General features: G+C 44.2%; 1 protein-coding gene across 1 annotated transcript; it reads right to left on the bottom strand.

The window, feature by feature from the left end:
* Window positions 1-9,317: 9,317 nt before the first annotated feature.
* Window positions 9,318-65,298, bottom strand: ASS1 (argininosuccinate synthase 1). The gene is made up of 16 exons (XM_075834662.1): window positions 65,198-65,298; window positions 54,173-54,225; window positions 52,598-52,713; window positions 50,800-50,868; window positions 49,974-50,162; window positions 48,557-48,613; window positions 48,294-48,368; window positions 36,889-36,959; window positions 35,897-35,927; window positions 29,367-29,457; window positions 27,481-27,565; window positions 25,755-25,819; window positions 16,521-16,652; window positions 13,724-13,880; window positions 11,574-11,639; window positions 9,318-9,647 (listed from the first exon to the last, which is right to left on the bottom strand). Exons 1-16 carry the CDS (start codon window positions 65,281-65,283, stop codon window positions 9,596-9,598), a joined length of 1,395 nt encoding a protein of 464 aa, XP_075690777.1. The 5' UTR covers window positions 65,284-65,298; the 3' UTR covers window positions 9,318-9,595.
* Between the last annotated feature and the right edge of the window lie 4,690 nt (window positions 65,299-69,988).

The raw sequence follows: 69,988 nt of genomic DNA, 5'->3' as shown, positions 1-69,988 counted from the left end.
ACAGAGAACAATAGATTGTATTTACCTGTCCTACAGTCATCCTCCCCCCAGCCTGATATGTCTGATAACAGAGAACAATAGATTGTATTCTCCTGTCCTACAGTCATCCTCTCCCCAGCCTGACATGCCTGATAACAGAGAACAATAGATTGTATTCACCTGTCCTACAGTCATCCTCTCCCAGCCTTACATGTCTGGTAACAGAGAACAATAGATTCTATTCCCCTGTCCTACAGTCATCCTCCCCCCAGCCTGACATGTCTGATAACAGAGAACAATAGATTGTATTCACCTGTCCTGCAGTCATTCTCCCCCAGCCTGACATGTCTGATAACAGAGAACAATAGATTGTATTCACCTGTCCTACAGTCATCCTCCCCCCAGCCTGAAATGTCTGATAACCGAGAACAATAGATTGTATTCACCTGTCCTACAGTCATCCTCCCCCAGCCTAACATGTCTGATAACAGAGAACAATAGATTGTATTTACCTGTCCTACAGTCATCCTCCCCCCAGCCTGATATGTCTGATAACAGAGAACAATAGATTGTATTCTCCTGTCCTACAGTCATCCTCTCCCCAGCCTGACATGCCTGATAACAGAGAACAATAGATTGTATTCACCTGTCCTACAGTCATCCTCCCCCAGCCTGACATGTCTGATAACAGAGAACAATAGATTGTATTCTCCTGTCCTACAGTCATCCCCCCAGCCTGACACGTCTGATAACAGAGAACAATAGATTGTATTCTCCTGTTCTACAGTCATCCTCTCCCAGCCCAGCCTGACATGTCTGATAACAGAGAACAATAGATTGTATTCTCCTGTCCTACAGTCATCCTCCCCCAGCCTGACATGTCTGATAACAGAGAACAATAGATTGTATTCACCTGTCCTACAGTCATCCTCCCCCAGCCTGACATGTCTGATAACAGAACAATAGATTGTATTCACCTGTCCTACAGTCATCCTCCCTCCAGCCTTACATGTCTGGTAACAGAGAACAATAGATTGTATTTACCTATCCTACAGTCATCCTCTCCCAGCCTTACATGTCTGGTAACAGAGAACAATAGATTATATTCACCTGTCCTACAGTCATCCTCCCCCCAGCCTGACATGTCTGATAACAGGGAGCAATAGATTGTATTCACCTGTCCTACAGTCATCCGCCCCCGGCCTGACATGTCTGATAACAGAGAACAATAGATTGTATTCACCTGTCCTACAGTCATCCTCCCCCAGCCTGGCATGTCGGATAACAGAGAACAATAGATTGTATTCACCTGTCCTACAGTCATCCTCTCCCAGCCTGACATGTCTGATAGCAGAGAACAATAGATTGTATTCACCTGTCCTACAGTCATCCTCCCCCAGCCTGGCATGTCGGATAACAGAGAACAATAGATTGTATTCACCTGTCCTACAGTCATCCTCTCCCAGCCTGACATGTCTGATAACAGAGAACAATAGATTGTATTCACCTGTCCTACAGTCATCCTCCCCCAGCCTGACATGTCTGATAACAGAGAATAATAGATTGTATGCACCTGTCCTACAGTCATCCTCCCCCCCCAGCCTGACAACAGAGAACAATAGATTGTATTCACCTGTCCTACAGTCATCCTCCCCAGCCTAACATGTCTGATAACAGAGAACAATAGATTGTATTCATCTGTCCTAGAGTCATCCTCTCCCCAGCCTGACATGTCTGATAACAGAGAACAATAGATTGTATACACCTGTCCTACAGTCATCCTCTCCCCAGCCTGACATGTCTGATAACAGAGAACAATAGATTGTATTCACCTGTCCTACAGTCATCCTCCCCAGCCTAACATGTCTGATAACAGAGAACAATAGATTGTATTCATCTGTCCTAGAGTCATCCTCTCCCCAGCCTGACATGGTTGATAATAGAGAACAATAGATTGTGTTCACCTGTCCTACAGTCATCCTCCCCCCAGCCTGACATGTCTGATAACAGAGAACAATAGATTGTATTCACCTGTCCTACAGTCATCCTCTCCCAGCCTGACATGTCTGATAGCAGAGAACAATAGATTGTATGCACCTGTCCTACAGTCATCCTCCCCCCAGCCTGACATGTCTGATAACAGAGAACAATAGATTGTATTCACCTGTCCTACAGTCATCCTCTCCCCAGCCTGACATGTCTGATAACAGAGAACAATAGATTGTATTCACCTGTCCTACAGTCATCCTCTCCCAGCCTGACATGTCTGATAGCAGAGAACAATAGATTGTATGCACCTGTCCTACAGTCATCCTCCCCCCAGCCTGACATGTCTGATAACAGAGAACAATAGATTGTATTCACCTGTCCTACAGTCATCCTCTCCCCAGCCTGACATGTCTGATAACAGAGAACAATAGATTGTATTCACCTGTCCTACAGTCATCCTCTCCCCAGCCTGACATGTCTGATAACAGAGAACAATAGATTGTATTCACCTGTCCTACAGTCATCCTCCCCCCAGCCTGACATGGTTGATACCAGGGAGCAGTAGGTTGCATTCCCCTGCACAGGTTGAGGATGTTTGTAAACACTGGCAGTAGGGATCGGCCGCCCTATAAACAGTGGCGTTTGTTTGGAGGGCGGATCAATAGTAGACGTGTGAGCTGCGGCCTCCCTGCGCCTGATGGAGCGATCGATCGCTGGGACAGGGCCGGGGACTGCTGCAGGTCAGAGGTTTCGGCTCACATCTGTCTCCTGGCATCCTGGCCCGGGCATCTTCTAAGCACAGGGCATCCTGAGTGTACTCTGATACGGCTCCAGGGGACGAGGCCTGGGGGGCCGAGAGCCTGAGAAGAGGGCGGTAAACACAGATCAATAGTGGGATAGGGAGGGATAGCGTGACCCCGTGACCCCAACATGCCTGATGTGTGACAGTAAATCTGTGTTATGATTAGGAGTCCGGGCCCAGGAACATGTGACCGCATGAAGTCGCGCCCGTATTATCCGCGCTCAGACCAGAGACGAGGGGACATTCTGCTGGTTAAGGATTCACCAGGCGACTGCATTAATAACAGGAACCGGAAAACCCGCAAATGAGCTGTTCGCGGCGTTCTGGGAAAGCTGGGTGACAAGCAACATCTCCGCCGTTACAAGTTACCTAGCTGTCCTAGATTCCAGAATGACAACACACACCTAGGCAGGATTCTACAGGGAGGGCAGTGTAAGAGCCGATAGAAATGAACAACGCTGAATAGACCGGTTTGTAATACGAGGGCAAGTCAAGGCAAATTCTGCTAGTTGTTATTGGAAACAGTCAACAAGCTTGTGTTCAGGCAAACCCTCCATCCCCCCAATATTGTAAAAACTTACAGTACCTGGTGGAAAGACAATGCTTTGTGAAATGACAATCAGCAGAACTCAGGATCAGTACAGGATAAGTAATGTAATGTATGTACACAGTGACTCCACCAGCAGAATAGTGAGTGCAGCTCTGGAGTATAATACAGGATATAACACAGGATCAGTACAGGATAATTAATGTAATGTATGTACACAGTGACTCCACCAGCAGAATAGTGAGTGCAGCTCTGGAGTATAATACAGGATATAACTCAGGATCAGTACAGGATAAGTAATGTAATGTATGTACACAGTGACTCCACCTGCAGAATAGTGAGTGCAGCTCTGGAGTATAATACAGGATATAACTCAGGATCAGTACAGGATAAGTAATGTAATGTATGTACACAGTGACTCCACCAGCAGAATAGTGAGTGCAGCTCTGGAGTATAATACAGGATGTAACTCAGGATCAGTACAGGATAAGTAATGTAATGTATGTACACAGTGACTCCACCAGCAGAATAGTGAGTGCAGCTCTGGAGTATAATACAGGATATAACTCAGGATCAGTACAGGATAAGTAATGTAATGTATGTATACAGTGACTCCACCAGCAGAATAGTGAGTGCAGCTCTGGAGTATAATACAGGATGTAACTCAGGATCAGTACAGGATAAGTAATGTAATGTATGTACACAGTGATTCCACCAGCAGAATAGTGAGTGCAGCTCTGGAGTATAATACAGGATGTAAAACAATAAATGTGCTGCTGTGCTGGAGGGAGGATGGTCTGAGTTTTCCTCTAGTGATGCCCAGCTCATATAATCACACAGCTGGGCAGCCATGTCAGGCCATGTCAGGTTAGGAACACTGGGCTTTTTTTTTTTGCTTTTTTTCTGGGGATGATGACAATATAGGGCACATGTGTGGCATTACTTCACAAGGCTTTACACAACTGGCACCATGCAAATGGCAGCCAACTCTCTGGGCATTATCACAGCAGGTGAATGGGTTGGGCGGTGAGTGAATGGGTTGGGCGGTGAGTGAATGGGTCGGGCGGTGAGTGAATGGGTCGGGCGCTGTGTGAATGGGTCGGGCGCTGTGTGAATGGGTCGGGCGCTGTGTGAATGGGTCGGGCGGTGAGTGAATGGGTCGGGCGGTGAGTGAATGGGTCGGGCGGTGAGTGAATGGGTCGGGCGGTGAGTGAATGGGTCGGGCAGTGGGTGAATGGGTCGGGCGGTGAGTGAATGAGTCGGGCGGTGAGTGAATGGGTTGGGCGGTGCACCTGCTGCAGGTTTCCCAGCGCATGAATTAGCGGTGGTGATGAGGACGTTGTAAGGTCTGGGGTCAGCAGGTGTGACCCCCCCCCCCCATATTACACACTGCACGGTTATATACCTGTCCAATGCTTTTTAGCAAAGGGTCACCTCTCCCTCCCTGCCACTTGCCCCCAGGTCAGGAGGGCAGGTGAGAGGGGCTGGGAACTGTCGGAGTGTTGTCTAAGCCCCTCACACTCAGGGTCCAGATGGACATCCCGGCCCCTGCTCCTTTCTATGAAGTCCTTGTCATCTTTGTACACTGTATGTATGAATGGTGTCCCCCGAGGCGGCCGCGTCCTGATATGTGTGTATTTACCCTGCAAAATCTCTGATCCCACTTTAAAAAGGAACGACTCCCCCCACGACAGCGTGTCCCAAAGGCATCCACATAATGTGTCCTTTCAGGAGACTGGTGACGAGGCCTGAGAAGAAGGAGGAGGAGGAATCCCAGCACAAAGACACCTTGTTCCATCATGTACAGAGCAGCATGTGACCGCAGTGCTCCTGTATACAGGGGGAGATCAGCGGTGCCAAAACTGCTGCACTGTCCCAAATACTGCCCAAGAACTCGCACAGTGCCATAAGCAAACATGATAATATTAGATACACAGCTCAGCGGGTAGTATCACACAGGATAGGATTAGATACAGCAGCTCAGCGGGTAGTATCACACAGGATAGGATTAGATACAGCGGCTCACCTGACAGTATCACACAATAGGCTTAGATACAGCAGCGCACACAGTCCCGGGAGACTATAATGACTATGTATTATTACATGATGGGGATGTATTTTATTCTATATTAGGAGTTGTCCGCCGCGTCACGTATAGAACTTATGGATGTGTAGCCTGTCCGGCAGCCGCAGGGTTAACCTATAAAGCGACCATTAAATAGGTGTTATCTGCTCGGCTGCCTCCACTCTCATTGCCTCTCAGTTCGCTGTCGCCGGGCGGCTTGTTTCTGGCGCTGATGTCCTATTCTCTCGGCTCCGGTAAGGACAGTGGCACCTTGTGAAGATCCGGGACCCCTGCGGGGACACAGCAGCTGCGGGAGATTAGCCTTTTCCAGTAGAGAAGATCCATTAGAGCCGTGCAATAGACTATCACTTCCGCTAGGAGAGGCCCAGAGATGAGATATTGATCGAGGTCATCACCAGGCCTGACAGGCTTACAGATCAGCCCGGGAATCCGCCGCTCCGGGAGGCGAGATGTGCGCCAGCGGGGGGCCCTGACCTCTTCTGTACGGGGTTGATAACAGGACGAGTTGTGGGTGATAACCAAGAAAATGACAATTTCAGGAGTCTGGAGACATTTACGGACTCCCGGTCGCTGCTTCTTTTATTTCGTTTTTTAAATGCTAATTTTTCCCCAACGCAAAGGAGTAAAATCATCCAAAAAACACGACGACTATCTGTCCGCTGCCACCGGTAACGAGCTCGGGTCTGTGCCGCCAAACACGATCCGATGTGATTACATACGGAATATTTATGGGCCATGGCTCTAGCATTGACTCATCAGAATTGCGCGATCACGTAAAAAAACCCGGTAATTTACATATTGAAAATACAGAGATCCCAGTCTTATTAATCATTGTTACAAATTTCTCACCATTTTCAATATATCTGCTTGCTGTCTGTGAAGGAGAACATTTTCCTATCACTCTAGAGGTTGAAATCTTATACAGACCTAATACTGCTCACAGCTGAGGGGTTGTTACAGTTGTATCCAGTCTTGACAATCCACTGTGAGCTAAACAGCCTTAATAACATTTTCCCCGCACTGATACATTGTAAAACTTTTAGGACAGGAGAAAGATTTGTGCTGCTGCTGGGTGTAGCTTACAGAGGTTTGTCTAGACTGGATACAATTGAAACAAGTGCTCAGCTGCGGGAAGTATTTGTGCGCCGATTCATTTATAACATATCAATATGGCAATTAGAGCTTTGTTTTCCTGAAACAAAGCTCCAAATCCCCTGCACAGCTATAGTTACATGATAATATTCTCTATATCTGCAGCCACCACTAGGGGGAGCTCACTTCATACTGACTATACATTGAATTTAACAACAGTATGCCGTGAGCTCCCCCTAGTGGTGGCTGCAGGTATAGAGAATGCGATCCCGTAACTATGTCTGTGCAGGGGATTTGGAGCTCTGTATCAGAAAAACTGTACTCGGACTGCGATAAAGATATATTAAGAAATTAATTCACCTTATTTGGATAGATGGGGAAACCCCTGGACTTATCTAATGGGGGGGGGGGGGGGGAGCGCTCCTGGTATACAGCGATGGAGGAGAATGTATGTTTATAGCAGAATCTTAAAGGGGACCTGCATCTATAACACATGTATACAGGATGGTGACCGGCGTGCATGATTATAGGTCAGCTGTCGTCTGTCTATGGGCGCTGTCAGGAGGCGGTGGGGTGCGGGGACACGATACATATGCTGCATGTAAAGGTCAGCGCACACGTCTTTATATCAGCATCGTGCTCTGCTCGGGACTACACGCGTGTGCGGTTATTATTACCGATTCTAAATCATTTTTGTGTAAATTGGACTCTAGCCCTTTAAAGACCAAGCGTACAATTGTCTTGGTACGTAGCAGTATGGCGACGCACTATTTATATTATAGGGTTAATAGCGCATAAGAATGAAACTCGATTGCTGCCGCATTTCCTGATCGGACAGTCATAGATATAAATCTGTTTGGGGTACCCTCGAAGAGCCAGTAATATCCGATCCTATAGGGAAGCCCAGTTGATGATGTCATCTATATGGTACTGGCATCAGCGATGATGTAGAAGGTTTCCCTTTTATTGTATCCGCCCACATTTCCATTCCCGGCAGCAGCCCCTATTGGGGAGGGATTTACAGCTCTCTACATCCTGAACGTGCTGGGTCATGAATAGAATGGAATTACTACAGTAAGGACTGACACATGGACGGCAGTCAGAGCCGGTGATATCTCGACATCATTTTGGAGTAAATTCTTCCGGTTTACTCGGGATCTGGTCTTTTACGCTCGTATCTCTGGTCTCTTGTATTTCCAGTGATGTTCTTTGCACACACAGAATTTTTATATCTGGATGATCCGGAATGTTCTAGATCGGACCCTCCCATAAGACCCCTGACGTTCTGAGCAGTGGCAATATTCACATGACTCCTGCTGGTGGAGGGGCACATTGTTCTTCGTCTCACGCGATTGGTTTATATCAGAATAGGACCCCCTATATAGCTATAAGCACGGTCCGTGATTACGGGAACGGACGGCCGCGGACTGTCATCCGCATTTGTGCGCCGTGCCTCAATTATAAAGTATAGGAGCACGTCCTATTTTTGGCGGGTCATTGCTACGGCCCGGACACTTGTAAATATACAAGGCGGCGTCCGTGAGCCGCAGAAATGATCGGATCCATATCCTGAGCCGCATTTATATATCCGGAATCGCAGATCAGATTTACGGTCGTGTCTATAAGATCTTAATGTGGAGAATCTGATAATCCGGCAGCGTCCCAGACACGGGTTACATGAGAGTCAGCAGCGTCATACTCCCGCGTCAGGCCCCATACACACCAGCGCAGTTTATATCGGTAATTACGGATAATCTGCGGCCAGGTCGTTTCTTTCCGTATGTTTACAGGTGTGTCCGGGCCGTAGAAATGATCCACAAATTATACAACATGTCCTATTCCTGTCCACAGTTGCGGCACGGCTACAGATGTGCACACAGCCGTCCGTAACTGCGGAAGCATGGCTATGCAACGACAGGGGATTCCTCAAGGAAGTGGCGCCATAGCGATCAGGTGACCTTTTCAAGGGGTTGGGACATGTTGGTGACATCATTTGTAGTCTCGCCTTTTTTTTGTGGGTCTGTAAATACGAATGTGCTACAGAACGTATTTGCGGACAGAAAAAACCCTACAAAAAACACTACGGTCGTGTGCACGAGGCCTTACAGCCTGTATTATACTCCAGACACGCTTCTGCTGGTTGTTATAGGAAACAGTCAGCAAGTTTGGCATCAGACAGATCTCATATCTCGCTCTCTCTCTCATATCTCGCTCTCTCTCTCATATCTCGCGCTCTCCCTCTCATATCTCGCGCTCCCTCTCATATCTCGCGCTCCCTCTCATATCTCGCGCTCCCTCTCATATCTCGCGCTCCCTCTCATATCTCGCGCTCCCTCTCATATCTCGCGCTCTCTCTCTCATATCTCGCTCTCTCTCTCTCATATCTCGCTCTCTCTCTCTCATATCTCGCTCTCTCTCTCTCATATCTCGCTCTCTCTCTCATATCTCGCTCTCTCTCTCTCATATCTCGCTCTCTCATATCTCGCTCTCTCTCTCATATCTCGCGCTCTCTCTCATATCTCGCGCTCTCTCTCATATCTCGCTCTCTCTCTCTCATATCTCGCACTCTCTCTCATATCTCGCGCTCTCTCTCATATCTCGCGCTCTCTCTCATATCTCGCGCTCTCTCTCATATCTCGCGCTCTCTCTCATATCTCTCTCTCTCTCTCTCTCATATCTCTCTCTCTCTCCTCCTGAAATTTTGATCCTATTTCATTTCCTCTATTAATAACACAATCCACTTTTCTGCTTTAATCTTCTTCCATTAACCGTCAGTAACCGGCCGCCGCCGCCGCCTCGCACAACCACGCTGAATACACGGCTTTTATTTTTTTTTTTAATTGACTCTACAGAAATTATTTCCTTTAATATCTGCGCTGTTAACCCCTCACACCCCACACCACCTCCTGGTAATTGCTGTTCCTATAGGAGTCACACACATCTAACCTGCGATTTACTGCACAAAACATCTTCATTGATTACAGCGACCAATGAACGACCGCGGGGAAGTGGAGACAGGCGGGGAGTAAGACGCACGCAACCGCCGCGCTCCTCTTCTATAGCCGCGGCTTTGTTCGTGTTTTTTTCTTTGCTCCTGTTTTCATTTCGCTTGAGCTGTGACCTTCTTCCCCAATCGGTGATATTCTTTTAACCTGTAAAACCCGGAGAGAAGAAAACAAAGGTGGGGAGGGGTAAATTAGCGAAAGGTCGATGTCATTCATGTAAATCAATGGAGACGAGTCACAAGGTCAATTTTATTTGTTAATAAGTCAAAGCCGCCATTTATGACAGATGCATGAATTATAGGGGGTGTTTATTATTCCTGCACGCCGCGCCAGACGGGAAGGTGAATGCAGATCCCGGGGACTCAAAGCCTTGAAGAAAGATAATTAATGGAAAGAAAGGCTTTATGTAAATACTGAGGAGACCCTGACGACCTGACGCAGGGCGACCCTATCAGCTGCGAGCGCCGCCACTTAAGGAAAACATTTTTTGTGACAATTATGGCCATTTACCCCCCTCTTTTTATACAACATTGGTGGCTCTACAGAGGGTCAGGTAGAGGGTTTTACATCAGGGCCCAGTTACCCCCTTAGAGGATCCGTCAGCTCTCCTGACATGTCCGTTTTAGTAAATTCACCATTTAAAAAAAATAAAAAAAAATTGCCACCTTTCCTCTGTTATTCCTCCTGGAAATTTATGAATAAATTGTTAACTGCATTCCCCTTGTTGATAGAGTGTGTCTCAAGACACTCTGACACTCAGCGTGTAGTAACCAGGGAAATCGTAACACCCAGTTATTAATGTATTCATACATTTCCAGGAGGAGTAACAGAGGACCCGGAGAGTTCTAAGAAAAAGGTGCCGAATTGCTATTTCATGGGGAATTTACTAAAAGAGACACATCAGGAGAGCTGACCGATCCGCTAAGGGGGTAGCTTGGCCCTGATTAGCTCTTTCCATTTCTGCCCCGCCCCTACAAAAAAACTTTTTTTATTTCACGCGAATGTCGCTTCATCATGTGTTTCTTTTTTTGCGGGATTAGTTTTAGGCATCAATTTAGGGTTCATAGATAGCATTTAGTTTACATTATGGTGGAATCTGCAGATTAGGAGTTATGGGTACGGGTATTTTTTGTAACCATTATTTTTAGGATTTTTTTTTTTTTACTGTATATCTGTCAGCTCATATTTTTTATGCTCGTTTTGCCGTAGGCCCAAACTTTTTAGATGGGTCGTCCACACTGGACCTCCCCTTTTATTATGCAGCGGCGCTACTTCCCCCATCAGTTTTTATTTTAGATCCATTGGGCCTGAAAAAAATTGGTCTCATTGCCCATAGCAACCAGTTACAGAGCAGCCAATCAGAGCTCAGCTTTAAAAAGGGAAAAAAATGAAAGCTGCACTCTGATTGGTCGCTGATTATCTGTTAGACGGTTTTGATAAATGAGGCTGAATATTCTGTTTGTTCATTGGCTGGAAAGTGTCAGTATGGCCGCCGCGTGCCTCGTGACTGAAACAAATAGCACAAAACCCGAGCAACCAGTCAGATCTCTGCTCTCATCTTCTAACCTTAACATTAGAGCTGGAATCTGATTGGTTGCCATGGAGGACTACTCCAATATATGAATTCTAGTTCCCAAGTGGAGTCTTATGGATCATGTCCTTGTTGCCCAGCGACCAATCAGAGATCATGTTTCATTTTCCAGTGCCATCCTCCAAATAAAAGACCGAACCTGATTGGTTGCTATGGGTAACCAGGACAATTCTTCCATTTTAAGGCCTTCAGGATTAGCAAATGCCCAGCAGTATATAAAAGATGCCCGTGTGTTTGTGTTATGGGTTACCACACACGACATTGCCCGCAATTAAGGAAAAATACAGCACGGCCACAGTACCCACAAGTCAAGTGTAGACGAGGCCTTATAATACGGAGACGTACAATGGCCACCATCAGGCAGCGGCTAGAGTTTATATGTGATACACTGCCATAAACACCCCAAAACACCCTGAGTGACAGCTGCAGGTGACCCTAAAAAGAGAAACAATGCATTCAATATATCCCAGAATTCACCTCACCTGACGGCATTAATCTTGATGAATCCAGACGCGTCGCAGGGCTCGTAATCTCCCTGCATGTCCATGCTGCGGGGGAAGGGGAAAGAATTAATCAATGTGTGATCAATCCGCGCAAAACTACTTGCCGTGTACCCAACTTTTCCAAACCCCTGAATGGCAAATTAATAATTACGGGACACAGAGATATAATACGGCATAACTAAGCATGTCTGCCATTCAGAAGTCTGGAAAAGCTGGATGGGAACGCTGGTAATGGTGGCCATACACGTCAATTTACAAACAGAAGGATCATTATTACAGCTCCAGCTTTCCTACAATCCTGAACGGCAGACATGACTAGTTATACAGCGACGTAGCGGCAGGCAGGCGTCCATCACTATAAGGCTACGTTCACGAGGGAAAACAGCCTCAGATTTTCAGCCGTTTTTTTAAGCAACTCTCGGTTTTTTACGGCCGTTTTTGGAGCCGTTTTTCTATTGAGTCAATGAAAAACGGCACCAAAAACGGCTCCAGAAGTGACCTGCACTTTTTATGAGGCTTTTTTTTTTTAACGTAAAAACGCCCCGTGGCAATGGAACGCCGTTTTTCCCATTAAAATCAATGGGCAGATGTTTGGAGGCGTTCAGCACCCGCATTTTTAGCCGTTTTTCGGGGCGTTTACAGCTGAAAATGGGTCGTGTGAACATACCCCAACACTGGCTAGATTTAGTAATCAGGAGTCCAGGAAAGCTGAGTGACAATGGCGGCCATACATATATAAGGAATGAACAATTGTTTCCCACGTCCACGTCCACACCTTCCCCATTTCTGTTAATATCAAACTTACTATTACGGGGAGATTGAAAGACGGGAATTGTAAAATCAAACCGCGGCCGCCATCCCCCCCCCCCGTATATAAATTACCACCAAAAAAAAACGCCTGGAGAATGATTTTACCTCCCTTGACGTGAAAGTAAAGTATGAAGGAAAAAGACACAGAAGAAAAGCGGCGCCTTTTATTTTTGCTCATTGAAGTGACTCTGACCTGCTCTATAATTACATTACTTTATACCCACGGAGCGGAGGCATTTCCACCCTGCGCTGCTTGTAGCAGCGTGCTCGTTCCCCCCGCTTCCCGTTACGCTGTCATTCAAAAGCTTTCAAAGCAAAGATGCAAAAGTCAAGAAGAAGAAAGGCAAATGGTTGGAGACGCGGCGAGTATAAAAGCCGTCTCTCTACTGATCGCGCTCGCTTTAGCGGGGTTTTTTTTTCCCCTCTTCTTTTCACTTTATTCATCGAATCTCCCCAAGAGAGAGAGAGTGACATAATGAGAGGGGTTGGATGTGGATTGAGAAGCTGCTGATTTGGAAATGGACGGGAGGAGGTGGGAGGAAAGAAGAGGGGGGGCACCCAAGGTAAGTGGGCGGTGGAGATAATATGAGCGCTCCGTCCTCAGGTAAAATAAACACAGGTGGGATATCCGAGCTGCGACATTTCTTCATGCTTGGTGGGCGCATCCGAAAATCATGATGGGGCAGTGACATTTTAATCTGGTAGGGCAAGAAATCGGCTAGACAGCAGCATGGATTGGCGGAAGTCCTAGAAGGTCACGGCGTCATGGCCGAAAAGCAACGTGGCACCCATTGTTGACCCACAATCATAGCAAAGAAAAGCTGCGTCCTTCAGATTCCTTAAAGGAACACTGCAAGAGGATACAGGAACTCCGACTATAATCTACAAATGACACCTCATATATTTGTCCCATACAACCAGTGTAACCACCTTGGTTCACGGTAAGACTTTGTGATATAATGTTATTAGCTTTGGCGCTTCACCGCCTGAGCTAGCAGCTGCACAGTAGTCAGGTCCTGCGCCTAAAAACAGCTGTGAATGGGCGGGTCCAGACTACACAGACAGAATGCTGTGTAGTCTGGACCCGCCCCCTCATAGCTGTCATCAATAGATGAGTCTGCAGGAGACAAACGGAGCTCGAAACCTAATAAAAAGTATATGACATATCTGGGTCTTTTTACACCTACCAGGAAGATATTAAAAGCCGCCTTAAAGTGACCCTGCACTAAAAAAAGACCCTGCACTTCGCAAATAACAGACACGCCGAGATGGGACTACACCTACAATCAGATGCTGTACGGTGAGCGATCGCTTCTTACCTGACAAGTTCCTCGTTATATAGAGACTGTGGCGACTCTCGGCCCAGCACGTAAACTTGCCCCTTCAGGACTGACACCTGCACTTTGCCTTCCACCAGCTCCTGAGATTTGGAGATACAGGAACGGACAAACTCGCACTCAGGGCTGTACCAGAAACCTGCGGATCAAAGAACGGATGAGACATCACAAGGCTTCAAAACGTATGAAGATCGGCCGCCTGGCAAACGGGTATTGGCGCTTGTGGCCAATGGGGTTGAGACGCAACGTGACATAGTAACAGCTACTATAATGTTTGTTAAATGTGCCGTTGCGCTGTCAAGTAACGGTAAAATTCCTTTAATCCGGCACCAGCTATTTGGATCATCCCAATGGTCCGGAAAACTAACAAGCTGAGCAGGACATGCCAGATTTTTTGCATTTTTTATATTGGAACCTTCAATTTCCCTAATTATGGTCCACAAATTGCCGTTTTTTTCACTACTCTCCATATTGTAACCTCTGCGATTATTTTCCGTCCTAACCGTATTTGCGAATGTAAGCAGATTTTATGAAGCTCCGCCCCGAATGTGTAACGCCATTTCAATCCATTTTAGGATAGTGACCCTAGATGAAACGCGAGATCCGTGTTATTATTTGGAAATCGCACTTGATAAATTCCGGCCTATTCACGCACGGCTGCACTGCGCGCTCTAATTATCGCCGTCCGTGAACTGCGGGTGGAAACGCTGCGGCGACTTGAAACATTTCGATTGTAACCTTAGAGAAGCAGCGATCTATAGGCAGAGCGGAGTCAGGGTAACTCTTGCTTTTCTTTCCCGGCCCTTTGCTTCCAGCGTCCTGTGGATGAAAGACGCCAGGCTGCGGCCTGACCTCGCCTCTTATCAGGGTCAGGAATCAGAGACCATATGGACCTGTGTTTGCTGGGAGCCGGCTCAGGTGAGCTCACCTTCCATAGCATTCTCCCAAGGTAACATTAGTCACAGTCAGAAGAAAGGACTTCCACTTTCCTCCCGGGAAAGGAATACCAGAGCACATCTGTCCCCAAGTCTCCAGCAGAGCGGCCGTTCCCCAGGGCCATGTGGACGTTATCAATTAACGGGGCCTGAAGTAAAAGCGGCACGAAGAAAAAAAAAAAGGCGCATTTTGTAACACAGCAAAAAAAAAAAAAAAGTTTCTTAAAGAGCACTCCACCCTTTCTTATTTGTATCTTTTCCAGGGACAACAAATATGGCCGTCATTCAAGCTCCCAAAGGGGTAGTCACCCAGCTCTCCTATAGGTCGAAAGCACTTCTGTTCAGTTATGCCTCGAAGGATAAATCAGTGCATATAAATGAGATACTCCGGAGTCTGGGAAAGCTGAGTGATGAAACTGCTCAATAGGGTTGTTAATGACTTTAAGGGGAAGTCATCTTTAAATCTGGTTGATTGATGTTGATGGATGGGACCACCAGAGATCTAATCTCTATAGGGCCGAGCTGGCCCTCAATCAAGGTAATCATGGAGCTATCAGGACGGATTTTTGGGACATATTGTCTTCCCAGGAGATAAGCGGTGCCACGTGTGCCTTTTAGCCGCTTCTCCCTCACCCTATTGAAAAAAAATAACATGTTTTCGGGGAAATAGCCATTGGTAACAGTTGTCTGAAGAAGTGCCAGATATCCTATTCTATGGTCATTTAGATCTAGAGGCAAGAAATACCAAACCCCACAATACACCAGTGGTAGGTACAAGGAGGTCCAGGGATGGTTCTTCCTACCGTGCAACAGGAGACTGCCCCTAGCGGCAAAGAAACGGTCAAAATATTCATCTTGTACAATTTCGCTCTCCCTGCTGTTGCAGTCATGTGACTATTGTGCCTGCTCTGGGGTTGCTATGGTAGCATCAATAGACTAACTTTATATGGTCTTCCTGTCATGTGACTACCCACATGACAGCACATTCATGAAAGTGGAGATCACATGACAGGAAGTCCATCTGTTGATGCTGCCATGGCAACCCCAGAGCAAGCACAATAGTTACACACCTGCAGCAGCGAACAAGGTGGATATTAAAAAGTGACAAAATGTCAATATATGTAAAATAAAGTAAATTCTGTTAAAAAACAAAGAAACATGTAATTATTTATCAGGAGGGGAGGGGGAGGCAGGTAACTTGTTGCCCCCTGCCAGAGTTCCTCTTTAAGCAGTTTTTTGTATTTCAATCACAGAGGATTGCCTACACTGATACACTGTAGCAAACCTTCAGTTCTGGAATGTTTTATGCCATCCTAAACATTTAGAAGGGACAGAAAGTTGCTGAACTCAATAATACAAGTGAATGTCCATCCTAATTCACAGTTTTGTTTATTCGTTTTTCATCTTAATAGGTTTAATATATTTTTAAAGGCGGTCGGAGTTCTGTTTTTCTAACACAGAGCTCCAAATCCCCTGCATAGACACAGTTACATGATAAAATTCTAGTGGCTTGCAGCCACCACTAGGGGGAGCTCACTAATTACGGATTATACATTGAACTCAATAATAACAGTATGCAGTGAGCTCCCTCTAGTGGTGGCTGCAGGTATAAAACATTTTATCATGAAACTATGTCAATGCAGGGGATTTGGAGCTCTGACCGCTATAACAATCTATTATGAAATTAATCAGCACACAATGTGGGGCCTAAAATCAACCAGATGATAAAAGGTGGTCATTTACGTTGAGCCTCTTAGACGTTATTGGTGTTCTGCGTAGACAAGCGGCGGCTTTATAAGACGGCGTCGCTCTATTGACAAGAGAAACACTTTTGGGACACCTACCATTGTAGACCTGCTCGGAGAACTTCTGCGACAGCTGCTGCTTGATCTTCCGCACTTCGCGGTCCATGGTAAACGTCTCGATGTCTAAGTGAGCGTGGTACAGGATGGTTCCAGCCGGCGTCTCGTAGATACCTAGACATATTTTTTTTTTCAGGCAAGTGGGGGGGGGGGGGGGGGAAGAGAAAAAAAAAAGGAAGATCAGGATACATGAAGCCCAAATTGCTGTCAAATGACACCATTAATGAGGCCCGTGACAGCAGAACTGCAGACCGACTTCATTCACTCTCAGCTTGCTGCAAAGTGTGTGTGTCATTACTACCCCGCTGGGGGCAAAGACAGACCACTCCGCACCTTGTGGTGAAAATGTGTAGATTCCTCTTTTTTTGAAGAGGCTGAAATGACAGGTTTCAAGAACTGATCGCTTCACCGTCTCCAGCCCACCGGACTCCCGCAGAAAGGCTGTAATTAAAGCCAAGGAGAAGGAGAGGAGGCACGGAGGAGAAGGGCCTTAAATAACAGTTCTCTATAGACCCCCCTCCTTGCCTCCCCTCCCTTTATTCCTCTACTTCACTCTCACTTTCGGCCAAGCATAAGCGGTTAGGAAATAATACTATTTAAAACAGCCGTGATTGGAAGGCTGGCGGCTCACGCCGTGATGGAGAGCTATACACCAGGCAACAAAGCTGAAAGTATCTCTCCCCGAGGATAACTGCTCATTTAGATAAGTGTCCGCCAGCTTTGGAAGGCAGCCGAGCGGAGTGACAGGTTAATTCTCCGCCTGTCAGAACAATGTTAAACTATGTTGGACACGAAACCTCTAACTTGGTAGGTTCTGAACGCCGACGGGAAAACGGTGAAAAGACAACTTAAAAACATAAAAATGCCATCCGGGCCGGTGAACGTAATCACGTCACTTCCCCTTTAAATATACAAATATAAATAAAAAAAAATAATATATATATACACACACGTGTGTGAAATTGTATGTATTCAGGTCTGGGAAAGCTGGGGGACAGCAATATGGCCGCCATGACCGTTTCTACTGGAGTGGTCGTTTCCCCTTTAAATACGGTCTATTTCTAAAGAATTAAAAAATGACAATTTTATTCATGTATGTGTAGGAAAGCCGGGGGACAGCAATATGGAGGCCATGATGGTTCACACAGGAGTCGACGTTTCCCCTTTAAATAAAAAAACAAGGGAAACTTTATTGACCTATGTGGGTGACAGTGATATGGCGCCATGACAGTTGTCACCCAGCTTTCCTGTATGAAAGGATACATACCCCATGTTTATAACGAAGCAGAAGCTGAAATGGGGGTCGTATTGATGATCACCCAGCTTTCCCGGAAACAGATAGAACAGAAAACTATTATCTTGAAATGTAAAAAGTGACAAAGTATTTTTAAAGGGGAACTCCACCCAAAAAAAGATATTAGTATTCAGGGGTGATTTATGTAAAATAACGTTCCTCAAATCTTACTACTAGGAGTCTCCCGCCGAGCGGCTCTGACAATCCTTTATACAGGGAGTAGAAGAGAGAAGGATCGGGGAGTGACAGCCCACCTGCCTGTCACTTCCTGTCTGTGGGATCCCGGGGGAGAAGACGTCTCACTGATGCCCCCTGCTGGGAACCCTACACATGACATCTCAGGGCTGCGGTCATTTGTAAGTTTGTATCTTTATTGTAATCTGTTCTGTATACAAAGTAACAAACAATGTGGGGGGGGGGGGGCACATAGTTCCATTCACACCACAGAATAATGACATGATATGATTATAACATAGGACGAGACCTGCGGACGGAGGAGGGGGAGACCGGCAGCTTTACAATATTACAGCCCTAAATAAAGGAGCTGAGATTGAAGGCGCTGTTTGTCTTACACCATCTTTTCTGAAAAGTATTAAGAGCAGATGCAAAAATCGGTGCCACGGTGGCCAATGTCTTACTAATGCAGACAAGTGGTGACAACTACCCGTGATCGGCTTGGATATAGGGCGCAGCATGTATCCTCCCCCGCCCCTGGTGGCACGACCCTCGGGCGGTCTACTTTGCTAATGCTATTTTCTCTAAGGAGAGTGCCCCATGGTACAACAGGGAAAAACATGGCCAAACCTGAGCTGTGTATCTAATCCTATCATGTGTGATACTGTCTGCTGAGCTGTGTATCTAATCCTATCATGTGTGATACTGTCTGCTGAACCGCTGTATCTAATCCTCTCGTGTGGTACTGTCTGCTGAGCCGTGTATCTAATCCTATCATGTGTGATACTGTCTGCTGAGCCGCTGTATCTAATCCTCTCATGTGTGATACTGTCTGCTGAGCCGTGTATCTAATCCTATCATGTGTGATACTGTCTGCTGAACCGCTGTATCTAATCCTCTCATGTGTGGTACTGTCTGCTGAGCCGTGTATCTAATCCTATCATGTGTGATACTGTCTGCTGAGCTGTGTATCTAATCCTATCATGTGTGATACTGTCTGCTGAGCCGCTGTATCTAATCCTCTCATGCGTGATACTGTCTGCTGAGCCGTGTATCTGGGGTAGTCTATGTGACAGACCGGCCATTCTCCCGTCTTCTACATTGAGAACGTGTGGCCCTTGTATTTCATTGCTCGGCCCTCAGGAGAAACTTGTGGGATAGTCGCAGGTGTGCAGAGGATTCTGGGAAATGGATGAAGTCTTCACAATACGAGGCTGTTGCTGTTATCGGTGTCTCTATGAGATTTCCTCTCCAGTCACAGTCGGGGTTGGGGGAGGGGGGGGGGTCCTTGTTTTCATATTTTCTATGCTGTGACAGCTGTGCGCTGAATACCGTGACAGCGCTGCAAACGTGCGCCTCCCGCCAGCCGCTATGAAAGGAAGCCATCAATATGACACGGCTCCGGATTACCTGCACGCCACAAAACCAGAGCGCTGCGACACGCGTGCCAACTACATACATGTACCGAGGAACACGCGGGGCCCATACAACCCTGTTCACACCGCTTATTCTCAGGTGGATTTCAGAGCGCAAAACGCACATATTACCCCCAAAATACACTGGAAATACGACTGCAAACAGCTCCATGTCACCGATGTAGTGCTGACCAGAAAGGGTTTATGCTGCAAAATGAAGTGAAGTGTCGTGAAGCGTTTACAGGCGGATTTTTCCCATTTCCCGTTCACTTCAAAAAGCACTTTGAAAACACCTTCATTCAGAGGTTCTTCTCTCTGCAAACCAGTCCCATATTTTTCAGCCTGAACATGTGTGAACATGGCTCTATATGTCATAATGACACCGCAAGCAAGAGCCGAGCGAGAGCCTACTGCATTGTAGTTCTCGGAGACAGTATCACACATGATAGGATTAGATACACCACTCAGCAGACAGTATCACACATGATTGCCTTAGATACAGAGCTCAGCAGACAGTATCACACATGATATGATTAGATACACAGCTCACCAGACAGTATCACACATGATATGATTAGATACACAGCTCAGCAGACAGTATCACACATGATAGGATTAGATACACAGATCAGCAGACCGTATCACACATGATATGATTAGATACACAGCTCACCAGACAGTATCACATGATGGGATTAGATACAGCTCAGCAGTCAGTATCACATGATGGGATTAGATACAGCGGGTCAGCAGACAGTATCACACATGATAGGATTAGATACACAGCTCAGCAGTCAGTATCACACATGATAGGATTAGATACACAGTTCAGCAGACAGTATCACATGATAGGATTAGATACACAGCTCAGCAGACAGTATCAAATGATAGGATTAGATACACAGCTCAGCAGACAGTATCACACATGATAGGATTAGATACAGCGGGTCAGCAGACAGTATCACACATGATAGGATTAGATACACAGCTCAGCAGACAGTATCACATGATAGGATTAGATACACAGCTCAGCAATCAGTATCACATGATAGGCTTAGATACACAGCTCAGCAGTATACCTCGGTGCATACACTAGGTGTAGAACATAAATCCCGCTCTTTTACGCCTTCCATTATCTCATCCAGACTTCATAGAGTCTTCATATTTTCCTGTCGTCTCATTTAACAGGTTTTTGGCTTTGTTACAGGCTCCACGCTCGGCTTTTCAATAAACTGAATTATTTTTAACGCTCGATGAATAAACATGTTGTTCCCTGCTGTAGAAGCGCTGAGGAGTGTAACCGAGTATACAGCGGAGAAGAAACGCACCAGAAATAGCGGCGGCCGCTGAACCAGCCATATCTCACCCAAGGGAAATACCACCAGCCAGGCAGATTGTGGGTGGACTGCCGTTGGGATATGGAGGGGTATGGGGGGGTTCATTACTCACACACTACCTTAGACCACCAGGGTTATTAGAATTAATCCCCTATACTGCCCTAGACCACCAGGGTTATTAGAATTAATCCCCTATACTGCCCTAGACCACCAGGGTTATTAGAATGAAGCCCCTATACTGCCCTAGACCACCAGGGTTATTAGAATGAAGCCCCTATACTGCCCTAGACCACCAGGGTTATTAGAATTAATCCCCTATACTGCCCTAGACCACCAGGGTTATTAGAATGAAGCCCCTATACTGCCCTAGACCACCAGGGTTATTAGAATTAATCCCCAATACTGCCCTAGACCACCAGGGTTATTAGAATTAATCCCCTATACTGCCCTAGACCACCAGGGTTATTAGAATGAAGCCCCTATACTGCCCTAGACCACCAGGGTTATTAGAATGAAGCCCCTATACTGCCCTAGACCAGCAGGGTTATTAGAATGAAGCCCCTATACTGCCCTAGACCACCAGGGTTATTAGAATGAAGCCCCTATACTGCCCTAGACCACCAGGGTTATTAGAATGAAGCCCCTATACTGCCCTAGACCACCAGGGTTATTAGAATGAAGCCCCTATACTGCCCTAGACCACCAGGGTTATTAGAATGAAGCCCCTATACTGCCCTAGACCACCAGGGTTATTAGAATTAATCCCCAATACTGCCCTAGACCACCAGGGTTATTAGAATTAATCCCCTATACTGCCCTAGACCACCAGGGTTATTAGAATGAAGCCCCTATACTGCCCTAGACCACCAGGGTTATTAGAATGAAGCCCCTATACTGCCCTAGACCAGCAGGGTTATTAGAATGAAGCCCCTATACTGCCCTAGACCACCAGGGTTATTAGAATGAAGCCCCTATACTGCCCTAGACCAGCAGGGTTATTATAATTAATCCCCAATACTGCCCTAGACCACTAGGGTTATTAGAATTAATCCCCTATACTGCCCTAGACCACTAGGGTTATTAGAATGAATCCCCAATACTGCCCTAGACCACCAGGGTTATTAGAATGAAGCCCCTATACTGCCCTAGACCACCAGGGTTATTAGAATGAAGCCCCTATACTGCCCTAGACCAGCAGGGTTATTAGAATGAAGCCCCTATACTGCCCTAGACCACCAGGGTTATTAGAATTAATCCCCTATACTGCCCTAGACCACCAGGGTTATTAGAATGAAGCCCCTATACTGCCCTAGACCACCAGGGTTATTAGAATGAAGCCCCTATACTGCCCTAGACCACCAGGGTTATTAGAATGAAGCCCCTATCCTGCCTAGACCACCAGGGTTATTAGAATTAATCCCCTATACTGCCCTAGACCACCAGGGTTATTAGAATGAAGCCCCTATACTGCCCTAGACCACCAGGGTTATTAGAATTAATCCCCAATACTGCCCTAGACCACCAGGGTTATTAGAATTAATCCCCTATACTGCCCTAGACCACCAGGGTTATTAGAATGAAGCCCCTATACTGCCCTAGACCACCAGGGTTATTAGAATGAAGCCCCTATACTGCCCTAGACCAGCAGGGTTATTAGAATGAAGCCCCTATACTGCCCTAGACCACCAGGGTTATTAGAATGAAGCCCCTATACTGCCCTAGACCAGCAGGGTTATTATAATTAATCCCCAATACTGCCCTAGACCACTAGGGTTATTAGAATTAATCCCCTATACTGCCCTAGACCACTAGGGTTATTAGAATGAATCCCCAATACTGCCCTAGACCACCAGGGTTATTAGAATGAAGCCCCTATACTGCCCTAGACCACCAGGGTTATTAGAATGAAGCCCCTATACTGCCCTAGACCAGCAGGGTTATTAGAATGAAGCCCCTATACTGCCCTAGACCACCAGGGTTATTAGAATTAATCCCCTATACTGCCCTAGACCACCAGGGTTATTAGAATGAAGCCCCTATACTGCCCTAGACCACCAGGGTTATTAGAATGAAGCCCCTATACTGCCCTAGACCACCAGGGTTATTAGAATGAAGCCCCTATACTGCCCTAGACCACCAGGGTTATTAGAATGAAGCCCCTATACTGCCCTAGACCAGCAGGGTTATTATAATTAATCCCCAATACTGCCCTAGACCACTAGGGTTATTAGAATTAATCCCCTATACTGCCCTAGACCACTAGGGTTATTAGAATGAATCCCCAATACTGCACTAGACCACCAGGGTTATTAGAATGAAGCCCCTATACTGCCCTAGACCACCAGGGTTATTAGAATTAATCCCCTATACTTCCCTAGTCCACCAGGGTTATTAGAATGAATCCCCTATACTGCCCTAGACCACCAGGGTTATTAGAATGAAGCCCCTATATTGCCCTAGACCACAAGGGATCTTTCCTTTTACATCTTAAGTATCCTAGACCACCCATGCTATTACCATTAACCCCTTTACTACCTTAGTCCACTAGGGAGATTACAATAAACCCTTTCACTTCTCTAGACCACCAGGGTCAACATGTATAAGGCTACATTCAGACGAACATAGCAAACCTCGGACGTGAAGAACTGCAGTTTTTCACATTTGAGGTGCACCCTTGCTGCACCCCTGCGGGACGCATTATCACGCATCCCCCATACACTAGTCTATGGAGGGATGAAGCGCAAAAAAAAAATAGGACACCTATTTTCTCACTGACCCTTCCTGTGAATGGCCCCATTGAAGTACACGAGTCCGTGTGACCGCCGTTTTTTTAACATCCGTCACACGGACTACATATACGCTCATCTGAATGAACCCTTAAACCACCCCATATACTACAGTTAACCCCTAAATCACCATAGGCCATGGATATTATTACATCTTCATGTCACCCTGGACCACCAGGAATATTTAGTGTTAACCCATGACAGACCGTCTATCTATACTGAATGCTTCTTAAATCTCTATTGTAGCTAAAATGCACCAATCTGGAGGAATCACAGACACCTGCGACGAGGACGACCCTTTCTTGGCCAAGACGCAAAACAAAACTTTTTAGAAACGTCTCCGTCTTAAATGAAATCATCGTTTTTTGTCTTAAAGGGTTTAAAAAAAAAAAATAAAAAATGAAAAATTGAGACAAAAAGGGAAATTCAAAAGAAAAAAAAAAGCTTTTGTTCTTTTGGCAGAATTAAAAGCCCAATCGCGCTGCACTTTTCCCTCCCACAGATTTCATTTTCTTGACTTAATTAGGCCTCCTTCAGCGCAAAAAACGTAATTTGATAATGAGGTTGTGAAAAGACATAATATGCATCAAATCTATTGCAATTTCATCTGCCCGAGCGCCGTCTATTGTTAGAGGAGTAGTGAGACGCACCGAGCCGCAGCTACACGAGCGCAGAGAGAGCGCCACACATAGACAAAGCTACACACACACGCACCTGCCGGAGGAGCCCTGCCCCCGCCCGCTGCACACAGACCCCTGCTTTACATGAAAAAAAAAAAAAAAAGGTAAAAAATAAAATAAAAAAAAGCATTGTACAATGAAAATTCCTTCAACTTTCTAATACTTCACCATTTGCAAGATCTCTGCTTGCGGTCAGTGAATTGGAACATTCTTATTTACATGAAAAGGCTGAAAACCTGCGCAGGTTTAAGACTTCTCACAGCTGAGGGTTTTGTTACAATTGCATCCACCAGTCCAGACAATCCTAATTAGTGAAAATATCTCTCCTGTCCTGATGGTTTGTTACAATGTATTAGTGCAGGTAAAATGTCTGTTTACATCCCAGAGGATTTTCTAGACTGGGTATAACTGTAACAAACCCTCAGCCGTGAGTAGTAATAGGTCCGGACAGGTATTGAGCCTATGAATATAATCAACAATGTTTGCGTTCACGAACAGCCAGCAGAGAACTTGAGCATGGTGAGGAAATGAAACAAAGTATATTAGAAAGCTACAGAACTTAATAATTTGACATAAATTAGGGACCACTTTAACCCCTACGTTGCCATCCAGCTGGGATTAGATCGATCTTTTAGTAGTGAATGTCTAATATATTGCTAAAATGACAATTCCCTACCAGTGTTTCACTTTTCTCAGAGCAGCAGTTTGTGCTTCAGAGCTGCGCTTCCTTCTGTAGCCGGGTAGTGGACGGTGCCACCATTGTCGGCCATTTATGGAACGGTCTTTCATCCTATTACTTAACCTGTACAGAAGTATTCCCTGTTCGCCTCCCTGTATGGTCAGGTTATAGTCACGCCCCTTTGTCTTCTCTGCCTACTCACGGGATCGGCACCTAACGGCCACATGACAGCCCACATGCAAACCGAAAGCCAGGAATAAAAACTCCAACTTTTAGAGTTTCTATTCCTTTAAATAAAAAGGTCGAATCCTGAAGAAAAAAACAACTCCATAATAATAGTGAGGAGCGGCCCGTTCATCTGAAGAGAAGACAATAGAGGTTCGGCCGGAACAACAAGAATGGCGCGCGGAAATCTGCCAACCTCCATGATATTGTCTGCAGATCCCCCCCGACTACTGAGGGATGCGCTGACACAAGCCGATGGCCGTGGATAGATTGACGTGACAGCGGCGGGATGTGAAATTACCTGCAGAATAACATGAGCGCTTTATGAGGGGAGCGCCATTTAAGCAATTCTCCACATAGACTCACCATTGTGGATAATGTAGAAGTTTGGCTTATGTATAGTGCGGATACACGGATAGTAGGCAGCGGTATGGGAAACCGCAGTCAAGTGGCGCAATTGCATTTTCATTGACCTGTATATACGTGTTAATGCGTCTGTCATAACGCAATTGCGCCAGATACGTGTTCCATAGGCTGCGTTTCTCCTCCATTAAAGTCAATAGGAAAATATCACAACATAAGTGCCTCCACAACGCTGTTATTAATTACCTGGATAGGAAACTTACCCCGTGACTTCATCCCAATGTATCGGTTCTCCACAATATCTATGCGCCCCACGCCGTGCTTCCCGCTGTAGAGAGAAAAGATGGTCAGCAGGTCGGATACACTCGATCCATTACAGAAGACGATCAGACAACATACCAGGAGCGGGGCCCCCCCCGTAAGGTCGGCAGTCATTAGAAAACGCAGCTGCTTTATCCTCCAGTAGGGGGCGCTCACTATCTAGCCGGAGCTGAAGATGAAGGCACTTGACTCACAATAGGACCTGACAAGGTTGATCTGTTATTGTGACTGTTCTTGATTATCTCTCGAGTATATTATAATATCCTCTCTTTCCACTTTAAGGCTGGCGCGGTTGTATTGTACTGGTAGCTGCATTGTTTCTGGAGAAAACCATGGAAGCTGCGACGCCGCGCGGTAATGTCATGTGGCATTGAAGGTTGGCAGGGTAATGGGCGGCTGCAGGGTCATAGAGGCCTTGGTTTAATTGCACTTATTGCCTGATGTCATTTTACAAGGGGGGGGGGGGTACTGAGGGCCTGTGATGATGGTCAGTGCCCTGATGGCGGGCGAGGTCTTATACAGCTGGTGTCCAGTCTGGGTTTAGTAGCACTCGTGTTCTGGACCATGATGCTTTGCAGCAAACCGTGATATGCCATGTTCTTCATGGTGGAAGCGCTCCGTCCCCCCCTGAGATGCATGGGTGTACCGCGGGAACCGCAGGTGAGCCCAGGTTGTGTCTCAATAAAAGGACTAGGCAATGTGCAAAATCTTACTGCTTCACCGTTAATCGATGCGGCCCTTGCCCCGTATAGCTAGAGATGGGCTCTCCGGATCATTTCATCTGCTGGGCCGGATAGACCCCCAGTATGACGCCTGCGGGTGATGGGGAGAGCCACTCGGCACGAACACGATATGGATTAAAGAACTGCAGGGTTACGGGAACAATTACACAACAGTCATGAAGGTCACTGGATCCGAAATTGTGATCAAAAAGTCGAAACTTTTGGCCCTTTGCACCACCACCCTGTATAAAAGACGGGCAGAGTCACTCTCGGGGTGGTTTTCCCCCCTTACTGGCGTGATATGGTTGCAGGGGTGTAACTAAAAGTGGTGCAAACGTAGCAGTCCCCCCCTGGAGACACCAGTATTCTAGATGGCACATGGTAGGTGAGGACCCGGTTACAGATTCCACATTGGGGTCCAGGAGCTTAGAGTCATGCCACCGGAGCCGATTCACACCACCCATTGGAAAGGGAGATTCTGCCAACCTAAGTGGGACCCCATGGTAGCTGAACAACTGCTCCATAGGAAAAAACAACTAGTGCCCCCCAGGGCAATTTTTCCCTTGGAGAGGGAGGTACATGCCATCCATTTGAGAGAGATGGCTCCAACCAGCGCTGGGCTCACAGACTTCATGGGCCCCATGGCAGCTGCACAGGTTGTCTCTTCGGTACGTAGGACCATGTTCCATGGGTGAAGGGCAGTGTCACCCTTGCGGTGGTTTCGCGGCTGTGGAGAGTAGGAGCGCTGCACAGGTTCGCACCCGAGTGAGCCAGTGCTCCAACCTGCATGGCAGCCTCTGTGGTAAATATGCCCCTCCGTGGGCACTTTTAAACTGTATCCCCAATTGGGAGGACCCCAGTGTTAGTCCAGGTACCCCCACATTACACCGCATGCATTTCCAGCTGTCCATATGTCCAGCTGTCTTTTTTTTTTTGGAGGACTTACGCAATTTCGTTGAGATAGTAGAAGAGCTCCAGCGCGGAGTGATGCCGCTTTCCATCCTGAACGTTGGTGACTTGCACGGGGACACCTGTGAGGAAGACAAAAACAACAGCGTCCGTGTAACACGTGGGTATTTGTGAGAAGACATTTTACAGACGGAAAATGACCCCCCCCCTCCCCCATGGGACTTTCCAATGAGGCCGCGGTTACGCCACACACAGCAGCGTTTAATGGATGAGACAGATATGAACTCTAAATAACTCCTTAAGAACCAGAAGGTGGCGGGGAAGGGAAGGAGGGGAGAGGTTACAGATTTAGGGAAAAATAGAAACTGCAATAAAATGAGCCCCCCCTCACCCCCTCGGGCCCGCTGCCTGTCTCCACTGTCACCCTGGCTTTCATTTCATACACTGTGAAATTGCCACCAGCCCCATTCTTAATTGCATTTCACGGTCTCCCATTGTCTTACGGCCCAGCACCTTCTGTCTCACCACTCGGAGATTTGAGCCTGACAAATGGGGACAGAGGAGGGGGGAAGCCGGTGGCCAGTTGCATGGTGGGTTTCCGACCCACCCATCCGACCCTCCCATAATGTCTGTTTCAATGAGCGCCAACCGAGTTCTAGACCTGTCAACGCTCAAAAAGAGGAGAGGGGAGGGGAGGGGGGGCACGCTCTAGTCAGTAAGAAGTTAAAGCCGCACAGCCATAGGGAGACCCCATGAATTAATTATTACACCTTCCACAAGAAAGGCAGAGGGAAGGGTGTGGTGTACGGGGCTGAGCCCCCGGGGAGGGCGAGGGGGGATTTTCGGATGGAAAGGCTACGGGGTGGGAGGGAGAGGACAGACTATGAAAAGAAAGGCCGCATTATTCTTTTGGAAACTGAAATGAGCAATAAATGTATCAGCGATCTGACAAGGGGTCGTTTCGCCACAAAGTGGAGCCGGGACTAGTTTTGTGCTTAATCTTTTCTCCATCTGTTGCCCCCATTAGTATTGATTGCCCTATTCAATGCCAATCACCTCTCCGCAGAGCACTCTCACCCTCTTATGCTGTTAAATGTAATTCTTTGCAATAATGAACTTTAAGCCGCCGCCGCCGCCACTCTGCAGATCCCATTTATATTTAAAGGCTTTTTTTTTTTTTTTAATAGACCGGATTCCACCCGTCACTTCTGCCCAGACCGCGCCGCTCCCTGATCCGCAGCTTATCGTTTTCAAATAGTCAATAATTAGATTAGAACTTCAAATAAATAAAAAGCGAAGGCGATGAATAGATAATCTGATAGACCCGGCCGCCATTGTCCTCCCGGGATGACGATGGGACTTTAATTTCTCGGGGATATTTTCCGTGACAATAGCATAAAAGTTACTACAATGCCACGTGTAAATGAGTCACTGGACGCGTCGTGACGGCGCGAGCTCCGAGCAGCTGCCAGACACCGTCTCCTATAAGCTGCAGACGTGTGACAGCGACACCGCGCCGACGACCAGAGCCCTGCGCCAGCCACACAGATACAGGGATCTATTTATGATGGGATTGTCCTGTAATAACGGATGCGAGAAAAAAAAGCTACGGAAAAATGTAGAGATTTCACGCACAGAAATCATATAATAGCGCAAATGTCGGTAAAACCGTGAGGTGCCGGAGACGGTTTTTATTTTTTCTTATTATTGCTACTCATGATTGTATATTGCTATATTACGTTATTTTACGATGTAATATCCCCATTTACTTGGTTTCAGTCGTAGAAATTTCGGCAATAAAATCAAAAAATACCCTTATAAATAAAGCGATTTGAAAAACAATACGTACCCCTCCGTTAACTCAGATTTAAATCACGTTGTTGTTTTCAAATAACTTTATTTATAACTGCCACAGACACCCACCTTTCTTAAACTCAATTTCCAGAATGTCGGGGGTGCTTGGCGAGGTGCTGGGGTCTTTAGTTTTCACAAACAGCCCGTCAGGTGCGTGATTCTGCAGGGAAAGAAGAACGGTAACATGGATTTTATATTTGGAAAGTTCTGAGGTAAAAATACTTCAAAAAGCAGCAAAAAGTAACCTACGGCAGACATAAATGCAGCAAATGATCACTGCAACCAATCAGAACTCTTCATTCCCTAACCTGCGCTAGAAAAAAAAAAAAGTTGATTGGTTACAATCAACAATATGGAGGAGTTGCCCAACCAATCAGATCGCTTCTTTCATTTTTAAACTCGTTCTGGAAAATTGAGAGCCTGAATCTGATTGGTTGCTATGGGCAACACTGACCTTATATTGTTGTTATGACTAAGGCCCTCAGTCAGGTGTTGCCCCAACAACCAATCAAATCAATGCTTTTATTTTCAAACCTGCCCTAAAACAATAAAAGCTGCAATGTGATTGGCTGCTTCCAGTTATGTCTGCCCCAGTCTGGGTCTTTACATTCATATTCTGTTAGTGTAAGTTATAGGAATGATAGGTCATGTGACCATATACATCCAAATCAGGACACTTGAGGGGAGGGGAGCTGGATTATCATTATAATTAGTTATTACAATTAAAAGAAAGTCACCAACTGCGACTGATTTATGAGCGTTTTCGGCCATTTTCCAGTCATTGTTTAGTAGTCTGAACCATAATGCTAAACTGCTATACGGTTTCATAAGGGATATGGCGGAATTTCTGACTGGCACACCCCGGAGCAGTACGCCAATCACATGAGAGAACGATCATTTGATCTCCACCCCGACTCCATAAGCAACTGTATAGAAATTTGTTTGGTCGGTCAAAAGATATATTATTCTTAAGGTAAAAGACGGGATATGCGGTTTTCAGACCCCATTGGCGCCGCTTATCTAGGTGGACACAATAGGATCAAATGGGTTAAAATCCAATCTGTCCGATCCTCGTTTCCCGTCGGAGGGACGCCTGACTAAATCAGTCGGATCCACAGAGAAAAATCTCCCCCACTTTATCTGTGGTTTTGCATAGGACTGCAGGTAAAACTTATTGTAGCATCAGTCCCAACAAAACAGTGAAACGACCGAAGCAGCTCTGCTACATCAGCAATAGAAGTGTAACATTAGACATCACAACCCAGATTTCAGTATTCATTTATATAGCGCGTGCCATGGGGTGCGCTGCGATACTGTACGCCACCACACCTCTGCCCACTCCGATTATGGTGCCGTAGGCATTGGGCCGTCAACGTGTTGAAGTCCAGTTACAATTGCTACCTCTGCAACCCCTATAGCTATGTCACTGGCAAGGGCCTATCTAACAGTCCCAGCCGCTGGGGGCATCAAGATGGCATCATTCTCCCTCTTCAATGGTGGATTGAGTCTTTGTAGGGCACTCATCCCCCTCCACAATGACTCTGCCACCAATCAGGGGAGGGGGGGGGGACCATCTTGTACATTTGTACCACAAGATATGGGAAGCTGCGAGGAGAAGAAGAAGAAGCTCTCGGACCTCCTATCCCAGCACCAGATTGGAAGCCATATTGATTTGAAGCCCCCCCCCATATCACTTTTTAATATCAATTTAATAACTGCAGTAATAAAAGATCCTTATACCAAAAACAGCAGTGTCATATAATGCAACGAAGTGGAGTCGGAGCGCGGAGGGGGGGCTGCCTATAACCGGCGCACAATCAGAAGCCGCTAGATTGAAGTCTTTCTGCCTAAAGACAGAGCCCCGTTTATATCACAGCAGTTTATTCTGCAAAAATAGAGAAAGAAATCAGAGAGTGGGTGACCCCGGCAGGTGCACCGCAGGAACGCACTCGTACAGTGTCCCCGAGGTTAATACATCCGGGGGAGCGGAGAGGAACAAAGCAGAAACTCATCTAAAAACATATCAGCCTAATGCCAGCCTTGGCAGAGTCACAATAAGAAGGCGCCTTCTCTTCGCGCTCATCATTCACGGCCTTTCTGGGTTAGTGGCTAAAATCTGCTTTGGCCCATTTGATTGCTTGCGGTCCCTGACTTGTGGGCGTGGTAATGCCTGTCAATCACTCCGGCACCCTGCGTTCCCTGCGCCGTCTGCTCGGAAACCCACAGACACCTACTGTATTTCAGGATACGGCTGCAAAAACTGCTAGAGCAGCATTCCCAAAACTAGGAGTGGGGCCGGGATCCGGAAACGCCAGAGGCCCAGGGAGAGCGGGACTAAGAATACGGTCACTCATAGTCCCCATACATCATGCCAGACTATCTCATTTTCTGGACTCCTGAGCCTCACAAAGAGTCTGAAAGAACAAGGAGGAATCCTGGAAACAAAAACGATAGCATTCCAATAGTCTGGCAGCCCCCGATTGTCCAATCCCACTCAAATTGGGCACTTTCCTGCATTTGGTCACACGTGGGACCAGGGCTAGTTCTGTATTATTGGGCGCCAGACAATCGTATGATATGTATTGTTTGACAACACAAATAAAAGTTAACGGTTGGGCTAAGTGAGGAGTTCGGGCTATGTGAGGGGGGTCTAACTAAAAGTAAGGGGTCCAGGGCAAGTTAGGGGGGGTCCAGGGTAAGTGAGGGTTGGCTCAGGCTAAGTGAGGGGTTCTGGCTAAGTGAGGGGTTGGGGCCACATGATCGACTCATGAAATTTCAAGATTCAAATCTGTTTACTAAATCCTGCAAATCAAAAATTACTTCGCGCCCAATTTCCCAGGCCCGGCGCTGACAACTTATATTAGATAAAATAACCAAATAAAAATATAACGACAGGAAGGCTGCAGCATGGCTGACAGAGAAACGCGCTATTCCATGCCGGGCCATTGACCGCCTGCCCCGTGTCACCAGCCTTTCCATTTATCCGGCCCAGCAGGGGAGCCGCGACAGCGATGGAAAAATACAGGGAAGAAAAAAAATAAATATAAATAAAAAAATATAATAAATCATAAGATATTAGGAGGAGGGAGGGTAGAGCGGAGCATTGTACGGGGAGAAAGAGTGCGAGACAAAAGGGAGCGCGAGGGCACCGAGGGGAGAGGGAGATTAGGAGGAAATGGGGCATGAACTGAAGGCCAGTGTAAGGCTGCTTGTGCCGTCAATGGTTTATTCACCCAGTTGATGTTGTTGTGTCCGAGTCTGAATGAACTCTTTCAAAGCGCCATATGAAGTTAAAGCAAGTAAATTTCTATCTTTCTAACATTAGAATGCCTCATTGCCCCTCAATCGGGTCTCATGGAGGCAGAAAATGGCCCAACCATCTGGTTTTTTTTCCTTTATAAATCCTTGCAGTTGGTTTGGGAAGATGAGGTTTGAGAAAAGAGCAAAAAGAAAAAAGATAGGGGGTAGAGAGGAAAAGAATAGAGGATAGATAGATAGATAGATAGATAGATATGAGATAGATAGATAGATAGATATGAGATAGATAGATAGATATGAGATAGATAGATATGAGATAGATAGATATGAGATAGATAGATAGATATGAGATAGATAGATAGATAGATAGATATGAGATAGATAGATATGAGATAGATAGATAGATATGAGATAGATAGATAGATAGATATGAGATAGATAGATAGATAGATATGAGATAGATAGATAGATAGATAGATAGATAGATAGATAGATAAGAGATAGATAGATATGAGATAGATAGATAGATATGAGATAGATAGATAGATAGATATGAGATAGATAGATAGATAGATATGAGATAGATAGATAGATAGATAAGAGATAGATAGATATGAGATAGATAGATAGATAGATAGATAGATAGATAGATAGATAGATAGATAGATAGATAGATAGATAGATAGATAGATAGATAGATAGATAGATATGAGATAGATAGATAGATAGATATGAGATAGATAGATAGATATGAGATAGATAGATATGAGATAGATAGATATGAGATAGATAGATAGATATGAGATAGATAGATAGATAGATAGATATGAGATAGATAGATATGAGATAGATAGATAGATATGAGATAGATAGATAGATAGATATGAGATAGATAGATAGATAGATATGAGATAGATAGATAGATAGATAGATAGATAGATAGATAGATAAGAGATAGATAGATATGAGATAGATAGATAGATATGAGATAGATAGATAGATAGATATGAGATAGATAGATAGATAGATATGAGATAGATAGATAGATAGATAAGAGATAGATAGATATGAGATAGATAGATAGATAGATAGATAGATATGAGATAGATAGATGTGAGATAGATAGATAGATAGATAGATAGATATGAGATAGATAGATGTGAGATAGATAGATAGATAGATAGATAGATAGATAGATATGAGATAGATAGATGTGAGATAGATAGATAGATAGATAGATAGATAGATATGCGATAGCTGGCGACTTTTTCTATCGGCGACGCTCTGATTCCCACAGCTGACTGTACGGTAAGGCCGCATGCACACGACCGTGCCCGTATTCACGGTCCATAATCACTGGCACGGCCGGACGCATTATAAAGTATGGGAGCACGGTCTGTAAAACAAAAAAAATAGGACGTGTTCTATTTTTTACGGAAGATTTCTATGGCACGGGCACCTACACATAGATACGCGGGAACGTGTCCGTCGGCCATAGAAATGAACGTGTCCACAATTACAGACGATTTTACGGTCGCGTGCCCGGGGCCTAAATGTCCCTTTACCGGATTCCAGCATTAAACAGCGGCCACTTGGGTGACGAACTGATCAAAGACTGAAACGTTTATCTAAATATTGGAACAAAGTGGATTGTCCCCTCGGGCTCCTGCACACTCGAGCAGCGGCGCTCATCCCCCGCAGACCCGCTCATCCTGACGGATGGTGTAATTACTGCTGACAGATCGTTTACCTGCAGCAGCTCCCATGACTGACAAGAGGATGAAGACAACGTGTCCGCGCCGATCACTGCCGCACAATCAGATCATTCATTCTAGATTGCAAGCTCCTCAGGACAGAAAACAGGTTGTGGTCTGTATTACAGTTTACAGAAGACTTCTAACAAGCTCTAGTGTTATTATAGAGCGGTCACATGACCACCACGCTTAAAGGGGATGTCCACCGTCTCGCCACCTATGGTAATCAGAGTCTAGATTTATTTTCTATAGACAGCCGTACACGTAAGATAAACCTCGTCCACACCCACCAATTTTGGTGGGATCGGCAGACGATCTAAAGTATCTGGGTCTCCCGACTCTCCCCCGATGGTGGGTGTCAGGGGAGAGCCCGCAGCTCCGTTGTTTCCTTAACTCCCATAGAAATGAATGAAGAGATCTGCGCACATTCACTGCTACCGCTCCATTTATTATCTGCACGGATGTGGCGGCCCTTTAACAGACGGGACGGGGGTCAGATGTCCCCCTTTCTGGTGACAGGTGCAGATCCCAGCTCTAGGGCCCGAACTGATCAGGCACTTATGGCATATTCCGTGGTCACGCCATAACGGTTCTAGTTGTTAATGCCCCTATAAGCCTTGCTGCCTATACCAACCAATCAGAGTCCAGCTTTCAATTCCAAGCCTTGTGGCCTACAGCAACCAACCAGAGTTCTGCTTTCATTTAGAAGCCTTGTCACCGATAGCAACCAGAGTCCGGCTTTCATTTCTAAGCTTTGTCGCCGATAGAAACCAGAGTCCGGCTTTCATTTCTAAGCCTTGTCGCCGATAGCAACCAGAGTCCGGCTTTCATTTCTAAGCCTTGTCGCCGATAGCAACCAGAGTCCGGCTTTCATTTCTAAGCCTTGTCGCCGATAGCAACCAGAGTCCGGCTTTCATTTCTAAGCCTTGTCGCCGATAGCAACCAGAGTCCGGCTTTCATTTCTAAGCCTTGTCGCCGATAGCAACCAGAGTCCGGCTTTCATTTCTAAGCCTTGTCGTCGATAGCAACCAGAGACTGGCTTTCATTTCTAAGCTTTGTCGCCGATAGCAACCAGAGTCCGGCTTTAATTTCTAAGCCTTGTCGCCGATAGAAACCAGAGTCCGGCTTTAATTTGAACTACACTGGAAATAGGAGACACAGCTTAGGATTGGTTGCTGTGGACAACAGGGACTATGGAGTAGGAGTACAAAGCATCGTATTAGTAATGCAGCCCCTCCGCCATAGATTAGTCCATTAACCCTGTAGGCTCCAGTTCACTTACATTGTTACGGACATTTAAGCATCTATGTTGTTAGTAAAACCAATGGTTAAAGGGGTTGGCCGACAAAAAACATGTTGTATAATCCGCTGGGGGTCCGACCGCTGGGACTTCCATCCATCACGGGAACGAAGGTCCAGTGTCCCCCGTTTGAATGGAGCAGCAGTCCCGCTCCATTCAAGGTTTACGGAACTGACGGAGATAGAACAGCGCTCGACTCGTGGGACGCCCGGCAATCAGAACCGATTCTCTAGATAGGTGATAAGGTTTTTTGTGAGCCGACCCCTTTATTATTCATCATCACTCACCTTCGGGTTCTCCAGGATCCCCCCTTCATAGCTGAAATGAGAAGCGTGCAGATTTATGGTGTGATTTTTCCTATATAATATGTAATAAAAGAACTGTCCCCCAAAGTGTCATTATCCTGTCGCCCAAGTGTCAGTGTCATTATCCTGTCCCCCAAGTGTCAGTGTCATTATCCTGTACCCCAAGTGTCATTATCCTGTACCCCAAGTGTCAGTGTCATTATCCTGTACCCCAAGTGTCATTATCCTGTACCCCAAGTGTCATTATCCTGTACCCCAAGTGTCAGTGTCATTATTCTGTACACCAAGTGTCATTATCATTATCCTGTCCCCCAAGTGTCATTATCTTGTACCCCAAGTGTCATTGTCATTATCCTGTACACCAAGTGTCAGTGTCATTATCCTGTACCCCACCCAAGTGTCAGAGTCATTACCCTGTACGCCAAGTGTCAGTATCCTGTACCCCAAGTGTCAGCGTGTCATTATCCTGTCCCCCAAGTGTCAGTGTCATTATCCTGTCCCCCAAGTGTCAGTGTATCATTATCCTGTACCCAAAGTGTCAGTGTATCATTATCCAGTACCCCAAGTGTCAGTGTCATTATCCTGTCCCCCAAGTGTCAGTGTGTCATTATCCTGTACCCCCAGTGTCAGTGTGTCATTATCCTGTACCCCCAAGTGTCAGCGTGTCATTGTCCTGTACCCCAAGTGTTAGTGTATCATTATCCTGTCCCCCAAGTGTCAGCGTGTCATTATCCTGTCCCCCAAGTGTCAGCGTGTCATTGTCCTGTACCCCAAGTGTCAGTGTATCATTATCCTGTCCCCCAAGTGTCAGCGTGTCATTATCCTGTCCCCCAAGTGTCAGTGTATCATTATCCTGTCCCCCAAGTGTCAGCGTATCATTATCCTGTACCCCAAGTTTCAGCGTGTCCATGAATATAACTCCTGGAATAACAGGTCACACCATTGGATCCCGGAGACATTTCGGCCTCGGTTACCTGATATGCATGATGTTCTCATCCATACTCCAGGGGCTCTTTGGGGTCACTGGTACGGGGATGCCATGTTTCTGTAACGAGATGTATTACATATTAATATTCATGTGTAGAATAAAACCTATAAACAGCGACCGATCTTCGTTCGTAGGTTACACGGAGACTCCTGTGCGTCCACATTAATATCTATATCCTGCCTGGCTGCGTGTGAACATTGATCTAGATTATATTTTGGATGATCACACGAACTGACAGACATTGGGAGGGGACAAGTCACCACAATCTCTCAGTAGTGCAGCCTCAGGCTTTGGGCCTGTAACTTTCCGCACTAATATCTCAGCATAGAAATAAGATATTAGAAAACGGATTTCACATTTTTATTGTTCACGAAAGAGCCTTGTAAAATAATTTCTGTAAGGGAAAAAAAACATCTTTGGATACCCGGGACCCCTTCTACTCCCACCATGTCCAATTATACCATTCGCTAAGGTCCTTGGGTGGTCATCTTTTCCCATCTATACGCCATATGCACGAGCACAAATGCAGTTTATTGTGCGGCTACCGGTCCATTGAAAGCCGGCAACGCCCCTGATCTTCCTGACGCTGAAGTTTCAGGAAACAAATCTATAAAATGAATTGTCGCTTCCCAAGTCAATCTGTCATTCGTCACGCTGTGTGGCGGCGGCCATTGTTCTCTGGTTTATAAGTAAGCCGAGTGATTTATAGGAGTTTACAAGCAGGGACGGCCTTATAATGAGCTCAATGGAGGCAAGGGATTTGGGCTAAATAACCACATCCCAGGTGGGCCTAAGGGGCCCCATAGACAGAAGAGGGTCACCTGATCCTGGCTGAGGGTGTATGTGCAAAAGGTGGTCACTCCAAAGGTGTCCATGGGACCCCCGGCCGCGAAGGGTGACATCTCAGGCCTCAGTGAGCCGCATCTCCCCCCACAATGGGGACCACGATACTGGCGCATTGGGGAAGAGGAGCGCGTCTGAGGGTCAGCTGCCCATTTAATACACGGATAAGGGGGCTGGGGGGGCATAGCGCCGATATTTGCCCTGGCCCGCCTTCTCTTTGTACAGGTAATGGCTTGAATTTATAACGGCATTTACGCTCGGTTTTTATGTAAATTGCGTAAAAAAAAAAGTTGCAAACTAACGTGCAACGAATTTACAAAATTTAGTCGGAAATTGACGAGAAAATTAGCGGTCGTGTCCAAGACGACAAAGTTTACGCCACATATATAAGAAGGATATGCGCAAATTTTGGTGCAAACCCACACCTGCTCATAGAAGGTGAATATGGTTTTCGGACAGTACAAAATGTGGCAAATTTATTAGTAGGCGTGCGCCATTTAGTAGGATACGCCATGCTCCGTAAATGTGGGGCAAGTTTGTACAACCCAGAGATGGATTGGCGTGAGACGTTCAGGGCCCCGCGTTGATCAGAATTCATGAATTCATCCTCGATTTGCACGGTTTGGATTTTACTCCGGGAAATTGAAGCGTTTTTGCATTTTCAGAACGCACAGTAAATGGAAGTACAAATCTTATAGAGCGCAGACGTGGCCAAAGGGACGCGCTTCATGTACAAGTCAGCGAGCAGCGAGATTCTATGCATTATAAACACAAGCGAGGTCCCTCCAGGGGAATTTAATCACAAGTCCCTTGCGAAAAACCCTCACACTTCACGGAATCGCCGATAAAATGTATTCCTCCTTCCCACAAAATAAAATAAAAAAATCTCCATTTTCTCTTTCGGGGCCGGAGCGCTCCAACTACTTAGAATAAGTCAGAACCGCCGCCGTCTCAGTGGGGACCCTAATATGTTAACAAACTCATCACGGGAGGAAGAGGTTCCCAACCGGGACCTAGGTGGACCCCCCTTAGGTGTTCGGACGGCTTTCTCAGGATTCACCCCCCCCCCCTCATTGGGCTGGGCAATGAAGGGTAAGCAATGCACCCACCACAAAGACCCCAAGACCCCGTCACACACTGTGAAAGCTTCCTCCTAATAGACCAATGCCACCCACATCCAGAAGAAAGGCGTCCGGCTCATGTTTAGCAGCGCGGTCCCTGTAGCAGCATTCACACTTATGAGCTGCCAGTATATAAAGACGACCCAGAGCTGAAATAATGAACATGTCACAATCTGGGAGACACTTCATTGTTCTCTCCACTTGTCCTCCATAATAATGCGCTGCGGATCGCCCCTGTCAGCAGCAGGACCCTCTGCATGTGTCTCCCACCAAACAAGGGCGAGCGCTGCCACCGGGGGAACCGCGCGTTTCATACATCACCGGGGGAACCGCGCGTTTCATACATCACCGGGGGAACCGCGCGTTTCATACATCACCGGGGGAACCGCGCGTTTCATACATCACCGGGGATTGTGTTTAATTGATGAACCTGGAATTCTCTTAATCACTAAGAAAGAAGTTATAGAAGATGGTTATTGTAAGTGAGATTCATCATAGTCCCCTGTAATATAATGTATCCCTATGTCCAGTGCTCAGATACCTTGTGATACCCTGTAATATAATGTATCCCTATGTCCAGTGCTCAGATACCTTGTGATACCCTGTAATATAATGTATCCCTATGTCCAGTGCTCAGATACCTTGTGATACCCTGTAATATAATGTATCCCTATGTCCAGTGCTCAGATACCTTGTGATACCCTGTAATATAATGTATCCCTATGTCCAGTGCTCAGATACCTTGTGATACCCTGTAATATAATGTATCCCTATGTCCAGTGCTCAGATACCTTGTGATACCCTGTAATATAATGTATCCCTATGTCCAGTGCTCAGATACCTTGTGATACCCTGTAATATAATGTATCCCTATGTCTAGTGCTCAGATACCCTGTAATATAATGTATCCCTATGTCCAGGGCTCAGATACCCCGTAATATAACGTATTTCTATGTTCAGGGCTCGGATACCTAGTGATACCCTGTAACATTAAATGGCGTGACCACTTTTCAATGCCTGGTACCTTTATTTCCATTGCTCTCATTGTTCCTCTGAGGTTTTTATAACCTGCCATTGACAAAACCCCAATTTGTATCTTTTCATGTGCCCTGAATGACTTGTCCCTGCGCTGAATGGCCTAGAAGCCCCTCTGAATGCAGCGACAGGCAGTGAATGGACCCGGTCAGTGGGAGCCGCGGCCAGTTAATAAGTAGCCAGACCTGGAGTAACTGAGAGGCTTTTACTTATCTGAGGCCGGATAAATCCGCAGCCCCAGGGCCGATGGGACAGTTCAGTTTATCTCTCCAATTATAAGGGGAGGGGGCATAGGTGGGAGATGAGACCCTTCAAGGGTCCCCCTGATAGCGATCTGTTTAACCCACTTCTCATTTACACATTGACTCTTCAGATGACACTTTGCTGCGGAGATGTTTTCCCTTTGATAAGCTGCGGCCCGGGGGCATGGAGGACAAGAACAGAAGGAGAGATGCCATGGGGGGGGGGGGTATTTGCTTTGCCTCACATGGTGAATTCCACTAAAACACTTGCTTTGCACTCAGCCAGGGCCAGATCAATCTCTGTGGAGACCCCGGGGCAGGACATCGGTGGGGGCTCCTCTTTATAGTTTTATTTTTGATGAAAGGAACAGCAGGAAAAAAACTACAGGTGAAAGATGAAAACGGTAAAACTACAGTGTATGGTCATAAACCGCCGTGTATATAAACCAGAAGAAAGCGGTGCCCAAATAATGCCGCCATACAGTGCCCAAATAATACCATCATACAGTGCCCAAATAATGCCGCCATACAGTGCCCAAATAATACCATCATACAGTGCCCAAATAATGCCGTCATACAGTGCCCAAATAATACCATCATACAGTACCCAAATATTACAGTCATACAGTGCCCAAATAATACCATCATACAGTACCCAAATATTACAGTCATACAGTACCCAAATACCACCATACAGTGCCCAAATAATACCGCCATACAGTGCCCAAATACCGCCATACAGTGCCCAAATACCACCATACAGTGCCCAAACAATACCATCATACAGTACCCAAATACCACCATACAGTGCCCAAATAATACCACCATACAGTGCACAAATAATACCGCCATACAGTGCCCAAACAATACCGCCATACAGTGCCCAAACAATACCGCCATACAGTGCCCAAACAATACCGCCATACAGTGCCCAAACAATACCGCCATACAGTGCCCAAACAATACCGCCATACAGTGCCCAAACAATACCGCCATACAGTGCCCAAACAATACCGCCATACAGTGCCCAAACAATACCGCCATACAGTGCCCAAACAATACCGCCATACACTGCTCACATATCGCCATACAGTGCCCAAACAGTACCGCTATAAACCAGCACTGCACTCATAAAATATAATATAATTTTTATAATTGTCTGCTAACGTTTGAAAACACAACGCCACTCTGGCCTTACGTTTAGTCCTGCGGTCTGGTCATTGCGACCCTACGTTTAGTCCTGCGGTCTGGTCATTGCGACCCTACGTTTAGTCCTGCGGTCTGGTCATTGCGACCCTACGTTTAGTCCAGCGGTCTGGTCATTGCGACCCTACGTTTAGTCCTGCGGTCTGGTCATTGCGACCCTACGTTTAGTCCTGCGGTCTGGTCATTGCGGCCCTACGTTTAGTCCTGCGGTCTGGTCATTGCGGCCCTACGTTTAGTCCTGCGGTCTGGTCATTGCGACCCTACGTTTAGTCCTGCGGTCTGGTCATTGCGGCCCTACGTTTAGTCCTGCGGTCTGGTCATTGCGGCCCTACGATTACTCCGGCAGTTTTGCAGGTCAGAGGCCATGTATTTATATCCGCAGAGTAGACCCTCCCCCCTCACATATTCACCAAAACACTCTGGCAAAATCCTATAAAACTGTGTGTACTGCCGAGAAATTAGATTGTAAGCTCTGGAGGCGACACGATTCTCTATAATCGCTATGCGGATAATTTTCCACAAAGTCAAAATTATAATCCCAGAATTCACCAGTCCCAAAATCTATCTGCTCCTGGGAAAGTGGAGTGACCGAAACAGATAGAACTAAGAAGTGGCCGAGAATATAACAGAGGAGGACAACTCGGGGGATATTCTGTATCCTGCTGGACCGGGACTGTGGACCCCAGATGGGACATTGCAGCGTATTATACCGTCCCTGTAACATAGGGAGAAGCGTCACGCTCCAGCGGCCCCACTGCTCCCGGCCTCTCATTAGTTTTCAAGAGCTTGTTAGTCAATTAATGACGCTCTTTGTTTATTCTGAATGGGTAATAATCAGCAGCTCGGGCAGTGCCAGGGGGCAAATCTGTCACACACTGACACCAAGCTCATCACAATCCCACCCACAGACTCACAACCTGCACCCACCACCTACAGATCAGACCAGACACTAAAGAGTCCGAAATGTGCCCTATACATCTATAGAAGAGCTAATTACCCCTCTACGTGTGACACAGGCCAGGACCAGGGGTGAGAACAGTTATTTAACACCCAATTAAAATGACAAGTGGAATCCGGACTAATGATGATTGATTATTGAATTCATTACCTTCAATGAAGCTGCACAATGGCTGCTCCAGATTCACAGCTAAAGAGCCAGAGAATAATCTGTCAGCAGGACTTGTGTGATTTCAGACCTACATGAGACGCTCTACTACACCCTACATATAAGACAACTATCACTCTCATCATCCTCAGATTGGAGATTATACAACTACTATAATACCGCCCCCTATACACAAGAATATAACTACTATAATACTGCCCCTATATACAAGAATATAACTACTATAATACTGCCCCTATATACAAGAATATAACTACTATAATACTGCTCCCTATATACAAGAATATAACTACTATAATGCTGCCCCTATATACAAGAATATAACTACTATAATACTGCCCCCATATACAAGAATATAACTACTATAATACTGCCCCTATATACAAGAATATAACTACTATAATACTGCCCCCTATATACAAGAATATAACTACTATAATACTGCCCCCTATATACAAGAATATAACTACTATAATACTGCCACTATATACAAGAATATAACTACTATAATACTGCCCCCTATATACAAGAATATAACTACTATAATACTGCCCCCCTATATACAAGAATATAACTACTATAATACTGCCCTTTATATACAAGAATGTAACTACTATAAAACTGCTCCTATATACAAGAATATAACTACTATAATACTGCTCCCTATATACAAGAATATAACTACTATAATACTGCTCCTATATACAAGAATATAACTACTATACTACTGCCCTCTATATACAGGAATATAACTACTATAATACTGCCCCCTATATACAAGAATATAACTACTATACTACTGCCCTCTATATACAGGAATATAACTACTATAATACTGCTTCTCTATACAAGAATATAACTACTATAATACTGCTCCTATATACAAGAATATAACTACTATAATACTGTCCCCTATATACAAGAATATAACTACTATAATACTGCCCCTATATACAAGAATATAACTACTATAATACTGCTCCTATATACAAGAATATAATTACTATAATACTGCTTCTCTATACAAGAATATAACTACTATAATACTGCCCCTATATACAAGAATATAACTACTATAATACTGCTCCTATATACAAGAATATAACTACTATAATACTGCTCCTATATACAAGAATATAACTACTATAATACTGCCCCCTGTGTATGAGAATATAACTACTATAATACTGCCTCCTATATACAAGAATATAACTACTATAATACTGCTCCTATATACAAGAATATAACTACTATAATACTGTCCCCTATATACAAGAATATAACTACTATAATACTGCCCCTATATACAAGAATATAACTACTATAATACTGCCCCCTATATATAAGAATATAACTACTATAATACTGCCTCTATATACAAGAATATAACTACTATAATACTGTCCCCTATATACAAGAATATTACTATAATACTGCTCCTATATACAAGAATATAACTACTATAATACTGTCCCCTATATACAAGAATATAACTACTATAATACTGCCCCCTATATATAAGAATATAACGACTATAATACTGCTCCTATATACAAGAATATAACTACTATAATACTGCCCCCTATGTACAGGAATATAACTACTATAATACTGCCCCTATATACAAGAATATAACTACTATAATACTGCCTCCTATATACAAGAATATAACTACTATAATACTGCCCCCTATATATAAGAATATAACGACTATAATACTGCTCTTATATACAAGAATATAACTACTATAATACTGTCCCCTATATACAAGAATATAACGACTATAATACTGTCCCCTATATACAAGAATATAACTACTATAATACTGCCCCCTATATACAAGAATATAACTACTATAATACTGCTCCTATATACAAGAATATAACTACTATAATACTGCCTCTATATACAAGAATATTACTACTATAATGCTGCCCCCTATATACAAGAATATAACTACTATAATACTGTCCCCTATAGACAAGAATATAACAACTATAATACTGCTCCTATATACAAGAATATAACTACTATAATACTGTCCCCTATATACAAGAATATAACTACTATAATACTGTCCCCTATATACAAGAATATAACTACTATAATACTGCCGCTATATACAAGAATATAACTACTATAATACTGCCCCCCTATATACAAGAATATATCTACTATAATACTGTCCCCTATATACAAGAATATAACAACTACTATAATACTGCCCCTATATACAAGAATATAACTACTATAATACTGCTCCTATATACAAGAATATAACTACTATAATACTGCCCCTATATACAAAAATATAACTACTATAATACTGCCCCTATATACAGGAATATAACTACTATAATACTGCTCCTATATACAAGAATATAACTACTATAATACTGCTCCTATATACAAGAATATAACTACTATAATACTGCTCCTATATACAAGAATATAACTACTATAATACTGCCCCTATATACAAGAATATAACTACTATAATACTGCTCCTATATACAAGAATATAACTACTATAATACTGCCCCCTATATACAAGAATATAACTACTATAATACTGCCTCTATATACAAGAATATAACTACTATAATACTGCCCCTATATACAAGAATATAACTACTATAATACTGCCCCTATATACAAGAATATAACTACTATAATACTGCCCCCTATATACAAGAATATAACTACTATAATACTGCCCCTATATACAAGAATATAACTACTATAATACTGCCCCTATATACAAGAATATAACTACTATAATACTGCTCCTATATACAAGAATATAACTACTATAATACTGCCCCCTATATACAAGAATATAACTACTATAATACTGCCTCTATATACAAGAATATAACTACTATAATACTGCCCCCTATATACAAGAATATATCTACTATAATACTGCCCCCTATACACAAGAATATAACTACTATAATACTGCCCCCTATATACAAGAATATAACTACTATAATACTGCTCCTATATACAAGAACATAACTACTATAATACTGCCCCCTATATACAAGGATATAACTACTATAATACTGCCTCTATATACAAGAATAGAACTACAATAATACTGCCGCTATATACAAGAATATAACTACTATAATACTGCCCCTATATACAAGAATATAACTACTATAATACTGCCCCCTATATACAAGAATATAACTACTATAATACTGCTCCTATATACAAGAATATAACTACTATAATACTGCCCCCTACGTACAAGAATATAACTACTATAATACTGCCCCTATATACAAGAATATAACTACTATAATACTGCCCCCTATATACAAGAATATAACTACTATAATACTGCCCCTATATACAAGAATATAACTACTATAATACTGCTCCTATATACAAGAATATAACTACTATAATACTGCCCCCTATATAAAAGAATATAACTACTATAATACTGCCCCTATATACAAGAATATAACTACTATAATACTGCTCCTATATACAAGAATATAACTACTATAATACTGCCCCTATATACAATAATATAACTACTATAATACTGCCCCTATATACAATAATATAACTACTATAATACTGCCCCTATATACAAGAATATAACTACTATAATACTGCCCTCTATATACAAGAATATAACTACTATAATACTGCCCCCTATATACAAGAATATAACTACTATAATACTGCTCCTATATACAAGAATATAACTACTATAATACTGCCCCCTATATACAAGAATATAACTACTATAATACTGCCTCTATATACAAGAATATAACTACTATAATACTGCTCCTATATACAAGAATATAACTACTATAATACTGCTCCTATATACAAGAACATAACTACTATAATACTGCCCCCTATATACAAGAATATAACTACTATAATACTGCCTCCTATATACAAGAATATAAATACTTTAATACTGCCCCCTATATACAAGAATATAACTACTATAATACTGCCCCTATATACAAGAATATAACTACTATAATACTGCCCCTATATACAAGAATATAACTACTATAATACTGCCCCCTATATACAAGAATATAACTACTATAATACTGCCCCTATATACAAGAATATAACTACTATAATACTGCTCCCTATATACAAGAATAGAACTACAATAATACTGCCGCTATATACAAGAATATAACTACTATAATACTGCCCCTATATACAAGAATATAACTACTATAATACTGCCCCCTATATACAAGAATATAACTACTATAATACTGCCCCTATATACAAGAATATAACTACTATAATACTGCCCCCTATATACAAGAATATAACTACTATAATACTGCTCCTATATACAAGAATATAACTACTATAATACTGCCCCCTACGTACATGAATATAACTACTATAATACTGCCCCTATATACAAGAATATAACTACTATAATACTGCCCCCTATATACAAGAATATAACTACTATAATACTGCCCCTATATACAAGAATATAACTACTATAATACTGCCCCCTATATACAAGAATATAACTACTATAATACTGCTCCTATATACAAGAATATAACTACTATAATACTGCCCCCCTATATACAAGAATATAACTACTATAATACTGCCCCTATATACAAGAATATAACTACTATAATACTGCTCCTATATACAAGAATATAACTACTATAATACTACCCCCTATATACAAGAATATAACTACTATAATACTGCTCCCTATATACAAGAATATAAATACTATAATACTGCTCCTATATACAAGAATATAACTACTATAATACTACCCCCTATATACAAGAATATAACTACTATAATACTGCTCCCTATATACAGGAATATAACTACTATAATACTGCCCTCTATATACAAGAATATAACTACTATAATACTGCCCCTATATACAAGAATATAACTACTATAATACTGCCCCTATATACAAGAATATAACTACTATAATACTGCTCCTATATACAAGAATATAACTACTATAATACTGCCCCCTATATACAAGAATATAACTACTATAATACTGCTCCTATATACAAGAATATAAATACTATAATACTGCTCCTATATACAAGAATATAACTACTATAATACTGCCCCTATATACAAGAATATATCTACTATAATACTGCCTCCTATATACAAGAATATAACTACTATAATACTGCCCTATATACAAGAATATAAGTACTATAATTCTGCCCCTATATACAAAAATATAACTACTATAATACTGCCTCCTATATACAAGAATATAACTACTATAATACTGCCCCCTATATACAAGAATATAACTACTATAATACTGCTCCTATATACAAGAATATAACTACTATAATACTGCTCCTATATACAAGTATAGAACTACTATAATACTGCCCCCTATATACCAGAATATAACTACTATAATACTGCCCCCTGTATACAAGAATATAACTACTATAATACTGCCCCTATATACAAGAATATAAGTACTATAATACTGCCCCTATATACAAGAATATAACTACTATAATACTGCCCCTATATACAAGAATATAACTACTATAATACTGCTCCTATATACAAGAATATATCTACTATAATACTGCCCGCTATATACAAGAATATAACTACTATAATACTGCCCTCTATATACAAGAATATAAGTACTATAATACTGCCCCTATATACAAGAATATAACTACTATAATACTGCCCCGTATATACAAGAATATAACTACTATAATACTGCTCCTATATACAAGAATATAACTACTATAATACTGCCCCTATAGAGTGCCTGTACCTTGGCATATTCCATTAAGTCACTGCGCCCCTTGAAACGGTTGTAAAATTCTGGCATCCTCCATGGAGCAATGATCTGCAAGAAGGGGAAAAAAGGTCAGACAAGAGCAGGGTCTTCTTCACCTTGTATTTGGGGTATACGGGTGTATTTCGGCGGGGGACAAGTAGGAGCTTGGCGAGGAGGCGGATATCTCACCGCTAAAAACCACTGGTCACTATTAATAATCAGTGAGATGTGACAAGTTACATTCTTCTCAGATTTACCTTCACCTCTGGATACAGAGAATAACAGGTCAGTTCAAAGCGGATCTGGTCATTCCCCTGCAAGAAAGAAGAAGAGGTGAGTGGAGGACAGGTGGTGAACTGTACTGGCACAACAGAGCTGAGCCTGTCATGTGGCACAACTCAGCGTTATCACTGTTATCTGTGGTGTTACATAGGACTGCAGGTAACATCTACTACATTATCTGTAATCAGAGAGTTACACTGTGTTATCTGTGGTGTTACATAGGACTGCAGGTAACTACTACTACATTATCTGCGGAGTTCTCACTGTGTTATCTGTAGTTTGAGTTCTCAGTGAACATGTAGAAGCACTACAAAAAGCTAATTCAGCTCTGCTACATCTATATTTATTTATGTTTAGAGGATGAGAAGTCTAGGAGATGATTTAGATCATTATAATATATAAAGTAACAGAGGGAGAGACTAGAGAGTGGTCTGTGTCTCCCTCTAGTGGCCATGTCCAGATATAACCACATAGTCCAGTCTGCGCACAAGCACCTAGGGGTGAGGGAATGACAAGCAGGAGGATCCAGCAGTAGCAGTAGCAGTACGGAGCAGGGAGCAGGGATATGTCCGGCGCCTCAGCAGTGACGGGATGTTTTATGGCATCCTGTGTCTGCAGCTCCATAGACAGAATACAGGCTGCTACCGACAGCCTAGAAAAATATTCCTAGAATACTAAAAAGTTATTGGGGAATGGTTATTTATGCTGTGTCCTCGTGTATGGCGCTAAGGAGAGGACATCATGTTGGTGCCTTGAGAAGTGTCCGCATATTAGTGCTGAAAGTGCTGCACATCTGTGGCCCCTTAACCGGGGGCCCTATATTATGGTGCATATATAAAGTGCTTGTATTTATCAATAACTATGTATTAACATAACCAGCGCCCTGCAGTCTATCCTTCCATTTAGGAACTACAACCCCCAGCATGTCCTAACAGCTCCTGCTATAGATGTCCCAATGATGAAATCCAGACATTAAATCTTGTGCTGCAGCGCCATCTGGTGGCCGTCTTAAAACATGACCATTTAAAATGACTTGTCTCCCTGCTCCTGGAGATTATTTTGTGCTAGTTGTTTCTGGACATAAATAATAACGTTTTGGTAGAGATTGTGGGTGTACCTGGGTGTACCGGGGGAGGGGCTGATCGCTGCGTTGTAGAAGGCCAGGGCTACACTGAGACTTTTTGTACAGCTGCAGTCCACAGGAATACATAGAGTTGCAGGCAATCTTGTGGACTGCAGCTGTCACTTGACAGCAGAATTCCGATCTTCGTTCCCTAGTACGGCCGGAGGCCGAAGAGTTGATTATAGTGGAGACATAAACCAGCGGGGCCGGGGGTATTTACACTTATCGGCTCCCCTAGGAGCCAATAAAATCTGAACATTAATAATCACCTTCCCGGTGGCCCCGTGGGAGACGAACTTTGCCCCCTCTCTTTTGGCAATCTCCACTTGTTTCTTGGCAATACAGGGACGCGCCAGTGACGTGCCCAGAAGATACCGGTCCTCATAGATGGCATTAGCCTGGACTGCCGGCCAGATGAATTCTTCCACAAATTCCTTCCGTACGTCCTCGATGAAGACCTGCAGGAGGGAGAAGGACCAGGGTCAGATATCAGACATCATCAACAAGGGCGGCACATCGGAGGGACATCACGCTCTGGAGACGCCCGGCGCCACATAGTGCCGATAACCCCGAGATGGTGGGACACATTAGGTAGAGAAAGTACAAAACAAAACAGACACAACCCTGATGTAAATGTAATCAATAGTAAGTCAGTGACGAGCTGCTGCCAAGATCCAGACCGGTAGACAAGGAGGTCACCGCAACAAACAGGAAAAAATGGACCATACACGGCGCGGCTACGTAAAACGTCAACAGATTGAGAGATTATGCCAAGTAGAAATGAAGCAATGAATTTAATAATAATGATAAAGGGCTACGCGTTTCGACACTGGACAAGCCTCTTCCTCAGGCTGGACACAAATCACACAGTGTTGCTCGATACACCTGGATATTTGAAAAAAGCCGCCAAGGTCTAGGGGTCAAAGAGCCGCCATGACGTCATCGTGAGATACAAACAACAAGTTATATGTGGTATTTATGGTGTTTGTATCTCACGATGACGTCATGACGGCTCTTTGACCCCTAGACCTTGGCGGCTCTTTGACATATATTGCAGAATATTCCGGGACGCAGTATTAATATTCGGGGTGTTACCTTCTTTGCCCCTAGACTCAGGGCTTTCTTCCGCGCCTCCTCGAAGTCTTCATTTTGCCCAATATTTGCCTAATGAGAAGTAAAAGTGAAATATAATTGAATCGTCGTCTTTGCGCCACTTTGGGTGCGTCACTGATTAATACGACATCTTATTGGGCAAGTGATAGAAATCTCAGACTAGAACTATTTTAAGGAACAGGAGTCCCCTTTTATTTTAGGAATCATTGGGGGGGGGGGGGGGGGAGGTTTTCTCAGCCCCCTCCCCCATGTCGTCTTCTGCTGTGTCAATAATCGTGGATTTCCCCTTTAAAAATAAAAACATCCTGAACGTTAACCTGCAAATTTATAAGGAGAAATAATTCCGACAGTACAATTTCTGTGACATTTCAGCCCACACAGGGCGATCACCCAGCTTTCCCAGAGTCCTGAGAGGCAAAGTCTGACTAGACGGCTCAATATAGGAGAATGCGCCATTCAAAGGGTGGGGAAAGCTGGGTGACGATCCTTGCAGGGATGTTTTATTTTCGGAGTTCTCTGGTCTTCTAAATAAACAAATACTGAGCACTTATCAGGTCCCACCGATGCCGGATTAAAGGAATTTCACCGTTTTTCTGTAACTTTCTAATGTACTTTGTGTTAATTTTTTCACTATTTTCAAGATCTCTGCTTGCTGCAGAGACGAAAAAACCCATCCTGAACTAATACTTCAGTTGAGTATTTGTTATAATTGTATCCCCTGTGACCTAATCAGCCTGGACACCAAACTGATACATTTTACCTGCACTGACACAATGTAACAAACTATCCAGAGGAGAGACATTTGCGCTGCTGTGTTTGGCTCACAGAGGATTGTCCAGACTGATACATTGTAACAAACTTTCAGCCATAAAAAACAAAAACGTATTCAGTCTGGGCAGCTTTTCAGCCTCTGCATGTAACCAAGAATATTCCCATTAACTGACAGCAAGCAGAGATCTTGAAATAGTGAGACTTTGAAACCCAAAAATATAGCAGAACTTATTATTGTACAGGGATTAAGCTTTATGGTCAGAAGACGGAGGAGCCTGGAGATCGCAGGAGGGGCCCTAAACCTGCTGCCGGGGCCCCATGTAGCCATGCTAAATCTCCGCTTCTTGCCCATCTCGTCTCTGTTCAGTGCCAGGCGGCCGGGAAAATAATCCACTGCTTCCTGGCAGGAACAATCACTCCTGGGAGTTTTCTGCCGTTCCCCGTCCTGGAGAAATGACTCAACATCCTGAACGCGGAGCCCAGAAAGCAGCTCAGACACTTGTGAGACTACTTCCCCAACATCCACACCAGGAACAGCAGAGCCGCCCTCCCCCACTGCTCCCAGCCCCATATTGTGGCACTCTGAGGTTGTCACTTCCCCTCCCCCACACGGCAGTGGAGGGGGGCACAGCTCTGATCACCCCTAATGTTTCTACATCTGATATGATCCTCTGATTTAAAGGGGAACTCCACCTAAATTCTGCTCCAACTGACAGCGCAGCAAAGGTGAACGTTTATCTCCGCCACACGCCGTAACACGACGCTGCAGGTGACATTTGTACACACTGGATATAAGAGATGATACGTCAGTGGTGACGCGGCTCCTGATCAGGGGGTCACAGTGATGATATCATTGCCCTCCTCAGCTGAGCCCTCGATATTGCCACAATCCTTCCATGATCACATCTGTACAGACCACGTTGTCAAGAACACACCCCCAACTATGTTAGCCCCTCCCACTTTAAGACAACAGCCTTATGCATGAGGGATCATCTGTACCACAACTCACCAGGTAAGCGATGATGTCATACCCCTGTTCCTTCAACCACACCAGAATGCAGGAGGTGTCGAGCCCCCCGCTGTATGCCAGGACCACTGTGCCTTTAGCCTGGGACATGTCGACTGCTGCAGGGAGAGAGAAGTCGGTTACTTTGAGAAATCCGCCATTACTGCTACATTGTTACCTCATGTGAGAGTTTATGAAAATGTGGACACAAGGTGGCGCCGGCTGCAGGGGATGGAGGGGTCTGACCTCTTACCACATGAAAGGTTAAAGAGCCCGGCAGACATCATAGCACCTACTATGGAGGCAGCACCTGGGCGCCAATGGGCCCCTCCACCCGCACTATCCATCTATCTCATATGTATCTATCTATCTATCCCATATCTATCTATCTATCTATCTATCTCATATCTATCTCTCTCTCTCATATCTATCTATCTCATATCTATCTATCTATCTCATATCTATCTACCTATCTATCTCATATCTATCTATCTCTCTCATATCTATCTATCTATCTCATATCTATCTATCTATCTATCTCTCATATCTATCTATCTATCTCATATCTATCTCTCTCTCTCATATCTATCTATCTCATATCTATCTATCTATTATCTATCTATCCATCTATCTATCTATCTACCTATCTATCTCATATCTATCTATCTATCTCATATCTATCTATCTATCTATCTCATATCTATCTATCGCATATCTATCTATCTATCTCATATCTATCTACCTATCTATCTCATATCTATCTCTCTCTCTCATATCTATCTATCTCATATCTATCTCTCTCTCTCATATCTATCTATCTCATATCTATCTATCTATTATCTATCTATCCATCTATCTATCTATCTACCTATCTATCTCATATCTATCTATCTATCTCATATCTATCTATCTATCTATCTCATATCTATCTATCTCATATCTACCTATCTATCTCATATCTATCTACCTATCTATCTCATATCTATCTATCTATCTCATATCTATCTATCCCATATCTATCTATCTCATATCTATCTATCTCATATCTATCTATCTATCTCATATCTATCTATCTCATATCTATCTATCTCATATCTATCTATCTCATATCTATCTATCTATCTCATCTCAATCTATCTATCTATCTATCTCTCATATCTATCTATCTATCTATCTCATATCTATCTATCTATCTCATATCTATCTCTCATATCTATCTATCTATCTCTCATATCTATCTATCTATCTCTCATATCTATCTATCTATCTATCTCATATCTATCTCATATCTATCTATCTATCTCTCATATCTATCTATCTATCTATCTCTCTCATATCTATCTCTCTCATATCTATCTAACTATCCCATATCTATCTATCTATCTCATATCTATCTATCTATCTATCTATCTATCTCTCTCTCATATCTATCTAACTATCCCATATCTATCTATCTATCTCATATCTATCTATCTATCTATCTATCTATCTATCTATCTATCTATCTCATATCTATCTATCTATCTATCTCATATCTATCTATCTATCTATCTATCTATATCTCCTGTCTTCACTTACCAGGGTCTTGGAGATGTGAGATGAATGGATAGAACTGCTGAGATCCCGGCGTGCTGCAAACACAGAAACACATGGTGGTCACCGCTGCTCTCCATGAACCGTGAGGGGAATGATCAGCGGCTGCCGTCTAGTGTCCTCCTTATCTCTTAAATTGTTAAGACTCTTTCCTGCTGTTTTTTACGTTTATCTGTTTCTGGGAAAGTTGAGTGACTGCCATGATGGCCGCTAAGAGGATCTGTGACAACTTCACTATAATATTCAGCTTATAATTAACAATGGGGGGGGGGGGGGGGGGGGGGGTCTGTCCTAATAGTCACATTAACCCCTTAATGACCAGACTATTTTCATTTTGTTTTTCCATTGTTACATACAAAGAGCCGTCATTTTATTATTTTTCTTTTGACTTCCGTACGAGGACGTGGTTTTATTTTGTGGGGGTGAGTTATCCGTTACATTGCCTACACATTGTTTTTATTAACTTTTAATTTGGGGGGGGGGGGGAGAAAAAAGTGGTTATACGATCTATTAAATATCGACTAATTGTACAGATCAGTCAACAGTTATATTACTAGTAATTCCCATTGACTGAACTTCATAGGGACTCTAAGATGTCGTGCAGCGCCCCCTAGAGCAGGAATAATACCACATTCACAAACACAGGGCCGACCTTAGGGTAAAAGGCGCCCAGTGCGAAATTATGTTTCGGCGCCCCACCCCATCATAGAAAAAATTCCCCATAGAAAAAGTATAATGCCCTATATATGCCCCACACAGTATAATGCCCTATATATGCCCCACACAGTATAATGCCCTATATATGCCCCACACAGTATAATGCCCTATATATGCCCCACACAGTATAATGCCCTATATATGCCCCACACAGTATAATGCCCTATATATGCCCCACACAGTATAATGCCCTATATATGCCCCACACAGTATAATGCCCTATATATGCCCCACACAGTATAATGCCCCACACAGTATAATGCCCTATATATGCCCCACACAGTATAATGCCCTATATATGCCCCACACAGTATAATGCCCTCACACAGTATAATGCCCTATATATGCCCCACACAGTATAATGCCCTCTATAATGCCCCCACACAGTATAATGCCCTATATATGCCCCACACAGTATAATGCCCTCACATAGTATAATGCCCTATATATGCCCCACACAGTATAATGCCCTCACACAGTATAATGCCCTATATATGCCCCACACAGTATAATGCCCTATATATGCCCCACACAGTATAATGCCCTATATAATGCCCCCACACTGTATAATGCCCTCTATAATGCCCCCACACTGTATAATGCCCTCTATAATGCCCCCACACTGTATAATGCCCTCTATAATGCCCCCACACAGTATAAAGCCCTATATAGTGCCCCACACAGTATAATGCCCTATATATGCCCCACACAGTATAATGCCCTATATATGCCCCACACAGTATAATGCCCTATATAATGCCCCACACAGTATAATGCCCCAGCACAGTATAATGCCCTATATAATGCCCCACACAGTATAATGCCCCAGCACAGTATAATGCCCTATATATGCCCCACACAGTATAATGCCCTATATAATGCCCCCACACAGTATAAAGCCCCAGCACAGTATAATGCCCTATATAATGCCCCCACACAGTATAATACCCCCACACAGTATAATGCCCTATATATGCCCCACACAGTATAATGCCCCACACAGTATAATGCCCTATATATGCCCCACACAGTATAATGCCCTCACATAGTATAATGCCCTATATATGCCCCACACAGTATAATGCCCTCACACAGTATAATGCCCTATATATGCCCACACAGTATAATGCCCTCTATAATGCCCCCACACAGTATAATGCCCTATATATGCCCCACACAGTATAATGCCCTCTATAATGCCCACACACTGTATAATGCCCTCTATAATGCCCCCACACTGTATAATGCCCCCACACAGTATAATGCCCTCTATAATGCCCCCACACAGTATAAAGCCCTATATAGTGCCCACACAGTATAATGCCCTATATATGCCCCACACAGTATAATGCCCTATATAATGCCCCACACAGTATAATGCCCCAGCACAGTATAATGCCCTATATAATGCCCCCACACAGTATAATGCCCTATATAATGCCCCCACACAGTATAAAGCCCCAGCACAGTATAATGCCCTATATAATGCCCCCACACAGTATAATGCCCTATATAATGCCCCACACAGTATAATGCCCTATATAATGCCCCCACACAGTATAAAGCCCTATATAGTGCCCCCACACAGTATAATACCCCCACACAGTATAATGCCCTATATAGTGCCCCCACACAGTATAATACCCCCACACAGTTTAATGCCCCTTTAGTGCCCCACATACTGTATTATAATAATATAATATATTGTAACCCCTTCAAGGACACAGTATTATGCCCCATGTAGTACCCCTACACAGTATAATGTCCGCTTAGTGGCCCCCACACAGTATAATGCCCCCCTCCCCTGGCTGCCACACACAGCCCACCCCCTTGTAGGTAGTGTCCCCCTATACATTGTGCCATAAAGCCCCCCTATTATCAACAGTGCAATAATTCCCCACCTCCCCCTTGTAGACAGTGCCCCCCAAACAAACCCAAAAAATGGTACTCGCCTATGCCCCGTTCCCACGACGAACTGATATGCTCCAGGGCGGGATCCTTGCTTCGGCCGGCGTGAATCTGTAGCCCAGTACAGAGTCTCCCAACCTTTTTGGACATGAGGCAGCACTGGAAAAATAATTTCTCAGGGCCCCCCTACCAAAAATGGTTTAGAGAAAGACAGTAAACGGCTAAAAAACAGAACTACAATCTCAGGGTCTGTTCACACAGCGTTTTTTGTAAGGCAGAATAAATCTGCCTCAAAATTCCTTTAGGAAGTGACAGCGATGTTTGACATTAGTTGACTTTTTTTTTTGCGTTTTCTTTAAACAAAAGACGCAGGCAAAAAAGCTCCAAACGGGCGCCGCAGGTATTTTCTGCCTCCTATTAATTACAGTTGGAGCTCAGAGGTGGAAACCACTTGAAGACCATCAGCCCCCCACTCACAGATGCCCCCTGTAGATAGTGCCACACAACCCCCTTGTAGGTAGCACCCCCACTTCCTGTACATAGCGCCACTGTAGCTCCCTGAAGAAGCGTAATCCCCGCTTGAGTTCTCTGTCCATATATGGACAGTGACATCAGGGGCTTCTCCTGGAGCCAAATCACCGGCCACCGCATCGGCAACGCTGAGCGGGGGGATTCCGCTTCAGGAGTTGCCTCTGATGTCACTGTCCATATATGGACAGAGAACTCAAGCGCTCCGTCCAGGAGCGGAATCCCCGGCCACGCACTAGTAGAGAGCAGGGAAGGAAGATACCTCCCTGCTTTGCTATAGTGTTCAACAGTATCTGCGTCCTAAGGACACAAATACTACTAAAGGTGGCTTCCCCAACGCTGTAGCAGCCACAGTGGGGGAGCTCTTCCCGATGGGGGGGGATCGGGCGCCCTAATGTAATAATGCAGTATTATAGTAGTTATAGTCCTGTATATAGGAGCAGTATTATAGTAGTTATATTCTTGTATATAGGGGAGCAGTATTATAGTAGTTAGGGTATGTTCACACGGCGGGGGTCCGTAACGGCTGAAATTACGGGGATGTTTCAGCCTGAAAACATCCCCGTAATTTCAGCTGTACCGGCATGTGCAGGCGCTTGAACGCCGCGTCAATTACGGCCGTAATTAGCGCTGCTATTCATTGGAGTCAATGAATAGCGGCTCCAATTACGGCCAAAGAAGTGACAGGTCACTTCTTCTACGCGGGCGTCTATTTACGCGCCGTCATTTGACAGCGGCGCGTAAATATACGCCTTGTGTGAACAGACAAACGTCTGCCCATTGCTTTCAATGGGCAGATGTTTGTCAGCGCTATTGAGGCGCTATTTTCAGACGTAATTCGGGGCAAAAACGCCCGAATTACGTCCGTAAATAGGCCGTGTGAACATACCCTTATAGTCCTGTATATAGGAGCAGTATTATAGCAGTTATATTCTTGTATATAGGAGCAGTATTATAGTAGTTATATTCTTGTATATAGTGGGCAGTATTATAGTAGTTATATTCTTGTATATAGGGGCAGCATTATAGTAATTATATTCTTGTATATAGGAGGCAGTATTATAGTAGATATATTCTTGTATATAGGAGCAGTATGATAGTAGTTATATTCTTGTATATAGGAGCAGTATTATAGTAGTTATATTCTTGTATATAGGAGCAGTATTATAGTAGTTATATTCCTGTATATAGGGGCAGTATTATAGTAGTTATATTCTTGTATATAGGGGGCAGTATTCTAGTAGTTATATTCTTGTATATAGGAGCAGTATTATAGTAGTTATATTCTTGTATATAGGGGGCAGTATTATAGTAGTTATATTCTTGTATATAGGAGGCAGTATTATAGTAGTTATATTCTTGTATATAGAAGCAGTATTATAGTAGTTATATTTTTGTATATAGGGGGCAGTATTATAGTAGTTATATTCTCGTATATAGGAGTATTATAGTAGTTATATTCTTGTATATAGGGGGCAGTATTATAGTAGTTATATTCTTGTATATAGAGGCAGTATTATAGTAGTTATATTCTTGTATATAGGGGGCAGTGTTATATTCTCGTATATAGGGGTAGTATTATAGTAGTTATATTCTTGTATATAGGGGGCAGTATTATAGTAGTTATATTCTTGTATATGGGGACAGTATTATAGTAGTTATATTCTTGTATATAGGAGCAGTGTTATAGTAGTTATATTTTTGTATATAGGGGCAGTATTATAGTAGTTATATTCTTGTATATAGGAGCAGTATGATAGTAGTTATATTCTTGTATATAGGAGCAGTATTATAGTAGTTATATTCTTGTATATAGGAGCAGTATTATAGTAGTTATATTCCTGTATATAGGGGCAGTATTATAGTAGTTATATTCTTGTATATAGGGGGCAGTATTATAGTAGTTATATTCTTGTATATAGGAGGCAGTATTATAGTAGTTATATTCTTGTATATAGAAGCAGTATTATAGTAGTTATATTTTTGTATATAGGGGGCAGTATTATAGTAGTTATATTCTCGTATATAGGAGTATTATAGTAGTTATATTCTTGTATATAGGGGGCAGTATTATAGTAGTTATATTCTTGTATATAGAGGCAGTATTATAGTAGTTATATTCTTGTATATAGGGGGCAGTGTTATATTCTCGTATATAGGGGTAGTATTATAGTAGTTATATTCTTGTATATAGGGGGCAGTATTATAGTAGTTATATTCTCGTATATAGGGAGCAGTATTATAGTAGTTATATTCTCGTATATAGGGGCAGTATTATAGTAGTTATATTCTCGTATATAGGAGCAGTATTATAGCAGTTATATTCTTGTATATAGGGGCAGTATTATAGCAGTTATATTCTTGTATATAGAGGGCAGTATTATAGTAGTTATATTCTTGTATATAGGGGGCAGTATTATAGTATTATATTCTTGTATATAGGGGCAGTATTATATTCTTGTATATAGAGGCAGTATTATAGTAGTTATATTCCTGTATAAAGAGGCAGCATTATAGTAGATATATTCTTGTATATAGGGGGCAGTATTTTAGTAGTTATATTCTTGTATATAGGGGCAGTATTATAGTAGTTATATTCTTGTATATAGGAGCAGTATTATAGTAGTTATATTCTTGTATATAGGGGGCAGTATTATAGTAGTTATATTCTTGTATATAGGGGGCAATATTATAGTAGTTATATTCTTGTATATAGGAGGCAGTATTATAGTAGTTATATTCTTGTATATAGGAGGCAGTATTATAGTAGTTCTATTCTTGTATATAGGGGGCAGTATTATAGTAGTTCTATTCTTGTATATAGGAGCACTATTATAGTAGTTCTATTCTTGTATATAGGTGCAGTATTATAGTAGTTATATTCTTGTCTATAGGGGCAGTATTATAGTAGTTATATTCTTGTATATAGGGGCAGTATTATAGTAGTTATATTCTTGTATATAGGGGCAGCATTATAGTAGTTATATTCTTGTATATAGGGGCAGCATTATAGTAGTTATATTCTTGTATATAGGGGCAGCATTATAGTAGTTATATTCTTGTATATAGGGGCAGCATTATAGTAGTTATATTCTTGTATATAGGGGGCAGTATTATAGTAGTTATATTCTTGTATATAGGGGGCAGTATTATAGTAGTTATATTCTTGTATATAGGGGGCAGTATTATAGTAGTTATATTCTTGTATATAGGAGGCAGTATTATAGTAGTTATATTCTTGTATATAGGGGCAGCATTATAGTAGTTATATTCTTGTATATAGGAGGCAGCATTATAGTAGCTATATTCTTGTATATAGGGGGCAGTATAATAGTAGCTATATTCTTGTATATAGGGCCAGTATTATAGTAGTTTTATTCTTTTATATAGGGGGGAGTATTATAGTAGTTATATTCTTGTATATAGGGGGCAGTATTATAGTAGTTATATTGTTGTATATAGGGGGCAGTATTATAGTAGTTATATTGTTGTATATAGGGGGCAGTATTATAGTAGTTATATTCTTGTATATAGGGGCAGTATTATAGTAGTTATATTCTTGTATATAGGGGGCAGTATTATAGTAGTTATATTCTTGTATATAGGGGGCAGTATTATAGTAGTTATATTCTTGTATATAGGGCCAGTATTATAGTAGTTTTATTCTTTTATATAGGGGGGAGTATTATAGTAGTTATATTCTTGTATATAGGGGGCAGTATTATAGTAGTTATATTGTTGTATATAGGGGGCAGTATTATAGTAGTTATATTGTTGTATATAGGGGGCAGTATTATAGTAGTTATATTCTTGTATATAGAGGGCAGTATTATAGTAGTTATATTCTTGTATATAGAGGGCAGTATTATAGTAGTTATATTCTTGTATATAGAGGGCAGTATTATAGTAGTTATATTCTTGTACATAGGGGGCAGTATTATAGTAGTTATATTCTTGTATATAGGGGCAGTATTATAGTAGTTATATTCTTGTATATAGGGGGCAGTATTATAGTAGTTATATTCTTGTATATAGGGGCAGTATTATAGTAGTTATATTCTTGTATATAGGGGCAGTATTATAGTAGTTATATTCTTGTATATAGGGGCAGTATTATAGTAGTTATATTCTTGTATATGGGGGCAGTATTATAGTAGTTATATTCTTGTATATAGGGGGCAGTATTATAGTAGTTATATTCTTGTATATAGGGGCAGTATTATAGCGGTTATATTCTTGTATATAGGGGGCAGTATTATAGTAGTTATATTCTTGTATATAGGGGCAGTATTATAGTAGTTATATTCTTGTATATAGGGGCAGTATTATAGTAGTTATATTCTTGTATATAGGGAGCAGTATTATAGTAGTTATATTCTTGTATATAGGGGGCAGTATTATAGTAGTTCTATTCTTGTATATAGGAGGCAGTATTATAGTAGTTCTATTCTTGTATATAGGAGCAGTATTATAGTAGTTCTATTCTTGTATATAGGAGCAGTATTATAGTAGTTATATTCTTGTATATAGGGGGCAGTGTTATAGTATTGTATATAGGGTATATTATAGGAGTTATATTCTGGTCACTGTACCTTCTATGTGTGACCCTGCTCCTGTTATATCCTCTGCTTAGGTTTTGTAGCCTGGGGGAAGATTTGTCGTGTCAGGACGGGCAGTACCCGGGTACAGTCATGTGAATAGACTATGGTGGCGGCACTGGATTCCTCATATTAGGTGTCTGACTATCGGCTCTGCTAGGATGAGACTTGTACGAGTCTGCATTGTTGGAGTGTAATAAGGTATAAACTTTTGAGTGCAGGGTGTGGACACTTGTCAGGGAGAATTAGTGTCAGAGCTTCCTTCTACATTGTGAAAGGTGCAAGAGACAAAGCGACTCATCTGGAATTAAACAGTAAAGGATCCAGAATTTATATTTCACACAACGACCACCGGCTGCATTCATCCTGGCTGGAGCTATTGCTGAAAAATCCCAAGTAAATATTAAAACTTTTATGGTTCTTACCCAGCTTTAGTAGAAACTGATAGAACTAAGAATTAGCTGAAAATTTTCCAATTTAAAGTAAGAGGATAATTTAAGATCAATTGGGGGTGTAGACGTGGAAAGAGGACATAGACACCGTCGCTACCAGTGACATGATGCAGTATATGGGATTCCTGCCCAATGAGGTTTACAAACACTGAAATAAAAGTTTATCAAGAGTGAGGCCTCTACATCGCCATCTCGTGGTCACATGGGGTACGGCACACTTCCTGCATATTTGTAATTATTACACCACATCTGGTTGTGGGGTTCCAATAATAATGTTATATAAAGACAATTACCAGTTGTGCAATTCCCTAATATGGTAGAAACTAGAACACGGCAAACATGACAAAAGCAAAAAAGACAAAATGCTGTCCACCTGGAGCCACCACTAGAGGGAGCTCGCTGCATAGTGTTACACATTGAACTCTATAAGAACAGTCTGCAGTCAGCTCCCCCTAGTGGTCACTGCAGATAGAGAATGCTATGAGGGGGAATTTGATCAAACTAGTGTAGAAAATTCACAAAAAAAGACTTAAAAGTAGCATTTTGCATATAAAATTGTGACTTTTCTGCAGCTTATGTCACCCTCGACTTTTTGGAAAAAGGGGCGTGGCTTACCAAAAATGGAACATATTTATTATAATTTTCGCCTTAAAAGTGGGGTAAATTATAGCAGAACTCCAGTAGAGGCTTGTGCCGGGCCATGTACTGTGCCCCCACCCCACTCCGACCAGACTACCTCCCAAAAAATGACGATAAAAAAAATCAGTCACCAGTCCTCTTCTCCCCTCCGGGTCCCCTCAGTATGCCGCAGCTCATACAACAAACTGATGGGGAGCAACGTCAGGACGTCGTAGGTAACGCAGCATGCGGAGGGGATCGGGAGGAGAGGATCGGTGAGGAGTATAATTTGGTGGCTGGCGCACGTCTGCGATGGTTACGCCACAATTGGCGCACAGCCAGGGGAATTAAATCTAAGGGTGAAGAATGGATATAGGGTAACACTAGAAGTGTCTCGGCTCTGACCAGTATAGCAGGTTTTCGCCGACTATCTTCGGAAACAGCCGTTACCCAGAATCCCCTTCACCGAGACAGGAATGACGGACAGCCGTAACGACCCGCCAAACCTTAAAACCTGCACAGAACCCCCAAAACATAAATCACAAGGCAAGTGATCCGGATCTGATCCCGTCACATTGTATGTACCCCCCCCCCCCCCATAATAACGCGCAGGGAACGGCTGATATATTACAGAGCGGAGTCATAGCAGGAAGAACGGTCACATTCTCCTCACTGGAAAACCCCTGTAGTATTAGTAACCCCGTCATTGCATCATTTACCGTCATTGCATCATTTCTCGTCATTCCTCATGTTTCTGGTTTTTAATGACGAGAATATTTTATTACACACGGAGCCTGTTCTTTATGTCGCCTGCACAGACCGTAGAGGAGACGGCGCAGGACCAGGTGTAAAGCCGCGACAGAGGACGGACGAGGTGACCGCTTAACTAGCAATTCCCCAATATCTCACAATCACCGAGGAGAGCGGCACGATGATCCCCTGCCCTGCCGACAGATCTGGGGGGTGGGGGGGGGGGGTGTTACTGGCAGATTATTAAAGGGACCCCCCTCCCTTGAGGAATTGCTGTTCAAGCAATTTGCCCAATATAAGATTCTGATTGGCTCCTGAATTTCTGTGGAAGAACGACAAGTTACAGAAACGCGGTGAGGGTATGATGGGGGGGGGGGGCGGCAGGTGGGCATGTTGAGAGTAGTAGTTCTACAACAGCTGGAGAGCCGCAGGTTGGAGTCTTCAGTGTCTGACATGTGGATCATGTAACCTCCTGCCAGTCATGGATGAATATATATATCCCTCCCACACTAATCCTCAGCTTCTGTGGAACCACAGCTCCCAGCATGCAGATATTAGCTGAAATGTCAGGCGCAGGGTAGTGCACCTTATTTCTCTGTAATGGGGATCCCCCAACCTCTCAGAAGCAGCTCACATTGTATTATTATCAAGGGGGCAGGAACGAGAGGGTGGCAGGGAGTAGTGGGTGGCAGGGGGTGCAGGCAGGGAGGAGAGGTGGCAGTAGTGGGTGACAGGTGGTGCAGGGAGGAGAGGTGGCAGTAGAGGGTGGCAGGGGGTGCAGGCAGGGAGGAGAGGTGGCAGTAGTGGGTGGCAGGGGGTGCAGGCAGGGAGGAGAGGTGGCAGTAGTGGGTGACAGGGGGCGCAGGCAGGGAGGAGAGGTGGCAGTAGTGGGTGACAGGTGGTGCAGGGAGGAGAGGTGGCAGTAGAGGGTGGCAGGGGGTGCAGGCAGGGAGGAGAGGTGGCAGTAGTGGGTGACAGGGGGCGCAGGCAGGGAGGAGAGGTGGCAGTAGTGGGTGACGGGGTGCAGGCAGGGAGGAGAGGTGGCAGTAGTGGGTGACAGGGAGTACAGGTAGGGAGGAGAGGTGGCAGTAGTGGGTGACAGGGGGTGCAGGCAGGGGAGGTGGCAGTAGTGGGTGGCAGGGGGTGCAGGCAGGGAGGAGAGGTGGCAGTAGCGGGTGGCAGGGGGTGCAGGCAGGGAGGAGAGGTGGCAGTAGCGGGTGACAGGGGGTGCAGGCAGGGAGGAGAGGTGGCAGTAGCGGGTGACAGGGGGTGCAGGCAGGGAGGAGAGGTGGCAGTAGTGGGTGACAGGGGGTGCAGGCAGGGAGGAGAGGTGGCAGTAGTGGGTGACAGGGGGTGCAGGCAGGGAGGAGAGGTGGCAGTAGTGGGTGGCAGGGGGTGCAGGCAGGGAGGAGAGGTGGCAGGGGGTGCTCAGTACTCACAGTGTTGCTGCTGCTTGATCTTGTGCTGTTGCCTCCTGCAGATCCTTACATACAGTGACAGGCAGGGGGAGGGGATGTGACGTCATGTGCCCAGTACCTGCCCCCTACTATTACAACATTGCCTGCTCCCAATAATTGCTCACCTGGGAACCTCCTGCTCCAGACCAGTTCTAGAAATAGTCCCATCTTATCGAGATGTTACATTGTATCTAGCAGCCATAATATAGTCCCTCTGCCAGGTGAAGTGAATAACACAGGTGCTATTGTAAGCAGATCATCAGACAAAAGGATGGGGGGATATATTAGGGGGGAGAGATATGTGGGGGGGATATCAGGCAGCAAGTGATTAGTCAGTTCTTGAAGTTGATGATGGAAGCAGAAAAAAAAATGGAGAAGCTGTGATGTGTAGACGACCGGGTCAGATCATCTCCAGAACAGCCGGTCTTGCGGGGCGTCCCAGGTCTTGGGAGGGGGTGTTCCCTGTGTTGCGGGGTGCTCCAGGCCTGGGGGGGTCCCTGTGCTGGGGTGCTCCGGGCCTCCCCTGTGTTGGGGTGCTCCAGGCCTGGGGGGGGGGGTGTTCCCTGTGTTGCGGGGCGCTCCAGGCCTGGGGGGGGGGGTTCCCTGTGTTGGAGTGCGCCGGGCCTCGGGGGGGGGGGTTCCCTGTGTTGCGGGGTGCTCCAGGCCTGGGGGGTTCCCTGTGTTGCGGGGTGCTCCGGGCCTGGGGGGGGGGGGGGTTCCCTGTGTTGCGGGGTGCTCCGGGCCTGGGGGGTTCCCTGTGTTGCGGGGTGCTCCGGGCCTGGGGGGGTTCCCTGTGTTGGGGTGCTCCAGGCCTGGGGCGCTCCCGGTCGCACTGGTCAGTCCTGGCGCTCGGGTACACATTATAATCATTATCTATGGATACCACCAGTGATGGGCTGTGGATTTAAAGGGGCCCCCAGTCCAATATAAATAAATATTAAGCCTCATATAATGAAAAGTTCCACAATTTTCTAATATGCTTTGTGTTACACGTTATAATGTTCAAAATCTCTGCTTGCTGTCAGTGAACGCAAACATTTTTTGTTTACATCCAGATACTGAAAACCCGAGCAGACCTAATACTTCTCACAGCGGAGGGTTTGTTACAGTTGTATTCAGTCTAGAGAATCCTCTTTGAGATAAAAATACATCAGCAGTACAAATCTCTGCCCTGTCCTGATAGTTTGTTACAATGTATCAGTGCAGGTAACTTCTTGACTTGTTCTGGTTATTTCTCTCGTTTGATGACGTGACCTCTGACCTCATAGCGAGACCCCGACCATGGGATTTGGGGATTTAGAAAGAAGCACAAAGTGTTGACCTCTCCGGCGCGGCTGATAATGGGACTGCAGATCAAGCGAGGCCGCGTGCCCGGAGGATGTTGTAACCCATTAATAATTGGGAAATACAGAGGTGACGCTGAGAGTCGGAGTCCATTAGACACGGGGGGTCAACAAGAACCGGGAGCAGTCCCCCGAGAATGTCATACATAGCCAGTCCCTGCACCGTCCCCTACATGGGTGACAACCACCATCATTGTGCTCACAGGGACCCCGAGTAACATCACCCCCCCATTCCTCTCCTGCTCTGCCTGTCGGTCGTCATGTCATTGCCTTTTAGCGCTCATATTCCACCTGCAATACCCGGACCTCTGAACTTCCATCATAATCTATGGGGGTCCATGAGCAGACGGGAAGACGAAGTGAGAAAGTGCCATAAATGTCTGATAGGTGGGGGTCTCACATCTGGGACATGCGCCTATGTGGAGAATGGGGACCCCTGATGCATCGAGAATGAATGGGGAGGTGGTCTCACGTGTATGGCTCTACACTCAGTCCTAGGGGAGAAACGGAAACTTGGGATCCCCGTTCTTCACATTCTGGGACCTCCACGTCCACATTTATGACATAATGGTGGGAGTTAAGAATGCGTCTTTCCGAGTTCAAAAAATGCTGCGTGTGAATTTGGACACCCCAAATATAAGACAAAGGACCCCCGACCACCGCAGCCAATAGACCAATGCGGACCCAGAGATCTCTATAATCAAATATTCCAACGACATCTAGTGGTCTATATTGGAACTGCACTAAATAACCTGCTCTTCTCCAGCAGTTTCTTTCGCCATTTAAATACAATCTATTATTCTCTGTTATCAGACATGTCAGGCTGGGGGAGGATGACTGTAGGACAGGTGAATACAATCTATTGTTCTCTGTTATCAGACATGTCAGGCTGGGAGAGGATGACTGTAGGACAGGTGAATACAATCTATTGTTCTCTGTTATCAGACATGTCAGGCTGGTGGAGGATGACTGTAGGACAGGTGAATACAATCTATTGTTCTGTTATCAGACATGTCAGGCTGGGGGGAGGATGACTGTAGGACAGGGGAATACAATCTATTGTTCTCTGTTACCAGACATGTCAGGTTGGGGGAGGATGACTATAGGACAGGTGAATACAATCTATTGTTCTCTGTTATCAGGCATGTCAGGCTGAGGGGAGGATGACTGTAGGACAGGTGAACACAATCTATTGTTCTCTGTTATCAGACATGTCAGGCTGGGGGAGGAGGACTGTAGGACAGGTGAATACAATCTATTGTTCTCTGCTATCAGACATGTCAGGCTGGGGGAGGATGACTGTAGGACAGGTGAACACAATCTATTGTTCTCTGCTATCAGACATGTCAGGCTGGGGGAGGATGACTGGAGGACAGGTGAATACAATCTATTGTTCTCTGTTATCAGACATGTCAGGCTGGGAGAGGATGACTGTAGGACAGGTGAATACAATCTATTGTTCTCGGTTATCAGATACGTCAGGCTGAGGGGAGGATGACTGTAGGACAGGTGAATACAATCTATTGTTCTCTGTTATCAGACATGTCAGGCTGGGGGGGGGGAAATGACTGTAGGACAGGTGAATACAATCTATTGTTCTCTGTTATCAGACATGTCAGGCTGGGGGGATTATGACTGTAGGAAAGGTGTTCCTTGACGTCGGCAGGAACGCTGCAGTGACATCATTGAGCCTGCCTTTGCCAAGCCCCTTTAGAATAGGTTGGAAAGGGCCTATAAAAAAATTAAGCCGCTCCCTTCGTCATGGGAACGGGGCGAAGTATTACTTTTATTATTTTTTTTAAAGGGCAGTGTAGGGAGGCAGCATTTTTCATCTGGGGGCATTATTACTGTGTGGGGGCATTAATGGCACAATATTACCATATGCTGCACAAACACTTTGTGTGGCACTATTAGTTGGGGGTCACTGTTGTACTATTATTTAGGGGGCACTCTTTTCGCAGCAGTAGGTCACTGGAAATAGTAGGATGGGAAGTCTCTGTACAGGTTGAAGCTGTGCTGGAAAAGCGAAGAGCTAAAGACATCCGGGCAGCAAACGTTGTAGAGACGAGTCATGGCGGCATGGGTCAGATGTAGAGAAAAGGGGAAGTAAACTACTACAACCAGAGAAGACGTCACCTGTGAGTCACTGGATGTAACTACTGTAATCACGTATATAAGTTCTACAGTGTCGTAATACTTTGCAGAGCGCCAGTGTAGTCCTTCTATGGTAGTAACACACTGCAGAGCTCCAATGCAGTTTTTTTGGGGGGACTCGCTTTCTTTGCACCCCCACAGTGAAGAGGACAGAGAAGACCACAGACTGGTATATTGGGGTCTGATTTTTAAATGCAGTCTGAACTATTACATAGGGCTGGTTAACGTGAGAGGGGGAGTGGGCGTGGTTTATACGTTTTCGGTAGGTCCCGCCTCTCCTGGTTCCGTTTTCCGCACTATTATAAGGTGTGGATCTCAGGTTCAGTGGAGTAACACGGACACATAGTCGTACATTATACCCTGCTGATAACTGTCCGTTCTACAGTCCTCGCCCCCCTCCCCCATGTATTTTGGTCAGGGGTGATACATTGTGTCTTTTTTGCTCGTCTGTCCTGAGTCAAGGTCGTGCGCGGTTTGTTTGCCGCCGCTGTCATCTGACTACCTGAGAGGGGCAGACATGTCAGCAGGTTGCAACAGCGCTGGAAGAAAAACAAATCGTGATCCTGCCAGGTCCCAGCATACCCTTCATACCCCTCCCTGCCCCCCAATGTACAATGATCCTGATACCTGCACATTGTCCGCAGCAGCGCAGGGGGAGGGGCGGCCGAGGCTTCTCTGGATCCTGCAGGCGTCGTCGCTCGTTCTCTCGGTGCTGGGACCTGAATGTGAATAAAACTATTATTGTGACATACCTTTAATCTGGCATCCGATAATCCGGAAAATCTGATGATCCAGTACGAGCAGCGAGAAAACCGTGACGAGACGCCTCGTCGTCTTCTGGAAAATTCTGTATCCTTACACACCAGCGTTATGGACTTTACTATGGGGATCTGATGATCCAGAATATTTGATAATCCGGCATCTATCAGCTCCCATTATTAACAGATTTTTGTGGTTTTTTTTACTGAAAATTTCTTACAATTTTTAAGATCTCTGCTTGCTGTCAGTGAATGGGAACACGTGTTAATATCCAGAGGCGAAGAACTTGAACATACCGAACAGCTGAAGGTTTGTTACAATGCATCGGTGAAGGATAAACACAGCATTAATATATCAGGTGTGGCAAGTGACACAGGACGGGGGGCAACTAACAGTCTTGCGACCGCCATTCACCTCATTATTTATGGCGATTACTTTGCTGTAAACACTCCGCAGCTGTGGAGATCTCATCTCGCCCTAAATTCTCAGGTGTTTGGGGTGTGAAGGGAGACGCGAT

Source organism: Rhinoderma darwinii, chromosome 8 (genome assembly GCF_050947455.1).
Source record: "Rhinoderma darwinii isolate aRhiDar2 chromosome 8, aRhiDar2.hap1, whole genome shotgun sequence".
Lineage (NCBI taxonomy): Eukaryota > Metazoa > Chordata > Amphibia > Anura > Rhinodermatidae > Rhinoderma > Rhinoderma darwinii.
Note: the sequence above shows the minus strand (reverse complement) of the source record. Positions and strands in the feature narration are given on the sequence as shown.

What these genes read in the sequence shown, in the direction of transcription:
- ASS1 (XM_075834662.1), bottom strand. Translation starts at nt 65,283, where the DNA reads ATGACGTCACATCCCCTCCCCCTGCCTGTCACTGTATGTAAGGATCTG. An exon ending in TGAGTCTAGGGGCAAAGAAG is followed by an intron (nt 50,163 to 50,799) that starts GTAACACCCCGA and finishes TCCCTCCTGCAG; the next exon opens with GTCTTCATCGAGGACGTACG. An exon ending in TATAACGAGGAACTTGTCAG is followed by an intron (nt 11,640 to 13,723) that starts GTAAGAAGCGAT and finishes CTTCCCCCGCAG; the next exon opens with CATGGACATGCAGGGAGATT.